General features: G+C 43.9%; 4 protein-coding genes across 4 annotated transcripts; 3 read left to right on the top strand and 1 right to left on the bottom strand.

Annotated features, from left to right (window-relative positions):
* Nucleotides 1-32,184: 32,184 nt before the first annotated feature.
* Nucleotides 32,185-38,364, bottom strand: PSMB9 (proteasome 20S subunit beta 9; the record flags this gene model as incomplete). The annotated part of the gene is made up of 6 exons (XM_079713875.1): nt 38,270-38,364; nt 36,379-36,446; nt 34,170-34,301; nt 33,373-33,502; nt 32,987-33,128; nt 32,185-32,312 (listed from the first exon to the last, which is right to left on the bottom strand). Exons 1-6 carry the CDS (start codon nt 38,327-38,329, stop codon nt 32,185-32,187), a joined length of 660 nt encoding a protein of 219 aa, XP_079570001.1. The 5' UTR covers nt 38,330-38,364.
* A 575-nt stretch (nt 38,365-38,939) lies between these two features.
* On the top strand, nt 38,940-46,783 carry TAP1 (transporter 1, ATP binding cassette subfamily B member; the record flags this gene model as incomplete). The annotated part of the gene is made up of 11 exons (XM_079712838.1): nt 38,940-39,537; nt 40,017-40,131; nt 40,270-40,400; nt 41,162-41,367; nt 42,030-42,227; nt 43,075-43,203; nt 43,366-43,554; nt 44,127-44,300; nt 44,542-44,704; nt 44,995-45,131; nt 46,170-46,783. 11 exons carry the CDS (start codon nt 38,940-38,942, stop codon nt 46,380-46,382), a joined length of 2,253 nt encoding a protein of 750 aa, XP_079568964.1. The 3' UTR covers nt 46,383-46,783.
* Nucleotides 46,784-47,988: 1,205 nt separating this feature from the next.
* Nucleotides 47,989-51,675, top strand: PSMB8 (proteasome 20S subunit beta 8). Its single transcript, XM_079712435.1, has 6 exons — nt 47,989-48,150; nt 48,929-49,076; nt 49,236-49,347; nt 50,216-50,345; nt 50,720-50,924; nt 51,393-51,675. The coding sequence occupies exons 1-6, from the start codon at nt 48,004-48,006 to the stop codon at nt 51,479-51,481; spliced, it is 831 nt and encodes a 276-aa protein (XP_079568561.1). The 5' UTR covers nt 47,989-48,003; the 3' UTR covers nt 51,482-51,675.
* A 2,194-nt stretch (nt 51,676-53,869) lies between these two features.
* Nucleotides 53,870-65,557, top strand: TAP2 (transporter 2, ATP binding cassette subfamily B member; the record flags this gene model as incomplete). The annotated part of the gene is made up of 11 exons (XM_079712108.1): nt 53,870-54,370; nt 54,451-54,565; nt 56,760-56,890; nt 57,135-57,340; nt 57,912-58,109; nt 58,265-58,393; nt 60,546-60,734; nt 60,872-61,045; nt 61,228-61,387; nt 64,890-65,026; nt 65,327-65,557. The coding sequence occupies exons 1-11, from the start codon at nt 53,878-53,880 to the stop codon at nt 65,555-65,557; spliced, it is 2,163 nt and encodes a 720-aa protein (XP_079568234.1). The 5' UTR covers nt 53,870-53,877.
* Between the last annotated feature and the right edge of the window lie 5,562 nt (nt 65,558-71,119).

The following is a 71,119-nucleotide window of genomic DNA, read 5'->3' as shown; positions in this document are numbered from 1 at the left end:
GGTCTTGGCATTCTAGATGGTCTGCCTTCTTAACTCTACCTTTCAGAGTCTTCTTATGTTTGTCTTATATATATAATGCCTGGGGGTTTTAGTTGTACTTAAAATTAAAATTAAAAAAATAGTTTTCCAGTATTGATTTATTTCATCATATATATTTTCCCTCTTAATCTTCTAATATAGTGAATTATATTGAGAGATTTTTTGATGTGAAACGTCTTTGCATTCTTTGGATAAATCCTATTTGATCATCCTATAGTTATATATTAACAGTTGGTTTTATTTAGTTAATATTTTACTTAGGGTGTTATATCTACTTTTATAAAGTATGCACATAAAATTTGCTTTTCTTATATTTCCTTATTTATTTTTGCAATAAAAATTCCTCTATACAATGAGCTGGGCAGATTTTGTTCTTCATTCTTTTTTTCTGGAACAACATACATATGTATATTTTCAAAGGCCAGCTTTTGTTTTCATTAGTGCTTTTATTGCTTTCAGTTCTCTATTTCATTGATCTCTATCCTTATCGTTATCATCTCCTTCCTTCTTTCTTTGGGTTTGTTCTGTTCATCTTTACTTAACTTTTGAGTTGAATGCTTAGCTCACATTTCACGGCTCACATTCACATCTTTTTTTTTTTTTTTTTTAGTTTCCTGATAAGTATAGTTAAAGGTAAAAAATTTCCTTTAAGTTCTGCTTTAGTTATATCTAATGCATTTTGACATGTACTGATTTAATTTCTATTCAGTTCAAATTATTCTTTATACATTTATTTTAACTTGAATGTTATTTATGAAAAATGTAAGCTTTTTATTTTGAAATAATTTCAAACTTACAGAAAAGTTATAAGAATAGTATAAAGAATTCCTGTGTACACTTTGTCCAGATTCAACAGTTTTTAACATTTTTCCATATTTGCTTTCTTTTTCTCTATTTCTGCCCCTCTCTCTAATGTTTTTTCCTAATCATCTTAGAGTAAGTTGAAACACATATGCCCCTTTACTGCTAAATATTTCAGTGTATTTCCTAAGAGCAAGGATATTCTTTTATATAAACACAGGAGAATTATAATATTCATGAAATTTAACTTTGTTGTAATACTATTATTTAAACCACAGTACATATTAAAATTTCACTAATTTTCCCAATAAAGATTCTTGTAGTCTCCAATCCCCAACCTTCTGCCCTGCAATCTGGAATCATGCATTTCGGTAAGTTGTCTTATCTCCTTTTTTTAAAAAAAATTATTTATTTATTTGGCCACACAGCTTGTGGAGATCTTAGTTCCCCAACCAGGGGTTGAGCCTATGTCCCCAGCAGTGAAAGCAGAGTCAGGGAATTCCCAAGTTGTCTTATCTCTTTAGTCATCTTTAATCTGGAAGAGTTCTTCAGTTTCTTATTTGTTGGGGCCTGAATAATTTGATTGTTCTGCTATTCAAGACCTCTTTTTATTTTTCTCTCTTCCATATTTTGAGAGGATTTTGTTAAAATCTCCAACTGCAATTTTTAAAAACACACAATTTGTTTTTTTTTTTTTTTGGCCGTGAGCCTTTGCTTGTGGGATCTTAGTTCCCTGACCAGGGATTGAACTCGTGCCTCCAATGCAGTCTTAACCACTGGACCGCCAGGGAGGTTCCCCCAAAAAACACAACTTGTTGCGGAGCACAGGCTCCGGACGCGCAGGCTCAGCGGCCATGGCTCACGGACCCAGCCGCTCCGTGGCATGTGGGATCTTCCCAGACAGGGGCACGAACCCGTGTCCCCTGAATTGGCAGGCGGACTCTCCACCACTGCGCCTCCAGGGAAGCCCCAAAAAACACAACTTTTAACTGTAGTTTTCTTTAGTTGTTGCTTTATAAATTGTGAGGCTGAAGTTTCAATTTTACATATATTTCTGATACTCATCTTCTTGCTCTATTGTTTTTTTTTAATTAAATTATTTTTTGGCTGCTTTGGGTCTTCGTTGCTGCTCACGGGCTATCTCTAGTTGCGGAGAGCGGGTGCTACTCTTCCTTGCGGTGTCCGGACTTCTCATTGCGGTGGCTTCTCTTGTTGAGGGCTTTGGGCTCTAGGCGTGCGGGCTTCAGTAGTTGTGGCGCATGGGCTCAGTAGTTGTGGCTTGAGTGCTCTAGAGTGCAGGCTCAGTAGTTGTGGTGCACAGGCTTAGTTGCTCCGCGGCACGTGGGATCTTCCCGGAGCAGGGCTCGAACCCATGTCCCCTGCATTGGCAGGCAGATTCTTAACCACTGCGCCACCAGGGAAGTCCCTCTACTGTTTCTTTTTAATATAAACACATTTTCTTTGGTCCTTTATGCCTTTTTATTAAAATTTAAATTCTATTTGTTGTGCATTGAGATTATTGCCCAATTTCCTTTTGGGTCATATTTGCCACCTGGTTAATCTTTTTCCTCCTTTTAATTTCAACCTTTATGTGTCTTCTTGCTTTAGGAGTATTTGTTGTGAATAACACATGGTTTGGTCTTTTTATTTCCTCCATTATGAGAGCCTCTGTCTTTTTGACTGGTGACTGTTGACATAGACTTATTTTGCAACTCATTTCACATTTTGTATTTTTGTACATTGTTTCTTCCCTTTTTCTGCCTTCCATTTGATAAACTGATTTTGTTTTCTGCTGGACTGAAAAATATACATACTGATTCTGTTCTTTGGTGGTTGCCTTTAATTTAAGACCTACACTTACATTTATCTATCTTTATTATTATTTTTTTTAATTCTTAAAATATTTATTACTATATTGGACATACTTCCTCAAATTTTTTTGTTTTGTTTTGTTTTTTTGCGGTAGACGGGCCTCTCACTATTGTGGCCTCTCCCGTTGCGGAGCACAGGCTTCAGACGCGCAGGCTCAGTGGCCATGGCTCACGGGCCCAGCCGCTCCGCGGCATGTGGGATCTTCCCGGACTGGGGCACGAACCTGTGTCCCCTGCATCGGCAGGCGGACTCTCAACCACTGCGCCACCAGGGAAGCCCCTGAAAATTATTTTTGATCTTGAAAAATTTATCAAATGGAACATATATGCAAACAAATGTACACATATTTCTTGTTCCTTAACTTAAATGTATCCAGTGCTTTATTTCCTTTGGTTATCGTTTTAGCAAAATGCATTCCAGGTCTGTTTGTAAGGTTTTCTTTTTCTTGTTATTTTCTTTTTTAACAATTTGAATTATATTTAGTCATTATGAAAATTAACTTCTTAATGCAAAGGTAAATACTTTTAGCATATTGGAATTTTATTTATTTATTTTTATTTTTACCATCTTAACCTTTTTTTTTTTTTTTTTTTTTTGCAGTATGTTGGCCTCTCACTGTTGTGGCCTCTCGCGTTGTGGAGCACAGGCTCCGGACGTGCAGGCTCAGCAGCCATGGCTAACGGGCGCAGCCGCTCTGCGGCATGTGGGATCTTCCTGGACCGGGGCACGAACCCGTGTCCCCTGCATCGGCAGGCGGACTCTCAACCACTGCACAAGGGAGGCCCAACCATTTTCAAGTGTATAGTTCAGTAGTGTTAAGCTTCTTCACATTGTGGTGCAACCATAGTTTTTCTTAAATGGAACTTAATTTATTGATGAATGTAGTGTTGCTGAAGCAATGTCTTCATGTTTTTTCTACTTTATTGTTCTTTCTCCAGAATATGTATCAATTTGAAGGCACTGGGTTTTCAAATATCCCTCAACTTATAGACCATCACTATACAACAAAACAGGTCATCACTAAGAAATCAGGTGTAGTTCTGCTGAATCCTATTCCCAAGGTAGGTGCATATATACACTTAAAAATTTTTTTTAAGTTAAAACAATTTTTTTTATTGAAGTATAGTTGATTTACAATATTGTGTTAGTTTCAGGTATATAGCATAGCAATTCAGTTTCATATATATATATAATCTATCTATCTAGCTAGCTATATTCTTCTTCAGATTCTCTTCCCTTATAGGTTATTACAAAATATTGAGTATAGTTCCCTGTGCTATACAGCAGGTCTTTGCTGGTTATCTATTTTATATATAGTAGTGTGTATATGTTAATCCCAACCTCCTAATTAATCCCTCCTCCCACACCCCTTTCCCCTTTGGTAACCATAAATTTCCTTTCTATGTCTGTGAGTTTCTTTCTGCTTTGGAAATAAGTTCATTTGTATCTTTTTTTTTTTTTTTTTAAGATTCCACATATAAGCAATATCATGATATTTATCTTTATCGGCTTACTTTACTTAGTATGATAGTCTCTAAGTCATGCATGTTGCTGCAAATGTCATTATTTCATTCTTTTTTATGGCTGAGTAATATTCCATTGTGTTTGTGTGTGTGTATAAAATATTCCATTGTGTGTGTATATAGATATATATGGATATGTATACATATCTCTATCTATCTATATATCTATCTATATCACATCTTCTTTATCCATTCATCTGTTGATGGACATTTAGGTTGCTTCCATGTCTTGGCTATTGTAAACAGTGCTGCAGTGAACATTGGGGTGCATGTATGATATTTTTCCGAATTAAAGTTTTCTCTGGATGTATGCCCAGGAGTGGATTGCAGAATCATATGGTAACTGTATTTTTAGTTTTTTAAGGAACCTCCATACTGTTCTCTATAAAGGTTGTACCAAATTACATTTCCACCAACAGTGTAGTAGGGTTTCCTTTTCTTCACACCCTCTTCAGCATTTATTATTTGTAGACTTTTTGTTGATGGCCATTCTGACCAGTGTGAGGTGACACCTCATTGTAGGTTTTTTTTTTTTTTTTTTTTTTTTGGCAGCTCAACACGGCGTGTGGGATCTTATTTCCCTGACCAGGGATCGAACCCGCACCCCCTGCAGTGGAAGCGTGGAGTCTTAACCACTGGACTGCAAGGGAAGTCCCACCTCGTTGTAGTTTTGATTTGCATTTCTCTAATAATTAGCAATGTTGAGCATTTTTTCATGTGCCTGTTGGCCATCTGTATGTCTTCTTTGGAGAAATGTCTATTTAGATCTTCCGCCCATTTTTTTTTTTTTTTTTTTTTTTTTTTTGCGGTACGTGGGCCTCTCACTGTTGTGGCCTCTCCCGTTGCGGAGCACAGGCTCCGGACGCGCAGGCTCAGCGGCCATGGCTCATAGGCCCAGCCGCTCTGCGGCATGTGGGATCTTCCCAGACCGGGGCACGAACCCGTGTCCCCTGCATCGGCAGGCGGACTCTCAACCACTGCGCCACCAGGGAAGCCCCTGCCCATTTTTTGATTGGGTTGTTTGTTTTTTTGCTATTGAGCTGTATGAGCTATTTGTATATTTTGGAAATTAATCCCTTGTTGGTTGCATCATTTACAAATGGGAGAAAATATCTGCAAATGATGCAACCGACAAGGGATTAGTTTCCAAAATATATAAACAGTCATTGATTTCTTAAAAAAGATTTGAAACAGGGCTTCCCTGGTGGCGCAGTGGTTGAGAGTCTGCCTGCCGATGCAGGGGACACGGGTTCATGCCCCGGTCCGGGAAGATCCCACATGCCGCGGAGCGGCTGGGCCCGTTGAGCCATGGCCGCTGAGCCTGCGCATCCGGAGCCTGTGCTCCACAACAGGAGAGGCCACAACAATGAGAGGCCCGCGTACCGCAAAAAAAAAAAAAAAAAAAAAAGATTTGAAACAAGTAAGGCAAAATATTAAGATTTAATAAAGCTGGTGTTTGGGCAATGAATGTTCTTTAGTGTTTAAATATTTAACAATTAAAATAAAATAAAAGATCATAAAAAGATTGGCAAACTAATTGACTTTAAGAAATGCTAATCATAGGAACTAAATCAGTTGTTACTTGCTCAAAGAACCAGACATAATTAATAACACCTGATTCTGTTAGAACTAGACAGAATTAATTAAAACTTATTCTATTATCTGTATATAGATTATGAGAATAAGAAGTTTGATTAGAAGAGCAGTATTCTATAATTGGCAGCATGAGGGACCTGAGTACATTGTACATTGTTATAATTAATATTAAACATTTCTAACACACAGAAAACACAAAGAATCATACTTACACACCTGACTTCAGTTCCACCTTTCTTTTCCCTCCTCAGATGTAATTATTAAAGTTAGTGCATATTATTCTTCATTATGTTTTGAGAATTGTCCTTGTGAGATATCGCAAAATATTTAAATCTGGTTAATAACACAACTGATGTTCTTCTGTGGGAATTCAAAGATACACTAATAATATTCATTGGACTGTCATAACTATTCACAAAACACCTTAAGTTTCTAAAGGCTGAGGATGCTTTCACATTCCACTTGGTAACAAGGGAGGAACCACTATCTACAGCAGCATGAATGGACCTCAAGATGATCATACTAAGTGAAGTAAGTCTGACAGAGAAAGATATCACTTATATGTGGAATCTAAAAAAAAATGATACAGGGACTTCCCTCGTGGTGCAGTGGGTAAGACTCTGAGCTCCCAGTGCTGGGGGCACGGGTTCAATCTCTGGTCGGGGAACTAAGATCCCGCATGCCACACAATGCAGCCAAAATATAAATAAAATATAAATTTAAAAAATGATACAAATGAACTTATTTGCAAAACAGAACTAGACTCACAGATGTAGAAAACAAACTTATGGTTACCAAAGGGGAAAGTGGGGGGAGGGATAAACTGGGAATTTGGGATTAATGGATACATACTACACATACTACTATATATAAAATAGATAAACAATAAAAACCTACTGTATAAAACAGGGAACTATATTCAATATCTCATAATAACCTATAATGGAAAAGAATATGAACAAAAATATATGTGTGTATGTGTGTGCGTGTGTGTAACTGAATCCCTTTGCTCTACACCTGAAACCTTGTAAATCAACAATATTTAATGAAAAAAAATAATGCTTCAGGTTGAGTAACCTTGTGTTAAGGGTGACATGTGGCCTAAGAAACGAGGGAGTTTTGGTCTATGTTACAATATTCCAGATTCAGACAGTCCCTCAGTGGAGAAGATGGGACGCTGAAAAATTTCCATCTGATGACTTTGATGCTTCCTTTTTGATCATTATAAAGAATGAATAGCTCCTTAGCACTGGCAAGAAATACTGATGGTGGTGGTGATTTCATTCAACTGACAAACTCATGCCAAGTTTCCAATCCTTATCTGTTTTAGGATTAGAATATGTAATTTGTAAAAATCATGGAAAGAAATACTAACTTGCTACAAAGCACTCTAAGTACTAACAAAGACCCCCTCATGTCTCATCTGTACTTCACTTGCTTATTTTGCATGATTTCAAGGCAGTGAAGGCAAAAGTCTCAACATTTATTTCTGACAGATCAACATCACATTTTGGAGCGAAAGAAACACAAGGGGCTTCCCTGGTGGCACAGTGGTTAAGAGTCCGCCTGCCGACGCAGGGGACACTGGTTCGTGCCCCGGTCCGGGAGGATCCCACATGCCGCGGAGCGGCTGGGCCCGTGAGCCATGGCCGCTGGGCCTGCGCGTCTGGAGCCTGCGCGTCCGGAGCCTGAGCTCCGCAACGGGAGAGCCCACAACACTGAGAGGCCCGCGTACCGCAAAAACAAAAACAAAAACAAAACCCCACACATATGAGGGGTACTTTAATATATGTTTTCTTGAACTTATTCAGACTCATAGGAGAAATGCTTTCATTAACTTTTACCAAATATTACTGGATTGTATAAATACATTTTCTACTTGGGTTCTGGTCTATGATATACTGTTATTTCTCTACTCATTTTTTTTTTATTATATACTGACTAGATTCAGATTAATCTGATAAAAAGATCTTGTGGATTCTGCTGTACATAATGCACATAGCAATCAGCAATAGAATTTCTGTAAATTTACACTTATTGATGATCTAATACCTTCTCTTCATTTAGCTGTTGATTTTCACTAAGTAGATTAAATGGTGTTCTTAAAAGCAGAAAGCCACTTATGAATACATACAAAACGAAATATTCCCAAATGCAATCTTGGATGTAATGTCTTAAACTTAAAAAATTCAGGTTCATTTATTTTGGATTAATTTCTCCCTGTTGGATGTTGACACATTGTTTTTCATCTGTCAAATGTATAATTATAAAACTAATCATTTTTGACAATGAAGTGAAATGATATACACACATTAAAGTGTCCATCTCTTTGCCATACTTCTATTTTTAAAAAAATTTATTTATTTTTTATTTTTGGCTGCATTGTGTCTTCGTTGCTGTGTGCGGGCTTTTCTTTAGCTGAGGTGAGCGGGGACTACTCTTCATTGCGGTGCGCGGGCTTCTCATTGCGGTGGCTTCTCTTTGTTGAGGAGCACAGGCTCTAGGCACATGGGCTCTAGGTGCACGGGCTTCAGTAGTTGTGGCTCGCAGGCTTTAGAGCACAGGCTCAGTAGTTGGGCGCACGGGCTTAGTTGCTCTGCGGCATGTGGGATCTTGCCGGACCAGGGATCGAACCCGTGTCCCCTGCATTGGCAGGCGGATTCTTAACCACTGCGCCACCAGGGAAGTCCCTCTTTGCCATACTTCTTAAACGCACTTCCAGATGACATTAAAAAAATGGAAAAAGGTCTTTATTCAGAACCTACTGAATTTTCATTTTCAATTTTGTGGGTCTGTCTGTTTCTTTCTATGCCCAATTTCATCTAATTTGAGTTTCACAAACAAGATGCCTCTAAGTGAATGGTTAACATGTAAAATTATTAGTTATTTCATAAGAATTTGTACAGCCTTTTTGGTATTGAGAAAGTGATAGAACCTAATGTATGTGTAAAAACAGTTTTGCAAATCAAGTAGTTTCTAATTCTTTGCTTCAATAAAACTGAAGAAAAACTCTACATTTGAGACTTCCCTGGTGGCGAGGGGTTAAGAATCCGCCTGCCAATGCAGGGGACACGGGTTGGGACACGGGTTCGAACCCAGTTTCGGGAAGATCCCACATGCCGCAGAGCCACTAAGCCCGTGCGCCACAACTACTGAGCCTGTGCTCTAGAGCCTGCGAGCCACAACTACTGAGCCTGCATGCCACAAGTACTGAAACCCACGCCCCAGAGCCTGTGCTCCACAACAAGAGAAGCCACCACGATGAGAAGCCCGCGCACCGCAACGAAGAGTAGTCCCTGCTCACTGCAACTGGAGAAAGCCTGCGAGCAGCAAGGAAGGAAGACCCAACGCAGCCAAAAATGAATATATAAAATAAATTAAAAAAGAAAACCCAAAACCCTCTACATTTGAGATATGAGACTATTAAAAATAGTATTTAATAAGAGCTTACTATGTGAGTTTTTGGCATATAATTAAGAGGAAATTTGTAAATTTGGGTGAAGTTGCTACAAGAAAATTCTTTCCACTTCCATACTTTTTCTGTTCCCACACTTACACATGTGAACAAAATTCTTTATTTTACATTAAACTTTTTCTTTTTTAAGGAATAGAAATCATATAGAACCTGGCCTCACAATAAGTAATTTTCATCAACATGAAATTGGGAAACTAAAGCTCCTATCCATCTCAGTAAGAGATGCATTTCAGTTAAATTTTACTTTAAAAAAATTTATAATTTCATATTTTATTTACCATAATCTGTATTATTTATATTGTTTTGATCATCTGTGTATCTTTAATAATTGTAATTATTTTAATCCACATGGCTTTTTAAGCACTTAGGAGAGAAAATTAAAAATTCATTTTTAGAACGTACTTTGCTGCAAAGAAACATAATAGCTGGATCAAGAAAAGATTTCCAAGAACAAAAATATATTACATTAAGATGCAGCCAGGGCAGAGAATTCAAAAACAATTCCATAGGGGGCAGTAAAATGAAAATAGGAATTCAAAGGAAAAAGGAGCAAAGTAAAAATTCCAACTGTTAAGGAAGGAGTTGCTTGTGCCTTTTAAAAATTAATGATGGGTGTCAAACATTATGGTACTTGGATTCCACTGGACATGTGATAGAGTGATTAGTAGTTTTATGTAAATGTGTTGATATATATATATATAGTGAAATTTCTATTCTTTGTAACTATTTGAATCCATGCTGAGAATTCCAGGTCAACTTCAGCCTGTGGGAAGAGGCATATGATGTTTCACAATTCTTTTAGGAGAGATTTGAAGGGAAGAGCACTAATTCTTCCCCCTTCTTTTGTTACCCTGATAGGAACACAGACATATTACTGGGGAAGAGACCCTAGGTGTCAGCAGACACAGGAAGGAGTAGACATTTTTTCAGTTCTATGCCAGGAAGTCCACTCAAACTGAGGCTGGAAACAATAAGACACACTAGTCTTGAAGCCCCTGGTATTCTGGAATCCCTTCCCACACCCCAAATGACCCACCCCCCAAACTTCCTTCCACTGAGTAGACTATTCTGAAACTCTCAGTAACTCTTCCCCACAGCAAAGAACTAGTTTTTCCTTTCCCTTGTGATTTGAATCCCTCCCCCTTATTTACTAGATGATGAGGATACCGCCCTTTTTCATTCCCCATGAAGAGAAAATGACCGTGTGGGGTCAGGGTGAAAGTGGAGGTTGTGAAGTCCTAGAGCAGACCCATTAGTCTTATATTTGAAGCAGTATAAAAATGTAGATGCCAGATGCAAGGTAGCATCTGGAAACAATGGAGGGGAAGACACATATGTGCCAGGCATAGGACAATGGCTCTCCTAGAAGTCTGTCCTGAAGTAGTGGCTTTCCTCCAGTGAACCCCAGATCTGGGGACCACACCGAGGTGCTTTGATTCCAAATTTTCGCCTCATCTATGTTTGGGGTAGATGTCCCCTTTGACTATTCAACACACCATTTGTAACACCATTTACATACCCATACATGCCACCTAGAGGTTTTGGGGTTCATTTTTTGTTTTTAATCAAGGCTGGGACCTAGTTTCCTCCCATGGAATCAGTTTTTTTTTTTTTTTTGAATCACTATTGACAAGCTTGAGAAGAGAATTCTTGGAGTGGATATCTTGAAGATAAAAGAATCATTGCTCAGGTGCCTGATACCCTTCAGTCACTCTCCAGGCTCCTGGCTTGGCTTCCCCAGCCTTTCTGAATAAGCAGGGGAGCTCTAAATGCAGACCAGCCAAGTGGAGCTCAGCCCGCAGAGACTGGCCATCCCTGGTGGAAGGCTGCCATTGGGCACTGGGACTCCTGGAAAACCTGTACTGCTGAGTTTGCAGTTCTCCATCTTGGCTGCTTCTCGGACTGACCACGAGGCTGAGTTTTCACCAGCCTCTTGCTTCCCCTCGTTTCCCACAAGCAGACATGGGAACTCACTTGCACGTGCTGACTCCCTCTGCAGTGGCTACATGGCCACACCCTTCTACCAGGCTGAGACTCGCTTGCCTAAGGTCTGACTCCCTTCTATCCTCTACAGAACACATGTGAGTCAACACCTCTGGCCCTAGCATAAGAGTGGTCGGATATTGTGTAACTCAGCTACTTAAGAGTGGAAAACCAAAGTCAAGGTGAAGAGACCTGGTATCCTCAAGTTTTTCATCTATATTATCCAACCTCCACTCTGATAACCAGAGCACCAAGGGAGAGTAGGTCAGCAATTATGTCCATGATGATTATTTTTTAGAGTTACAGAAAAATGGAAGTTTATTCAACTTTTTCTTATTGGTAAATTTTTACTTCTTTAGTCCTTTTCTATTTCCATTGAAAGACCTATAAAAGGGAGAGCTCAGTAGTTCAGATTGAATATAGAATACATAAGGTATCTTACTTTTATAAGAAGGCTATCTATTTCTGGGATTCAACAAACTCTTGGCTTTTAGTTTACTTAAATTATGAAACCAAATTAAAACTGCTTTTTAGATATTGAAGAGTCCAGAAAAATCGTTTGCTTTCTACAACTAAAACTTTTGATTTTATATTTTATTTTTAATTTTATTTTTGTTTTAGACTTCCATGATTATACCATTCCAAATTGGAAAAAATAAATACTTGTCAGTTAATATATTTACTTCTAGGACTCTGTATAGAATAAATATCTACTATACTATTTCTCTCATAGAGAAATAGAGAGATATTTCTGATCACTGATCATTGGTATTTCAGTTAGAAATATGATATTCAGAAGAAGTTCAACTTAGGATTTTTTTTCTTAATTTCTTTATTATTTTGAATTATGGAGCAACTGTGTCCATGATTATAAGGAGGTAGGGCGATGGCTTTTGAAAAGGGGAAAGGAGATGGCTTATGATTCTCTCTTGGCTGGAACCCTGGTCCTGCCTGCACCTTGGATGGCTCCTGATTGCCCTGGTCTGAGAAGAGATTCCCTTCCCCACACAACCCTCCGTACCCCACCTCAGGCTGAGGGGTGCAGATGTGAGGCCCAGAGGTTGGTGTCTAAGAGAGAAGACGGCTATTGCACAAACTAAGGCCACCTCAGGTTAAACGGAACGAGTTACACATCCAAACAAACGCGGTGAGAACCGAAGGGATAAACGTACTACCCGAAGTATTCTCCTGGGACCCTCCCCAAGGACCTGGATTGCTTTAATGATCCCGCCAGGACAGGAGGACTCAGCGTACAACTCCCATAACTAAAGGGTCTAAAGGTCTGGACAGACCCCGTCTCTCCCTCGTCAGGGACGAGACCTATTCTCATTGCTCTCCCTCACCTCACTCCAGGGCTCCGTGAAGAGAATGAGAGAGGAATCTAGGGGTCCGGATCCCTTCCTCACTATCCCAGCTGGGTGGTACCTGGGGGACACAATCACAGTTCCAAATCTCACCCCACAACAGCGTCTCCTGAGAGTTCTTCGGGTATTTGCAAGCCACCAGATGCCTGCCCTCTTCGTCCAGGCAGGTGCTGCGGGACTTTGCAAAATAGGCATCTATTTTGGGGGTTTTGAGCAGCAGCATCCGCTTCTGTCGAGCCTCCAGGCCCGGGTGCAGCCTTTTTTTTTTTTTTTTGAACATCCTTATCGGAGTATAATTCCTTTACAATGGTGTGTTAGTTTCTGCTGTGTAAGAAACAGAATCAGCTGTACGTATACATATATCCCCATATCCCCTCCCTCTTGCGTCTCCCTCCCACCCTCCTTATCCCACCCATCCAGGTGGTCACAAAGCACTGATCTCCCTGTGCTGTGCGGCTGCTTCCCACTAGCTATCTATTTTACATTTGGTAGTGTATATATGTCAGTGCTCTCTCTCACTTCGTCCCAGCTTACCCTTCCCCCTTCCCAGGTCCTCAAGTCCATTCTCTACGTCTGCGTCTTTATTCCTGTCCTGCCCCTAGGTTCATTAGAACCATTTTTTTTTAAGATTCCATATATATGTGTTAGCATACGGTATTTGTTTTTCTCTGTCTGACTTACTTCACCCTGTATGACAGACTCTAGGTTCATCCACCTCACTACAAATAACTCAATTTCCTTTCTTTCTATGGCTGAGTAATATTCCATTGTATATATGTGCCACATCTTCTTGCAGGCTTTTAACGAGGGCTGCCAGAGGCGCGGAAAAGCGGGACTCTTCCGGTGCCCCCTTGCACCAGAAATGCTGTGTCCCGGTATCCGCCTCTGCAAGAGCGCTAGGAGCGCTCAGACCCCACCCACCTGTGGGCCGGAAGCTATGATTGGCTCTCTGGAACGCCAATCAGAGCTCGGCGCTCTGAGTGGGGCGGGGGGGAACGCAGCCCCGCCCTCCTGCTTGAACCGGGCCTGTGGGGGCTCTCTGTGCTCTCCCGGAGGAGCCGTTTCCCTGGAGTCCCTTAGTGCTGTCCCGTGTTGACCTGAGATGTCCGGGCACACCTCAGTTCCCCACGCACCTGCTCACCGCTGCGGCAGGGCCCGTGAAAGGAGCAGGAGGGGGATTTCTAGTAGCGTTAGCGTGTTCCAGATGCCACTGCATGAAACGGCAACCTAGATCCTAAGTCCACTCCAGCTGACTTGATAGATGTGAACCTTGACTAACCCTGGAGTCTTCCCCATAGGCAGGTGGAAAAGAGGGACGTCAGCTGCCCCTGTACAGGAAGACTGAAATCGCAGGTACCATGGATGTGGAAATGTGGGGTCCTGGGAATCCTCAGCACTGATCACGCTCCTAAGTCCACTCCCAAGCCACATCCACGACCCTGAAAGCCTGTATGTATCTGTGTGTGTGTGTGTGTGTGTGTGTGTGTGTGTATATATATATATAATATAAACGTATATAATATTTATATAAAATACATTTATATATAATATATAGTAATATATAAAATATATACTAATATATGTAGTAAAATGTAAAACATGTAGTAATGTATAGTAATTATAAAAATGTATATGAAAAAATATGTTTACATATGTGTATATAAATATAGTGGAATGGAATAGAATACAATAGAATAGAAAATACCAGTCTGCTCCACAGATAGTGTAACTATAGTTTCATGAAATGTTTCAGTTAAATATATTTGTGTGTGTGTATTAGCAGATATATATATATATATATATATATATATATATATATATATATATATATAAACATTAAAAAAAAAAGTTTGAAAAGCACGGAGCCCTCTCCCTGAATTGAACTCCTGGTGCCCTTGCTCCCAAAGTAACCAAGAGGCCCTCTCCCTCTGAGCCCTACCCCCACCACCCTTAGACTCATCCTTAAGGAAAGGAGCCCTCAGCCAGAGTGACCTTCCTTCAGGACATAGCAGGTAATGGAAAGGGGCTGTGCTCTTTCTTTCCGAAAATAGCTGCTGTCTGGGGTTCCACATGATGATCAGCTCATCATTTTTCAGTTACACTGAATCCTTCATTTTAATAATCATCTGCAGAAAAAATTGAATTGATCATTGAATATCTTCACAAAAAAGAAACTCAAACCCTAATTGCTACATCAGTAAGTTGTACCAAACACTTAAAGAAACAACAATTCTAATCCTACAGAAGTTCTTACAGAATATAAAAAGAGGATATATCCCCTACTTATTTTAGGAGGCTTGTAATAACCTTTATACTAAAAATTTGACAAAGACAGTACAAAAAAAGGAAAATTATAAGTCAATCTCACTCATGAATATAGATACAAAAACCCTAAACACACAGTTCACATGGGCTTTCACACAGGTAGAATAAATCTCACACTCAAATAAAAGGAGAAATCATTAACTTCTTGGGAAAACTAGAGATTGTTCTACTGTACTTTCCTTCCAAGGAAAAGAAAAAAATACATCCATCAAGAAGAGAAAAAAAATCACACAACTTTCCTATGTTTCCTTTAAAGAAATATTTTGGGGTGGTGGGTTGTGGATCTCTTACTGAGGAAAAGCAACCTATTGGAACCTCTGTGTTCTGCATCGTGTACTTAAACCCAGGCTGGGTTATTCTCAACTCTCTCTATGGAGACACTCTCCATCTCAGCCTCATTTCTCACAAAGAATCACTCACTTAGAATCAGATGAATTTTTAACACAACCAACTTAGAAAAATGAATGATAGAACATGTGCTGGCAAAAACAGAAAGATAGATCAATGGAACAGGATAGAAAGCCCAGAGATAAACCCACGCACATATGGTCACCTTATCTTTGATAAAGGAGGCAGGAATGTACAGTGGAGAAAGGACAGTCTCTTCAATAAGTGGTGCTGGGAAAACTGGATAGGGACATGTAAAAGTATGAGATTAGATCACTCCCTAACACCATGCACAAAAATAAGCTCAAAATGGATTAAAGACCTAAATGTAAGGCCAGACACTATCAAACTCTTAGAGGAAAACATAGGCACAACACTCTATGACATAAATCACAGCAAGATCCTTTTTGACCCACCTCCTAGAGAAATGGAAATAAAGACAAAAATAAACACATGGGACCTAATGAAACTTAAAAGCTTTTGCACAGCAAAGGAAACCATAAACAAGACCAAAAGACAACCCTCAGAATGGGAGAAAATATTTGCAAATGAAGCAACTGACAAAGGATTAATCTCCAAAATTTATAAGCAGCTCATGCAGCTCAATAACAAAAAAACAAACAACCCAATCCAAAAATGGGCAGAAGACCTAAATAGACATTTCTCCACAGAAGATATACAGACTGCCAACAAACACATGAAAGGATGCTCAACATCTTTACTCATTAGAGAAATGCAAATCAAAACTACAATGAGATATCATCTCACACCAGTCAGAATGGCCATCATCAAAAATTCTAGAAACAATAAATGCTGGAGAGGGTGTGGAAAAAAGGGAACACTCTTGCACTGCTGGTGGGAATGTGAATTGGTACAGCCACTATGGAGAACAGTATGGAGGTTCCTTAAAAAGCTACAAATAGAATTACCATATGACCCACTACTGGGCATATACCCTGAGAAAACCATAATTCAAAAAGAGACATGTACCAAAATGTTCATAGCAGCCCTATTTACAATAGCCCGGAGATGGAAACAACCTAAGTGTCCATCATCGGATGAATGGGTAAAGAAGATGTGGCACATATATACAATGGAATATTACTCAGCCATAAAAAGAAATGAAATTGAGCTATTTGTAATGAGGTGGATGGACCTAGAGTCTGTCATACAGAGTGAAGTAAGTCAGAAAGAGAAAGACAAATACTGTATGCTGACACATATATATGGAATTTAAGGAAAAAAATGTCATGAAGAACATAGGGGTAAGACAGGAATAAAGACACAGACCTACTAGAGAATGGACTTGAGGATATGGGGAGGGGGAAGGGTAAGCTGTGACAAAGTGAAAGAGCGGCATGGACATATATACACTACCAAACGTAAGGTAGATAGCTAGTGGGAAGCAGCTGCATAGCACAGGGAGATCAGCTCGGTGCTTTGTGACCGCCTGGAGGGGTGGGATAGGGAGGGTGGGAGGGAGACGCAAAAGGGAGGGGATATGGGAACATATGTATATGTATAACTGATTAAATTTAAAAAAAAAAGAACATGTGCTGGAATTACAGTGGTTCTTCTACTCCAGTGGCTCTCAAAATGTGGTCTTTGGATCAGCAGCTTTTGAAATGTATTTAAAAGACAAATTCTTAGGTCTGAACCCAAAACTTCTGAATCTGACGCTCTGGATGTGGGACCCAGAAATCTGCATTTTTAACACGGCTTCCAGGGGATTCCGATGCATTCAATTTTGGGAATGCCTGCTTGGATTCAACTGCTAGTACTCTCACAGATAAGAGTGAACCTGGACCCATACCAGTGACATCTGGCAAAAACCTTTAGACAAAAACCAACAAGAAAAGAAAATCCCATAATTTTCTTACTTTCTAATAGCTCTGGATTTTCAGTACAAATAATTCTTTAACAAGAGAGTTTTGAGCTAGCTAGGGAAAGATCACAGAGGCAGACAGGCTCCTATTGAGGCCAAAATAGAGATTTGTCTTACTTGATATTTTTAGAACTAAAAACATTTTTTAAAAAATTGTGGGCTTATTTTTAGGCTCAGCATGGAATCACCCTCCTTATGGTTCTACTCTCTGCTTGGTTCACTCATTGAACAGACTTTCACTCTTTGTTTAATAAAAAGTCCAGTAGAGTTATTTATTCTGTGTATGTGAGAAGAGGGAAATGCCAATGATCCTTTTTCTCATTTGACAGAAGAAATTCACAAGTAATTTTAGCTCCCTGCAGATGGAGATGTTAACAATATTATCACTAGAGCTTACATTATCAAGAAAGATGAGTGGTCAGGATTACAGATGTTTTATAGGTTAAGGGGTATTTTATCCAGTCTTGTCCAAAGTCTTTGATGTCTAGGGGTTTGATAGATTGTCTTTGTTAGATGTATCATTTACGAAGACAGATTTATGTTAAAAAATGCATTCATCATTCTCCCCAGCTTTGCGAGCAGAAAATAACATCTTTTCCTTATTACCTTACAGAGAATTTTGTCACCTGCGTCTTAAGGCTAAGAACTGAAATTCCATCTTTGGCATTGAGTTAAAAAGAGGTAGACCCTTCTAGAGAGTCAAATATTGTACTGTGAAATGGAAAATGGCTTAGTGGGGTTACTTAGGCAGAGAATTTGGGACTTTTTAACAACAGCCAAAAGGAAAGAAAGAAAAAGAAAGGAAGGAAGGAGGGAAAAAAGAAAGAAAGAAAGAGAGAGAGAAAGAACGAAAGAAAGGAAGAACATAGAAGCATAGGAAAGGAAAAAAACAAGCTTTCATTATGTATAGGTGATATGATTGTCTACAGAAAAAATACCCAAAAAATCTGAGATATAAGAATTAATAATATTTTAGCAAGGTGGTTGGATAAATACACAAAAAAATCAATTGCACTTTTCTATCAAAACAAAAAAAAAGTGGGATATGTGATAAAATGGTCTCTTTTAATAGCAAACTTACAGTAATCAGAAATAAATTCTCAGAAAGAAAAGACAAGCAAATTGTCTCATTTCAAAACACAAGAACATAAGCTTTCTAATGTTATTGTTAAATTATTATCTTTAAGATGATTTACTACACAATTCATTGTTAATTTCCTTTTCACTGCCCAACATCTGTTAATTTCCTTTTTGTGCATTCATGTTTTGGTTGTTCATTTGCTAAGCAGGACTTAGAAGAAGGAAAGTGGCCAGATTCTCTGCCTCTTCTGAATGAGATTTTCACAGTGTTTTAAGTGAACAAATACTTATTGCATGCACATTTAAAATATAAATGATCATGATTAGGAATGATATTTGATGACCTTTGTTCCCGTACAATCACGAACGCGTGTATGCGCTTTTCTTTTCCTTAAGTGAAATCATTTCATAAGACTTTGAAAGTGAACAAATCTGATTTAAGTAGCTCTGAATTTGAATGTGCTCTCAAATATTTACTAAACCGTCATTATTAAGCATATACTTTGTGTGCAGTGTAATAAGTCTCTTGGAATGTAAATGTGAATAATATGTAATCCCTGCTCTTAAGGAAATGAAAGTCTAATAGAGGAGGCAAATATGTTGATAAGTGATTATAATAGACTCTAATGCTATACTGTTATACTGTAGTTATGTTATAATGACCCTGGGAGCCTCTTACAAGATTGACTGTAGCTTGGACAATCCTTCACCAAGAAAAAAAAAGAAAAGAAAAGACATGCAAGATTTAAGTGGGGAAAACTAAAAACATTGAAAGAGACTTCTTCGGTGGCCCAGTGCTTAAGAACCTGCCTGCCAACATGTATACAATGGAATATTACTCAGCCATAAAAAGAAACGAAATTGAGTTATTTGTAGTGAGGTGGATGGACCTACAGTCTGTCATACAGAGTGAAATAAGTCAGAAAGAGAAAAACAAATACCGTATGCTAACACATATATGTGGAATCTAAAAAAAAAAATGTCTGAGGAGATATATCCAAAATATATAAAGAACTGTTTGTCGATTTTGTTTATCTTTTCAAAGAACCAGTTCTTAGTCTCATTAATCTTCCTTTTTTAAAAGTCTCTATTTCATTTATTTCTGCTCTAATCTTTATCTCCTCTCCTCTACTAACTTTGGGTTTTATTTGTCCTTCTTTTTCTAATTCCTTTAGGTGTAAGAGTAGGTTGTTTATTTGAGATTTTTCTTGTTTCTTGGGGTTAGGCCTATATCGCTATGAACTTCCCCCTTAGGACTGCTTTTCTGTGTCCCATAGATTTTGGACAGTTGTGTTTCTATTTTCACTTGTCTCAAGGTATTTTTTGACTTCTTTCTTGATTTGTTCATTGACCCATTTGTTGTTTAGTAGCATGTAGTTTAGTCTCCATGTGTTTGTGTTTTTTGCAGTTTTTTCCACAGTATTTTAAAATATTTATTTATTTGTTTATTATGGCTGTGACAGGTCTTAATTGCGGCATGCAGGATCTTTGCTGCGGTGTGAGGTATCTTTAGTTGCGGCATGCTTGTGGGATCTAGTTCCCTGACCAGGGATCAAACCTGGGCGCACTGCATTGGGAGCACAGAGTCTTAGCCATGTACCACCAGGGAAGTTCCTGTAGTTGATTTCTAGTTTTATACTGTTGTCCCAAAAGATGCTTGATATGATTTCAACCATCTTAAATCTATTGAGACTTGTTTTGTGGCCTAATATGCCAGTCTGGAGAATTTTCCACGTGCAATTGAAAAGAACATGTGTCCTGCTGATTTTGGATGGAATGGGCAAAGCAACTAGGCAGAGACATAAGGGTCAGTGATGCGATGAGTCAAGCATGTTGGAGATTAGGTAAGGATGCATCCACAGCCCACTTGTGGATGTTCATCCTTCAGATACATATCCTCCTTTTCTTTCTTTTTTTTTTTTTTGTGGTACGCGGGCCTCTCACTGTTGTGGCCTCTCCCGCTGCGGAGAACAGGCTCCAGACGCGCAGGCTCAGCGGCCATGGCTCACGGGCCCAGCTGCTCCGCGGCATGTGGGATCTTCCCGGACCGGGACACGAACCCGTGTCCCCTGCATCGGCAGGCGGACTCTCAACCACTGCGCCACCAGGAAAGCCCACGTATCCTCCTTTTATCCAGGGAGACTTAAGGAGAGGAATGTGTACAGATCCAGTGTATATTTCTCCAATTTCACTTCAGCTAAGGAAAAAGAGTGTATATCTTTATTATCAGTGTGTGTATCTCTTCTCAAGTTTCCATCATTCCTACCATAATGCACTGCAATTGTTCACTTTAAGTAGGAGTACATCTCAGGCCCATTTTCAGAAAATCAGATTACAGGAGAACATAACCAGGAAAGCATTTCTCAAAAGAGCAGATACCTATCATCTGGTTCATGGAGGAATTAAACCTCAGACTGATCTACTTAATAAATATTGTAGCTGCAAATGGGCTACTGCCTTTGATTTTCGGCTTAATAAGTATTTCTTTTTGCCCTTCAGGTTCAGACTAATATTGATTGTAATTCTCTACAACCACCTAGTGGAAAATCCACCAATTAAAAAAAAAAAAGAAAAAAAGGTCCCATTTTTTATTTCTTAAAATTCCACAGTAAATACCTGATCTTGTTATAAAATATCTTGTTATAAAAAGTTCAAATCAGGGCTTCCCTGGTGGCGCAGTGGTTGAGAGTCCGCCTGCTGATGCAGGGGACATGGGTTCGTGCCCCGGTCTGGGAAGATCCCACATGCCGCGGAGCGGCTGGGCCCGTGAGCCATGGCCGCTGAGCCTGCGCGTCCGGAGCCTGTGCTCCGCAACGGGAGAGGCCGCAAAGGTGAGAGGCCCGCGTACCGCAAAAAAAAAAAAAAAAAAAAGTTCAAATCATATAGAAGAGTGTAAAAAGGGTAAAAGGTCTCCTTTTATCACTCCCCTCTCTCCATTTCACTCTGCTTCCCAAAGGTAACTGTGCATTGTGGCCTGTGTCCTGCTAGGACATTCCCTGTGCTTTTACATATTCAGGTATACAGCAGGAAAAATTCTAAGACATCAACTAAGGATTGTTTTGTCTTTCTACTATAGAGACAGATAAGGCATTTTTACCCTTCAGGCCTTGGGTGGCCACAGCAAAACAATGATGATCAAAAGGTTAAGCTCTTGAGCTTCAAATTTACCTTTGAAAACTATGGTAGAAGCAAGATGAATGAAAGGCCTAGATTAGTAAATATCTGGTCAATGCTTATGCCATAAGTGGTAGATTTGGGAAGGACTCCTGATGAAGTTAGGGCCAGTTTTCTTGCCTGGAGTTGATACAGAATCCAGGCTTTGCACCCTGTAATCCTTCTAAACTGTGTCACAGATGTTTTTGTTTTACTTTAGTTTACATAATTTAAATTAAAAAAAACCGGATCTACTAAATTAGGAGGCAAAAAAGGAAACAGGATATTTGATTGTGCTATGCTTGACCTATGACCTATTTGGTTTTCTATTGCCAAAGCCCACAAACCCCACAACTGAAATTTCTGATCTTATTTTGTGGTTTTTAATAAGCTTTTTGGAGGTGTAATTTACATAAAACCAATGGAAACATTTAAAGCAGGGTTCCCCAACCTCTGGGCCACGGACCTGTAGCAGTCCGTGGCCTGTTAGGAACCGGGCCACGCAGCAGGAGGTGAGTGGCAGGCAAGCGAGCGAAGCTTCATCTTTATTTACAGCTGCTCCCTGTAACTCGAATTACCACCTGAGCTCCGCCTCCTGTCAGATCAGCGGCAGCATTAGATTCTCATAGGAGCGTGAAACCTACTGTGAACTGCACATGCAAGGGATCTAGCTTGCACGCTCCTTATGAGAATCTAATGCCTGATGATTTGAGGTGGAGCTGAGGCGGTGATGCTAGCGCTGGGGAGCGGCTGCAAATACAGACTATCATTAGCAGAGAGGTTTGACTACACAGAGACCATAATAAATCAATTGCTTTCAGACTCATATCAAAACCCTACCAGTGAGTGGCAAGTGAAAAGAAGCTCAGGGCTCCCATTGATTCTGCATTACGGTGAGTTGTATAAATATTTCATTATACATAATAATAATAGAAATAAACTGTGCAATAAATGTAAGGCACTTGAATCATCCCAAAACCATCCCCCCCACTCCCGTCTGTGGAAAAATTGTCTTCCATGAATCTGGTACCTAGTGCCAAAAAGGTTGGGGACCGCTGATTTAAAGTATTCAGTTTGATGAGTTTTGACAAATGTATACACTGTGTAACCACCACCCCAATTGATACATAGAACATTTTTCTTGTCTCAGAAAGTTCCTTCTTGCCCTTTTGCAGTAACTCCCCACTCTAGACACCTACTAATTTGATTTCTATCACTTTAAATTGATTTTGGGGAAAAAAAAGAAAAGGATTTGTTCCCCGTCCTCAGATTTTTTTTTTTTTTTTTTTTTTGTCACTGCCATGGGGCATGCAGGATCTTAGTTCCCTGATGGGATCAAACCCGTACCCCCTGCAGTGGAAGCACAGTGTCTTAACCACTGGACCATCAGGGAAGCCCCTCATTTTGCTGTCTTAATTTCTGGGAAGAAAACCTAAATGTAAACATATGTATTTAATCTAATTAACACAGGACATGCTTTTATTTTGTAAACTATTAGCTCTTGTGATCTTTAGACAGTGCTGCAAATCATTGACTTAGCTACTCCACTTACTTTCTCAGTAAAAGTTAAAAATTTCACCTCTGAAAAACTTCTAAGGTCAATAGTGGTTATTATGTTCAACTTCGTAGTCTCACCTAAATGATTTTATAAGTTTGGACTAATTTAAATTGAGTTAAGTAAGAAATGACTTTTGATTACCTGCAACATTCTTTAAAAAATTTTTTTTTGTTTTAATTTATTTATTTATTTTTGGCTGCGTGCATTGGGTCTTTGTTGCTGCACGCAGGCTTTCTCTAATTGCAGAGAGCTTGGGCTCTAGAGCGCAGGCTCAGTAGTTGTGGAGCACAGGCTTAGTTGCTCTGCGGAATGTGGGATCTTCCCGGACCAGGGTTCAAACCCGTGTCTCCTGCATTGGCAGGCGGACTCTTAACCACTGAGCCACCAGGGGAGCCCCACCTACAACATTCTTAAAAGAAATAATAATTCATAGAGACAAAGAAAAAAAATACTGAATCACCAAAAAAATACTGAATCAGCTTTTATGTATATACTCTTGTCCATATTTACTTTTTGCAAAACTGAAATTAAGATGGTAAACTCAAGTCCATTGACAGATGAATGGATAAAGAAGATGTGGTATATATATATATATATATATATATATTTTTTTTTTTACACAATGGAATATTACTTAGCCATAAAAAAGAATGAAATAATGCCATTTGCAGCAATATGGATGAACCTAGAGATTATCATACTAAGTGAAGTAAGTCAGACAGAGAAGGACAAATATCATATGATATCACTTATATGTGGAACCTAAAAAAAATGATACAAATGAACTTATTTACAAAACAGACTCACAGATATAGAAAACAAGCTTCTATGGTTACCAAAGGGGAAAGGTTGGGGGGAAGGATAAATTAGAAATTTGGGAGTAACTTATACATACAGTACTATATTTAAAATAGATAACCAACAAGGACCTACTGTGTAGCACAAGGAACTATACTCAATATTTTGTAATAACCTATATGGGAAAAGAAGCTGAAAAGGAATATATATATTTACATATATATGTAAAACTGAATCACTTTGCTGTATACCTGAAACTAACACAACATTGTAAATCAACTATACTTCAATAAGAAAAGATGGTAAACTCAATGTGGTATACACATTAGTGTATTGTATTAATAAGATTAATTATATTTTAAAGCTGAAGTTGAAAGCTTTAAATAATATTGTCATCTAACTATACACATATTTGAAACACACACATAATGATGAATTAAAATTAATAAGCAAAAAAAGAGAGGACTTGTTCAAATTTGGTCTTGGCATATTCATTGTACTCTTAAAAAGAGATAGAAAAAGTTTTTATTTCCTTGAGTGTAATCAGCTCAGCAAGCAGCTATTTTCTCTCAGAACACTCTCACTCAGTATCCTGATAAATTTGAGTGCTTTTGCTGATATTTTCATGGCCTTAAATATTTTGAAAACAAATAACAAAAACCCTTTGAATTGTGAGAGACCTACAGCTTCTATAATTATTATGTTACCTTCTTTATTTATTTTAAAATGTTTTATTATCACTCTGGTTATTGGGATAGCAAAAACTTTAACAATTGACCACTCTTAGGTACCTGTCCACTTATATTAATTAAGTGACCAGTTTCCTCTGACAATTCTTTTTTGTTGTTGTTGCCTTCCTGAAGCCTAAACTCTTAATTGAAAATATTAAAACTGTCAAGCTATCTTTTACTGTACTCTAAAAAAACCCTTTTTCCCACTAGGTAGCCACTACCCGTTTGACCACTAGGTGGCCCCAAAGCCTTAATCTGTCACTATGAAATGCAGGAGGCCAGAAGTTAATTAGGTGCATTTTGCATGCTTTATATACTTTAAATTAATTCTATACTCTCAAAAGAGCTACCCTGTGTATCAACCCCACAATGCTGAAAAAGCTGACAAAACACAGGAGCTCAACCTTTCCTTTATTAATCTTGTCCAGGTAAAAGTATTGCGAATGTGTGTCATAATGACTGTAGATGTTTCAGGAAGGGTAAAAGCATACTCTTGTTCTTATTCCAAGTCTGGATGGGTGATTTTAATACATTTATTTTAAAGAAGGTTTTGTTTCTGGGTTTAAAATACCCTTGTCAATCAGTAGGATTCCTAGTCCGCACTTTACAGGCTGAATTAGAAGAACATGGAAAGTTGCCACAGCCCCTCACTGTCTAGAATGTGTACTTACCTTCAGAGTAATGACTCATAAGTCTTTGTGAAATTGTGAGATTTCTAGATTCTACTCCTCTATTCTGATATTGTTGGCTACTGTGATAAATTAAACTGCACCATCTGGCCAAACAGATGTTTTCTGTTTTTCTCTCATACTTGAAGAAACCCTCTGCTAGAAGCTATGACCAAAAATTGGGTCTTCTGAGAGAAACAGCAGAAAAGGACAATCTCAGGGGCTCAGTGGAAATGATGACCAGGATTTCTTGATTCTTTCTATTGCAGAGAATAGAATTATGAGAACAAATTTACCATTTTAAGCTGATATGGTCACCTATTGACACCTGTCAAACTGTATCAGGGAACTTAAAAATTGGAACTTATAAGACTATTTTAGTACCAAAGCAGAGAAGTCATTACCATAGTCTGCTAGCCCTAGATCAGTGGGACAGGAAATAAAACTGAATGAAACTGTTAACCAATATTTAATTATGGTGATTTATTTCAGAACATTGTTTTAAATGTTCTATTTTCTGATGAGCATGTAAGCAGACCATTTTATTTTCTTCTTATCTATCTGTAATCCTCAGGTTTAACCTATGCTTATGGAAAATAAAACCCAGTGTTCTTTGAATGATGTCTTGTTCCATTGGAACCACAGAATTCAGGAAAAAATATCCTATAGTAAATCTTAATATAGACTGCAAAGTATAACTACTCAGGAAAAATGAAAGATAACGATGATCCTATTCCTAATTGGAATTCTGACAAATGCTTTTACAATTTTTAAGCTTAGAAAAATCTCAGCTATCCTTTGTTAAAGGACAGTGAGTCAAATTTTGCTTTTTATAGCTACCATAGCTCTATAGACAATCAAATATTTTTGTAGACAGCATCACTGGTGGAATATATGATAATTCTTTAGGAAATTTGGTATATAGTTCTTCTCTGCAAATAGTGTTCAAAGTGCTTTTGTGGGTTGCTTTATGTTTTTATGGCAATGTAGTGATATGCAGTGGTTCACATCTCCAAATTTGGAACCCTGAGCATGCCAGAAATGTCACATAAAAAGGAAAATCTCATTTCATTAATCTCATTAATTTCTCTAATAAGAGAAAGGACTGCAGCTTGTTTGTGGAAACAAGGCCTACAAAATCCTCTGAGCACACTGGTTCCTAGTTTATCGTCCCCACCCGACAGGTGGAAAAGGATGTTAATTTCTGATGAGCCAGAATCACTGATGAACTTTGAGCATCTCAGAGAAAATGGGATTTCATCCCCAGTGAAAGGCCCTACAAATGAAGCTCTGAGATGGTGAGTCGGGGAGGGTTCTTGGGATAAGTAAGCTCTTGCCTGGCAATAAAATTATTCCTGGTTATCATAGGAGTAATTAAAACTATGACCTTATGGGCTAAAGCCTTCCAGATAGATGTGAACTGTCAATATCACTAAGACCTTTGTTTTGTTAACTACATGACAAGGAAGTCTTCACATCTTAATCCTAAAACAGGCCAAATAAAAGAGCCTGTCAAATTAAGGATATTGGTAGAATATTTCTGGAAAATCTTATTTGGTCAATTCATTACTTTAGGGGTAGGAATCGTGTAGGGAAAGTGTTCCAAAATTTGGAACTAAGGCAAAAATCTGCTTTTTTTTTTTTTTTTTTTTTGCGGTACGCGGGCCTCTCACTGTTGTGGCCTCTCCCGTTGTGGAGCACAGGCTCTGGATGCGCAGGCTCAGCGGCCATGGCTCACGGGCCCAGCTGCTCCGCGGCATGTGGGATCTTCCCGGACCGGGACACAAACCCGTGTCCCCTGCATTGGCAGGCAGACTCTCAACCACTGCACCATCAGGGAAGCCCAAAATTCTGCTTTCTTGATTAATATATGTGAACATTTTCTTATAATCCTGCCTGATTATAATCCTGTTTCAGGGATTGTAACTTGACTAAAAAGAACCCGGCTGGCCCTGTACTATGAGACGTTAATCTGTAGAAAGCTGATAAGGTGTGATGCCTTTGCTTTTTCTCTGGTAAAGGAGATAACACCAAGGTTATGATTTTATTGCTTTGTAGTACATTAACCATTTTGAATCTCTAACAGTGATTTCCCCTATGTGCAACTTTGTTTTGCAAATACTCTTTGAATCTAGTCTCTTGTACTCTTCCTGGTTCCCTCGTTAATGTTTGGTAACACTTTAAAAAATCTAACAAATACATTTCTCCAACATATGGTAGGCTCATCATAAACAGATAACCGTCCCCCCCAACCAAGCCAGAACAGGTCTCATAAACCACTTTACTGCTGCTTCCAGGTGCTGCTGCTTCCAGGTGTTGCTCTTTGCTCTGTCATTAGGAATTAGACTTTATTGCAACCACCACTGAAGACACTTAGAAGCCGCTTTGGTGGCAGGAACTTAGCCTTTTTTTACCACTGCTTCCCCCAAAGCCAGTTGCTTTTCCTGTCACCTTTGCCGCGAACTGAATGCAGGGCAGATGCCCATTTCCTCCTGTCGCTCAGTTGTGAACTGAAGTCTCGGGTGCATGAATTTGATTTTTTTAAAGGTGGAACTTAGGTCCTATATTGGTGCCCTGGCTTCCAAGAGGACTGGGAGAAGTGGGTTTTCTGAATTGTACTATGAGGAGGCAGGACCCATAAAGTCGGGGAAATTTTTACGGTATTCTAAAGGTGTTCAAATCTGATGGGACAGGTAACAAATGTCCTTACATGAAATGTCAGGGGTTGTATGGATTGGCTGCCGTGATAAGTGCTTTGGTTTACGGGCTACATCAGTGGTTCTTCAAGTTCAGTTAACCCCCAGAATAACAAGAAACCATAAAATGATTGTTTTTGTTTTAAGCCACAAAGTTTAGGGGCAGTTTGCTCCACAGCAATAGATAACCGAAATCTATATTATTTTTTTTCTTTCTCTAATTTTATTGAAGTATAGCTGATTTGCAATGTTGTGTTAATTTCTGCTGTACAGCAAAGTGACTCAGTTATACACATATTTTTTTCATATTCTTTTCCATTATGGTTTATCTCAGGATATTGAATATAGTTCCCTGTGCTATACAGTAGGACCTGGTTGTTTCAAAACATATATTGTGTAGTTTTGTGTGCATCTGGCTTCTTTATTCAATATTATTTCTATGAGATTTATCCATCTTGTTGCATTATCAGTAGTTCACTAATATGCATTGCTTATGCAGTATTCTATTGTATTAATAAGCTACACTTTATTTATCCATTTACTATTGAGGATCTATGTCGTTAAGCCATTTGAGAAAATTTGTGGACATGTGACATTTTACCCTAAAATAGTTTGGAATGTGTATTTTAAGAATACGGATGTTTCTCCTACAAAACCAGAATAACATCATCACCTCTAAGATACTTACCATGATATAATATTATCAAATACACAGTCCGTATTTAAACTTCCCCTGTTGTCCCAATAATGCCTAATTGTAAATGGTTGTTATTTTAAGCTGCTAAATTTTGGTGTCATTTGTTACACAGCAATAGGTAGCTAATGCAGTATGAGACAACAATAGAAAATTAATTTCCTTCCTTCTTATTTCTTTAGGTTTGCTCAATTGTTCTTTTTCCAACATTTTAGGAGAATTTTTAAGTCATTTATTTTGAACTTTTTTTGTTCTAAGAAATGTATTTGAAGCTATAAAATTCTAAGTATTCCTTTGTGTCCCACAGAATCTGATAGGTAACATTTTTACCACCTGGTTCTAAATGAGTACATTTCTTTTATGAGTACCTATTAAATCTGTTATTTATCAATATTTTTTTAGTTTGCAAACCATCAGAATTTTAGGTATCCTTTTGTTATCAAGTTCTAATTTAATACAATATGGATGCTGAATGTAGTTTCAAAGATACTGATACTTTGGAATTCATTGGCGTTTTCTTTATGGCATGATGCATATTCTATTTCAGTTAATGTTCTATGTGATTTGAAAAACTATATATATATATTATATATATATATTTTGTTGTTGTTGTTGTTGTTGTTTTTTGATGATTTGCTTTTTAAATGAATCTTTCAAATCTTGTACCTGATTTCATTTCCTTTTTTGCTTTCATTACCCTGTAGCTCAGAGCCAGTTGTTTTTCACCCATGGATAGCTGGCTGATCAACATGTGGCCTGTTAAACTGGCTTTCTGGGGAAAAAACCAAAAAAGTCCTGATGCGTAGCATTGCTGGTTTCTGTAGTATAAATGCTTCCACCACGGTAAATGTCAAGCTACCAATAGTTAACAGTTGCCTCTCAAAATTCCTGAATGTTTTACAATGCAACACATAACTTTTCTTTTTTTTTTTTGCGGTACACAGGCCTCTCACTGTTGTGGCCTCTCCCGTTGCGGAGCACAGGCTCCGGGCGCATAGGCTCAGCGGCCATGGCTCACGAGCCTAGCCACTCCGCTGCATGTGGGATCCCCCCGGAACGGGGCACGAACCCGTGTTCCCTGCATCGGCAGGCGGACTCTCAACCACTGCGCCACCGGGGAAGCCCTCACTTTGCTTTTTTAAAAAGAGATGTTCATGTTGTATGTTGTTTTTACCTCTTGGCTTCATTTATTTCTTTACTTTGTCTTTGCTTTAATTATTTTCTTCCTCTACTCCCCCTTCTCCCCTTCCCCTCCTCTTCCCCTGCCCCTCCCCCTCCCCCTTCTCCCCCTCCTTCTCCTCCTCCTTCTTCTTTTTAAATTGTAAGCTGCTACAAGCCATTTTTTTGGAATGAGGGGCATAAGGATGCAGTTTTTTGGCCAATAAAGAAAAAGACGGCCATCTAAGTTTAAAAGGTTTACATCTTAATTCAGTCCTCGAAGTCTTTGCTGTTTTGTGCTGGTTGTGTCATATGTGCAGCTCAGGAGTAACCCGGCTGTCATGAGGATTCATACCTAGAATTAGGGAGCCCCGTCCCCAGCTCTCTCATCTGGGAGATTCCCCTACACTCTCCTGCCCACAGGGGCCCCTTTTCTCAGTTCCTCCAGCCAGAATGGCAGTGGAGATTCAGCTCAGAAGTGTAGCTCTGTAGCTGATGCCTGACTTCAGGGCAGAGCCATGAGAGGAAAGAACCCTCCTTTTCCCCCCCCCCCCGAGCGTTCCCTCCCCAAGTTTTGACTCTCTCCACAATCCCCCTGCTTTTGTTTATTTTTCAGGGTGGTTTAGTACTTTAGTCTACTCTCCAGAGTTCGAGCTGGGGAGTTGTGATCAGCAGGAGAGATAGGCTCTTAAACTATTCTGTTAAATTTCAAAATAAATTAAATCTCGTGGCTAGAAAGAACTCAAGGCTCTAGTAATTTAATTTATTTTTAATTTATTTTTCAGTTTAAACGGTTGATCTAATTTTTATTTGCAACGTACAATTTATTTATTTAACATCTTTATTGGAGTATAATTGCTTTACAATGTTGTGTTAGTTTCTGCTGTATAAGAAAGTGAATCAGCTATATGCATAGATATATCCCTATATCCCCTCCCTCTTGAGTCTCCCTCCCACCCTCCCTATCTAGAGGGCTGGATGGTCACAAAGCACCGAGCTGAGGCTGCTTCCCACTAGCTATCTATTTTACATTTGGTAGTGTGTATATGTCAATGCTACTCTCTCTTTGTCCCAGCTTACCCTTCCCCCTCCCCTAGGCTCTAGTAATTTTATTTATTTATTTTTTTTTTTGCGGTACGCGGGCCTCTCACTGTTGTGGCCTCTCCCGCTGCGGAGCACAGGCTCTGGACGCGCAGGCTCAGCGGCCATGGCTCACGGGCCCAGCCGCTCCGCGGCATGCGGGATCTTCCCGGACCGGGGCACGAACCCGTGTCCCCTGCATCGGCAGGCAGACTCTCAACCACTGCGCCACCAGGGAAGCCCTCTAGTAATTTTAGATTATTTTTCTCCAAACCAAATACACACTACCAAGGACATAGGAATGTCTTAGGGTACTTTGAATTTGTATGTTGAGCCTGAGATCCAGAGAGAAAAGCAGACAGAAGCTTCCTGGGTAGCCTACTAGGATTTCTGTTAAATACACCTCTTAACTGCTCACTTATGAGCAAAACGGCATTGAATGTCAAAACTATAAACCATCTTAGAAGTCACTCAACACCTTCATTTGATAGAAGAGAAAATGAGGGCTCAAAGAAGGGGAGTAATTTGTTCTCGCACTCAGAAAGTGCCTGGCAACGATAGGACCAGAACTCAGCCTGTTTCATACAGTTACTCAAACATCTAGTGATGACTTCGTAAGTGTCAAATCATGGGCTAGGCTAATTATTGCAGATTTCAAGGAGGAGATGCTATATGAAGCTTGCGGGAATAGAAGGTTTCATGTTGTGGTAGAGGAAAGGCATATGGTAAACTAAATCCCACATCTCAGCTTTTGAACTTGCCATGACTTACTCTTCCTAAATTCCCATCTATCCGTACACAGAAGTAGTTGTCCTACCTACATAAGATTTTTTTGTTTGGGTTCTAAGAAATGAAGTTTATAAGCATGTAGCTAATGCTTGGTTCAATAAATGTAGCTTTTTTGGTTCTTGTTATTATTCTTTGAAATTCACAAGTACCCCCCCCCACCAAATATTTAAGTACTTATCAGTTTTTGGTCTCTAATGTGAATGAATGCATTATGAAAGGAATTCTCTTCCGTGTGAGTTTGCTGGTGCTCTTAGCTAATTCTCCTGTGTGTAGCTGTCTTAGCTACCTATGACCTGTCATGTGTAGAGCCCTTCCTGGTTCTAGTATATACCCCGCCTCCCTGCCCATCTCTCTCTCCTGTGGGAAAGATGTTTTAGACCTGGGGACAAAAGAATAAAAAAGATATGCTAACATCTGGGTGGGAAGAAGCCCCCTTCCCAAGCTTCATCTCCCTGAGTGACCATGACCATACCAGGTTCCGGTCCCAGAAACTTTATTATAAAATAAAGAAGGGAAGTCTGAGAAAGATTCACTCGTCATAGAATTTCGGCAGCTCATTGCCCAAGATGACTCGATGGTCCACACCAGCGGCTGTGATCGTGACCAGGTAGATGACGCCCCCACTGGAGCCATCCCGGTTCATGGCCAGAGCAATAGCTGCAGAGGGTTTCAAGTTGCAGACAGGAAGAGAGAATGGCTTAGCTTCAAATATTGTTTCCCTTCCCTCCTGTCCATATGCCTATGACCACTTTCAGACTTCAGAACCCATCTCCTAGAGATGCATATTTAGTGGTGGTCAACCAACTTAAAAAAAAAAAAGTCTTCACATGATGTCCATGGTCTCAATACTCCCACCATGACTGATTTCAAGTTATAAATAGATGAATAAGCAGCTCTCCAACCTTGAATATTTAACAGTCAACTCTTATGAGTGGGCCCAAGCTAGCTCACCACTGGTTCTTGTGGTCACCCTAGATCTTAATTTGGTGTACTCATAACAATCCTGGTTTATGCCTTTTATCCTGAAAGCCCATCTAGTTTAGCCTTTGTCCTGCTGTCTCTCACTCTCAAAAGTGTCCCAGTTTGGACGTTTTCTGTTTTTTTTTTTTTTTTGGCCGTGCCGCATGGCTTGCGGGATCTTAGTTCCCCCACCAGGGATCCAACCCGGGCCCCGGGAAATGAAAGCGAGGAGTTCCAACCACTGGACCACCAGGGAATTCCCATTGGACATTTAATTAAATGGTCACCCATGTATTCTTATTCCTCATACTCTACCTCCTTCCCACATTTAACAACCCTTGCCCCAGGTACCCTTCCACTTGCTTAGTTACCATTCGTGGTGAAGCGCCTGCACTCCTCCGGGGACATGCCTGGTTTATACGCCGCGTCCACATAACCGTAGATATAGGTGCTGCCAGAGCCACCAATGGCAAAGGGCTGTCGAATCAGCATCCCTCCCATGGTCCCATATACCTGGGGGAGGCATCCTCAGGTCAGACTCTAGAAGCCTCCCTCCTCTGCTCACCACTGAGACAAGCAGGTGGTGTCCACACTCTGCAGTGAAGCCCCAGCATCTCATGCCCTTCTCCTTTGAGACTATCCTACATTTTCGAGGCAGTGTCTTCGGAACTCTTAGCGAGAATGCCATATGACCTCCATCTCCCTCTCTGCGGGAGAGGGGAACCCCAAGGGAGGGAGGACACTGGGAGAGACTCACCTGGCCCCCTTCGCGTCCGTCCCAGCCTGCAACCATGAGATGTGCAGACAGGTCCTCCCGATATTTATAGGTGATATTCCTCACCACGTTTGCAGCAGCCAGAACGAGTGGGAGTTCCTCCAGTTCCATTCTAAAGGAAGGGTTAGGAATAGGCAGCAATATGATTTTCCTGAAGTTCCACCCTCCTGGGCCATTACCATCATCGCTGCCGGGGGAACACCCGAAACCTATAGCAGCAAGGATTCAAACTCTAGCTCCCCTCCTACAAGTGCAGGGGAACAAGAGTCTCACATCACCCACTGGGAAGAAGTTTCAATTGCTAATTGTTCTCCCTCCTTTACTCTGTCCCACCCCCAGCCCCCAATGACATAATTCTCCTGACTGCCAGAGCCGTGCCCATGAGGGTAAAAGCAGGTAAACTTTACTTCTGCCCTAATGACCTTGGTTTCCCCTACGGTCACCACCTGATATTATGGTGGCCCACGTCCTAATCTTCTTCCCCACTATTTATATTAGGAGGGTGATTTGCAGTTTTTGAACTACTTTCACTCATATTTTTTGATTCTGGAAATAGCCACCTGGTGAGGTAGGGTAGGTACTATTAGTTATCTCTACTCTACAGGTGCAGAAACCAGCTTCGAGAGATTCAAGTGCCCGTTCAACACTAATGAAAACTGGAGGCAAAGCAAGAATTTTTCATTTTCCACAGCAGTGCTCCTGGAACAGGACTCTGTATAGGGGTTCACTGGTTGGGGGAACTCTAGGTGGTGTGGACTGGGGACTCCAAAACTTCATACCCATGGAGCTCCAGCTGGTAGGCAGCCATGTCCGCTACGGCCTGAGCATCAGCAGCTGAGCCAGAGAGAGCACAGTAGATGCGCTGGTGCAGGGGGGACAGCTTGTCAAACACTCGGTTCACCACAGCCTCTCTGTCAGGAAGTAGTCAAAAGTCATCAACGTTAGAGATGCCAATTTTTTATGAAATTTTATTGAAGTATAGTTGATTTACAATGTCGTGTTAATTTCTGCTTACAGCCAAGTGATTCAGTTATACATATACATATTCTTTTTCATATTCTTTTTCATTATGGTTTATCACAGGATATTGAATATAGTTCCCTGTGCTATGCAGTAGCACCTTGTTGTTTATCCATCCTATATATACTAGTTTGCATCTGCTAACCCAAACTCTCAATCCAGCCCTTCCCCAACCCCCTCCCCCTTGGCAACCACAAGTCTATTCTCTACGTCTGTGAGTCTGTTTCTGTTTGGTAGATATGTTCATTTGTGTCATACTTTAGATTCCACATATAAGTGATATCTTTTGGTATTTGTCTTTTTCTTTCCGACTATGCTTAATATGATAATCTCTAGGTCCATCCACATTGCTGCAAATGGCATTATTTCATTCTTTTTTAGGGCTGAGTAATAGTCTATTATGTATATATATATATATATATATATATATATATATATATATATACACACACACACACACCACGTTTTCTTTTTTTAAAAAATTTTTTATTGGTGTATAGTTGATTTACAATGTTGTGTTAGTTTCAGGTGTACAGCAAAAATGAATCAGTTACATATATACATATATTCACTCTTTTTTTTTTAGTATAAAGACAACCCTCAGAATGGGAGAACATATTTGCAAATGAAGCAACTGACAAGGGATTAATCTCCAAAATATAATGGCTCATGCAGCTCAATATCAAAAAAGCAAATAACCCAATCAAAAAATGGGCAGAAGATCTAAACAGACATTTCTCCAAATAAGACATACAGATGGCCAAAAAGCACATGAAAAGATGCTCAACATCACTAATTATTAGAGAAATGCAAATCAAAACTACAATGAGGTATCACCTCACACTGGTCAGAATGGCCATCAACAAAAAATCTACAAACAATAAATGCTGGAGAGGGTGTGGAGAAAAGGGAACCTTCCTACATTGTTGGTGGGAATGTAAATTGGTACAGCCACTATGGAGAACAGTATGTAGGTTCCTTAGAAAACTAAAGATAGAACTACCATATGACCCAGCAATCCCACTCCTGGGCATATACCTGGAGAAAAACATAATTCAAAAAGATAGATGCACCCCAATGTTCATGGTGTACCACGTCTTCCTTACCCATTCCTCTGTCGATGGACATTTAGGTTGCTTCCATGTCTTGGCTACTGTAAATAGTGCTGCTATGAACATAGGGGTGCATGTATCTTTTCGAATTATAGTTTTGTCTGGATATATGCCCAGGAGTGGGACTGCTGGATCATATAGAGAGTTGCCAAAATTTTTGATGTTCATCTTTCGGTGTTTCTCAAATTTATTTCACAAGAGAATGGCTTCAGAGTACATGAAATGTAATGCTTGGATTAAAGCAGGAAGCAAAGAATCGTCTCAAACGAAACACTGCAAGTAATGATCAAAATTAGATTTATTTTCAGGCTTAGATTTTCATAATAAAACAAAAAATACTAAATTAAGCTAAGAATAATCTTTGCCTTATTAATTTTTCTTTGTTATTAACCATATTGAGGAAGTTATGTGTTCTATGGAACATAAAGTAAGTAATATTGATCTAATCCTGTATACTTATCTTGTATGTGAGGAAACTGGCCAGAAGGGAGAAAGACAAACTTAGTTCAACATGTGATGGATCAGAAACCAGAATATCTGCTTGGCAGGACCATCTTTTCTATCTCTAAACATAGATGGAAGGTGGGCCCCTGAAATCTCTATCTCCTAAACCCTTTTCAGACCGATTCCGTGACTCCCTGGGATGGGCCACATTAGCATCCAGGCCCCAGATTCTTCTCCATGAATTCAGAGACCCAAATACCCACCCAATATCTTATCATAGTGGCCTTTCTGAAAGGTTCACTCGGTTTCTCCAATGCTTCAGTTTGCCAGTCTCTTTATGAATGGTTAAGAAAAATGTGCACTGGGGGACATTAGCTTCCTTCCAAAAGTACACACCGGCACTGCTACTCACCCTGCAGACACCCGGGAATCAGATCCCACCACGACGCCCCCATCAAACTCTACCGCCATGATGGTTGTCTGCAGAGACACAGAGGATGGAACATCAGAGCAGCAAGAGCCTTGATCCCTTCATGTTACAGACGAGGAAACATTCTCAGAATGGGGAGGCGACTGGCTCTAGGTTATACAGTAATTTAGGCCAGAGCTGACTCCCAGAATGGGATTCTTTTCTTCATCTTTCCATTTTCTCTCTTGTCTCTCCCAGCAGCAAGGGAATGTCAGAGCCTGGCAGTGGTATCACACAGAGAGAATGGTATCCCTAGAATCCTTCCACTGTAAAGAGAGAGAGGTGGGATGAGGCTCCTAGGGGCATAAGTGCTCCCTTTGAGTGAAGGGCTCAGGGCGGGCACTTCCAAGTCCCGGTGATGCAGCTCCACAAATCAGTTACCTCCGCATGCGCTTGTTGTGTGTACAGATGTGCTACAGACCTCTCCATGCAGCGAGTGACCGTGACCTTGGGAAAGAAGCTCAAGCCCTTTTTTTGGGCCCACAATCATCCACCCCACCCCCCCTTAATGAGAAGTGAGCTCTTTCAGTTTACTGAACAACAGAAAACATCTCAGGGGTCAGTGGTTAGCATGGCCACGTGTCAAGGAAGGAGGAAAGCAGCAAGAAACACATGGGACAGTTTAAAATAGAGGTCTCATTTAAGGATTTCTTATCAAGAGGTAAATAGCCAGGGGAAGAGATCTGTACCAAAAGAGGATTTGATTGGGGAGTTTGAGCTGACTTTTTCAGGTCAAGAAAAGAAATTAAACAAAAGAATTAAGGAAGAGTGAAGGAGGATAAAGCTACATTTTTTTTACTCCTGTTGAACTGGAAAAAGCCTTAAAGATCCTACAAGTGAAGAAACTGAGTCATAGAGAATGCAAATGACTTGTCGAAGGTCCACAGGACTAAAACCCATGTCTAGCGCCCATGCTTTGTTTTGACTTCTACTTCTTACTTTTCACTGCTCATCTGGCAGTGAGGAGAGATTTTCTAATTTATAAATGGTTTTACGGCTTCTCACCACTCCATAAATTACTCTGGCCTCCAGGGATGTTGGCTGAGTGTTCATTTTGACATACCGATTCATCATGAATAGCACAGCAGAGAACAGGGGCAACCCCATCCAAGAGGTTATTCCTATATAACAAAGCTGCCCCAAAGCTAAGCTTGGTGGCAGTAGTTTGAAAGCAGAAGCCAGCCTGCCTTGGGCTGCCATCTGCCCCAGGGGTCCAGCCTGGGCAAAAGTCGTCCAGCAGGTTGTGGAGTTGGGTGGGGAAGACATGGGGAAGGGAGCACGATGACACCTGGGCCAAGTAGGAGCCTTCCTGGGCCAGGCTGGGGAAGGGCACCTCCAGCTCACATGGAACACCCATTATCAGTGCTGGGGCTATGAGTTACCCACGGGCTAGTTTATCAAAGGTCTGTGTGATGCGTCCCTTCTCAATCAGTGCCCATACTCCCCTCTCTCAAGTGCTGTCCTACTTAACCCAGGGCACCGTTTCCTTTTCTCTGTGCACCTTCTCCAACCCCCTCCCTTGATTTAACCAGCGGCTCTCTCTAGCCCAGAGTGAAAGCGAAAGCGCTTTAGGGCAGCTTCTCCTTAACGCTTCCAGCTCAGAGCCAAAGGACACCTTCTCCGCCTGCCTCCCGTGCCCAGTTCCTTCGCGGACCCCTAGACGACCCCTTCAGAATACAGACGCCCGTGTTCATTTCGGGATGTGAGCACTGGCTGCTACAAGCTATCTCCCCACTCTTGTTAGTCTCCAAATTCACTCTTTGGCGCTTCCAGCGTTCCCCTATCGCTCCACTTCCTCCACCCCTCCGCTAACCCTCAAGCCCAGACTCATTACCCCGGTGTGGACTTCTCTGGCCCGGAGTAAGTCTCCGGTGGGTGCTCCCGCTCGCAGCATCCCTGCGCCGTGCTCCTCGCCGCCTGGGGCACTGGTTTGCGACCTGGGACAGCGCGCTGCTCGCTGCGTACAGCTCCGCCCCTTCTCCACGCCCGCCAGAGGGCGCCCGGGTCCATGCCGTGAGGCTTCGCATCCGGGCGCTAACTTGCGCGGGGCAGAACTGCCCGGAGACAGATGACGTAGAACCACACCCAGAGGCTGGAGTGAGAAAGTCGCGGCAAGTGGGTCCTGCAAGTGGAGGCGAGGACAGGAGGGTCGGGTGTTGGGAATGGAGAAGGTGGAGCACCAGGGCTGCTCCCCTAAACCTAGGATCTGATGTCGACGCCCTCCCCCCACATAGTCCGGGCAGGCCGCCTTCGGAGTGGGCGGGTTTGGGGAGCCGGAGACGCTTTCGTTTTCCCTTTAGCGTAAACTGCTCACTTCTGGTCAGCGCCGGCGGGCTCGGCGGGTTCCCGGGACTTTCCGAAGCCCCGCTCCGGCTCGCCCTGCTCCCTCCCCGCCTCGGTCCGGGCGCCCGCCCTGCTACGACTCCAACAGCGTCCGGAGACTCCGTCCCGGCGAGGACGGCGAGAGTCCCAGGACCCGAGCCGGCCTCGAACCGCGCGCGCCCATGGCTTGCTCGGAGTCCCCCGCTCCCTGCGGGTGTCTCCGCCTCTCCCGAGCCTCCCTCGCGTGCCTGGGGACAGCGCTGCTGCTCCTCGCCGACTGGATGTTGCTCCGGCTGGCGCTGCCCCGAATAGCGTCCCTGCTGGTACCCCCTGCGCTGCCGCTGCTCCGGGTCTGGGTGGCGGGCCTGAGCCGCTGGGCGGTGCTGTGGCTGGGAGCCCGAGGCGTCCTCTGGGCAGCGCTGGGCTTCCGGAGAGAAAGCGCAGGAGTCCGGGGATGGCTGGCTGCTTTGGAGCCGCTGGCGGCGGCGCTGGGCTTGGCCCTGCCGGGACTTGCCTCGTTCCGAGAGCTGGGCTCGTGGGGAGCCCCCGGGGACGCTCACAGCACCCGGCCAGTGCACTGGGGAAGTCGCCTGGACGCCTTTGCGCTCAGCTACACGGCGGCACTGCCCGCGGCCGCCCTGTGGCATAAGATCAGGAGCCTTTGGGTGCAAGGAGCTCACGGCGCTTCTGGAGTGGCGGTGAGCCGGCTTCTAGGCTTCCTGGGCCCAGAGATACAACGCCTCCCGCTCCTTCTGGCCCTGGTGGTACTCTCCTGTCTTGGTAAGGGGGATGCGGGGGGAGAGGGACGAGGCTAGAGGACTGGGAAGGAATCGAGAGTAATGGCCAGTGAGATAGATTGGTATGAGTTCTCGGAAATGTGGATGAGGGGAAGGGGACCCAGCTCAGGTCTTAAGAAGAGCCCCCACTCCCCACCCCAGTGGAGATGGAAGAGCCCTGTACTGGGTAGGAGTCAGGAGTCCTGGACTCCAGGGCTGCCCCAGACGTTGTTTCACTGGCCACCTTGGACAAGGCCTTTCCTCTGGGGCAGCCCATCCTATGATCCCTAGCCTTCCTCATTCAACCTCTAGAGGTCTGGTGGGGCCACAGGGTTTTGAGTTCCTAGGTGGCCCGTTTAGGTGTAGATTGTGTCTTTCTGCCACTGCCCTCCAGGATTATGGGCAAAGGTGAAAGGAGGGTGGGCCGGGGGCCGTCTGGTTAGAGCTGACCTGCTTAGACTTGATATTTCTCTCCCTCCCTAGGGGAGATGGCTGTTCCATTCTTCACGGGCCGTTTCACGGACTGGATTCTACAAGACAGGACAGGCGCTGCCTTCACTCGAAACATAACTCTCATGTCTGTCCTCACCATAGCCAGGTCTGGGGGCTGAAGTTGGAAGGCTGGGGATGGGGGAACCCTGAAAAAGAGGGAGTTGAAAGGTGGGGCTACCGTCCAGAGTGCATTTCTCGGGGGCCCCCTGACCGTGCCCGGCCCTCCGTCTCTGTCTCCTTCTAGTGCAGTGCTGGAATTCACGGCTGATGGAATCTACAACAGCACCATGGGCCGCGTGCACTGCCACCTGCAGGGAGAGGTGTTTCGGGCTGTCCTGCGCCAGGAAACAGAGTTTTTTCAAAAGAACCAAACAGGTTTCTCATGAAACTCTTTTCACTATCCATCCACTTACTGTTTATATCCCCATACATCTTTTTACTTATAACCTTGATCCTTCTCTCACAGGTAAATGTCGTCATGTCTTATTCTTGACGTGCCTCAAGAGCAAAATACATATACTCCTTACCTGCAGAAAAACCTAGTGTTTCCATCCAAGATTTTCCCACAAATATATCTCTCTGTGTGTATTTAGATCGAAATGACAGGAATTTCAAACCTGGAAATTTTGAGATCACAGAGTCCAACCACCTCGTTTTACAGGGATGGGAACTGAGGCCCAGGCCCTAAATGCCAAAACTTGCATAGACACGTATGGATAGAGATGAACTTGGGAATAGAACCCATCTCTTGATTCCCAATCCAGGACTTGCTACAGTTTTCTGGACTGCTTTCTAGCAGCACCTTCGTTTTTCTCCAGCTCTGTTATACGATCAGTTTAAGTTTTTCCTGCCTATGTGCAGGGGATATACAAGTTCTTTAGAGAACAGAAATCTGTCAGAGAATTAGAAATTCACAAGGGCGTCAATTTCTTTAGAGTTAAAATGAAGGTCTGTGGCCAGGCTTTTCCTCTGGAACCCATTCTCCTTGAGTTGAGATTCCAAGCCTCCCTAAACCACTGACCTTGTTTTCCAGACCTTCTTAGAACCCCTCCCCCTGGCACCCTGGCTCATTGCCAGTCCCTCCCATCACTCTGAGCTTCTCACTCACTCACTCTCTTCTCCTCAACCCTTGGCAGGTGCCATCACATCTCGGGTCACACAGGACACGTCCACCATGAGTGAGTCTCTGAGTTCGGAGCTGAGCCTCTTGCTGTGGTACCTCGTGCGTGGACTGTGTCTCTTGGGGCTCATGCTCTGGGGGTCCCCGTCCCTCACCATGGTCACCTTGCTTGCCCTGCCACTACTTTTCCTTCTGCCTAAGAAGCTGGGAAAATGGCACGAGGTATGTCCAGGGAGTTGCCTCAACCTATACTGACCCTCATCGCCCAGACTTGGTGGGCTCTCCTCACAGATTCCTTTCCTGGCACCTTCGCTGATTTTTCATCTTTTTGAAACTCCTTGTCCATGTTCCTGGATTGCTCAGTGTCAATCTTCACCTTCTCTGTGTCTTCTAATGTCTGCCTACAATCTGTCTTTAAGCATATGATCACCGAGGTTGGGGTTAACATATACATACTACTATATATAAGATAGATAAGTAACAAGGACCTACTGTATAGCACAAGGAACTCTACCTAATACTCTGTAATAGCATATATACGAAAGAACTCTGGGAGAGAATAGATACGTATGTATGTATAACTAAATCACTTTGCGGTATACCTGAAACTAACATAATATTGTAAATCAACTAGACTCCAATATAAAATGAAAACAAAAAAAAAGGAATATGATCACCAGTCTCCAGAATATGATCCTCTATGACCCTTCTGAGTCATTTTCCTCTTCTCTGTATCTCTTTAGTATCCGTGGGGGATATAGCTGTGTCCCTTTCTCTTCTGTCTCTCTGCCCTTTCTCACCTTTAATCTACAATTCGATAACTCAGGTCGCGTCCCTTATGGTTTGCCAACCACGTGTGACATCTCTTGTCCATGTCTCCACAGGTGCTGGCAGCACAGGTGCAGGAATCTCTGGCAAAATCCAGCCAGGTGGCCATTGAAGTGCTGTCAGCTATGCCTACAGTCCGGAGCTTTGCCAACGAAGAGGGTGAGGCCCAGAAGTTCAGGCAAAAGCTGCATGAAATGAAGACACTCAACCAGAAGGAGGCCCTGGCCTATGCGGTCAACCTCTGGACCACCGGTGTGAGCACCTGGGGATGAATGCCTATTCCTTGGTCCCTGAGATGCTTCAATGCCATTCCCTGTCCCATGACCCTGCTCCACACTCTTCCTCCGCTGGGCAATGCTGGGTTCAGTGTCTGTATCTCAGCAACCAGAGGCTCCATGACCCCACTCAGTGTTCCTAACCCCCTCCCTCTTTTTAGGCTTGCTAGATGGCTTCCTTTCCCTAGGGTGCACAAAATCTCCCCGACCCCCTTTGTAGGAAAGTGCCAAGTCTTCTAGTCCCAGGGCCTTCCTTTGCCTCATAGGGGGTGCTCAGGAAGCTATACATTCCTGCACCTGGGCCTGCTTCATGCTGGAACTATGCGGATGTACTCCTGAGAGCCATGGGAATAGCGGAAGCCAAGGATGCAGGGCGTCTTGTGATGTAATTGACAGAGAACTAGATCAGCGATCAGAAGTTCCTGACTTGATGCTGCCATTTACTAGCTCTGGGACCACGGGCTAGTAACTTACTTCCTCTGAGATTTTTTTCTCATTTTAAAAAATGGGAGTAATATAACCTAGTTTATAGGGCTCTTGATATGAATATTCGATGACATTACATTCATAAAAGCCTTTTGTGAAGAGCAAGATGCTCCCCAAACAAGGCGCTACTGGTGATGGTGATGGTGATAATTGACTTCTATCATGGGAAACCGAGTGAGACTCCATGGGATGCTATGGTTCATTCTTTAATACCTATTGAACCCCCTGAGTTACCTGGGGAAATGGGATGCTATCTCTCCTTAATGTTAATGATTCTGGTTCTTTGCACCAGAATTTTAGATTTTCCTCCCACAGTCCCTTTTCTCTGTGGTCTCCACAGATCTCAGGATTGCTGCTGAAGGTGGGAATCCTGTATTTCGGTGGGCAGCTGGTGACAAGTGGGTCTGTAAGCAGTGGGCACCTGGTCACCTTTGTTCTTTACCAGATCCAGTTCACCACAGCTGTTGAGGTGAGGTCCTTCCGTTCTCACTCCCCCGTGCTTTTCCTTCCCCTGTGCCATCACCATCTGAATCACTTTCCTTCCCTCCTTTGCCCTTCTCAAATCACATAACCCTGGTAACAGATTTCGTCCCTCCCATCCCCCGCCTCACTATTCATACCTCCCCTCCAGGTACTGCTGTCCACCTATCCCAGGGTACAGAAGGCTGTGGGCTCTTCAGAGAAAATATTTGAATACCTGGACCGGATCCCTTGCTGCCCAACCAGTGGTGTGTTCACTTCCTTAAAGTTGCAGGGCCTCGTCCAGTTCCAGGGTGTCTCCTTCGCCTACCCAAACCATCTGGATGTCCCAGTGCTGCAGGTACAACCTACCAATCCCTGTATTCTACCAACCTCACCCTCAACTCGACCACCCTAAATTTTCTCCCTGCCTTCAGCCTGCTTGGCACCAGGTTTAGACAGAGCCTCCCTCACCCTTCAGAGGCAAAGATGAGATCACACGTTCCATAAAACTGCCCCCAAACTCAAGGGCCAGGCTGGATTTCTAAGAAGAATGGAAGAGGAGGCTCTCAGGGAGAAGGCTTTCCTATGCTAAGGCGTCATGGAAGCAAAAGCTGTGTCTCCAGTCTTCCTTTTTCTTTCCATCTGTGGTTTGGAATGTGATTGTTTTCTTTTTTCTCATGCTCTCTGAGATTGAGTGTGTGGCACAGTGTTCTTAGTCTTTGCCTTTGTCTTTGTTTCATCTTCCATCTCTACTCCATGGGGAGGTGTCTGTGCACGTGGAAGGGGAGTAGTTGCTGTACGTCACCATTTTCCTCCTGTCTTCTCTGGGGGAAGACATTGACAAGACAACGTAACAAGACAATGACTGACAGGTCTCAAGGTTAGGGGCCTCCGGCTGCCTCTTAGTGTGTGTGATTCTCTGGCTTCCAGGGGCTGACGTTCACCCTTTGTCCTGGTGAGGTGACGGCGCTGGTGGGGCCCAATGGGTCTGGGAAGAGCACGGTGGCTGCCCTGCTGCAGAATCTGTACCAGCCCACCGAGGGGCAGGTGCTCCTGGACGGGGAGCCCCTTCCCAAATATGAGCACTGCTACCTGCACAGACAGGTGAGCAAGAAGATGGCATGGGGAAGGGCAGGGAGCCTCAAGTCAGAAGAGCATTCTTACCGAGCACTCTGAACAGAGTGTTAGGAGACCTTAGGTGGAGGTGAGCGTGTGGTCAGGAGAGAGGCCGTGTAATTTTGTGATATGCTTCCAATAGAAGTCTTCCAATTCTCAGTCTTCAATCTCTAGAGAACCACACTCCTGTGTTCCTTGTTCTATGACTCTGTGTCGTATTTTGTCCCAGGTGGCTGCTGTGGGACAAGAGCCACAGCTATTTGGAAGAAGCTTTAAAGAAAATATCGCCTATGGCCTGGTCCAGAAGCCAACCATGGAGGACATCACAGCTGCTGCAGTGGAGTCCGGAGCCCACGGTTTCATCTCTGTACTCCCTCAAGGCTACGACACAGGTGCTCTCTCCGCTCACGTCACCACCAGACATCTTCACCTTCCTTGTAACCCCAGTAGTCTTGCCTTGATTCCTTAGCTCCCCCCACCCCACTGACATCAATTTGAAGTTGTAAGATCTTGTTCCTATGGCTCTTTTATCCTCATGTCCTCAGAACTCCTTTACCTTCCCAGAACCTTCTCTGTCTTGCTGCATCCATCAGTCCTCGGTGTGCGTGTACGTGTGTGTGCGCGCACACACATGGGTACACGTGTGCTTATTCAACTCTCACCTTGGCCCTTGTCTCTGCAGAAGTAGGTGAGGCTGGGGGCCAGCTGTCAGGGGGTCAGCGACAGACAGTGGCCTTGGCTCGAGCCTTGATCCGGAAACCACGTGTACTCATCCTGGATGATGCTACCAGTGCCCTGGATGCAAACAGCCAGTCCCGGGTAGGAGAGTCATCTTCTTAATGCCTATTTCCCATCCAGTCCTCCTTCCTTCACTCATCCTTTGTTATTATACTAACATCATAATTCTCCAAACTGGTCCTTGCAATTCTCAGTTCCCATTAGCTTCTCCCCAAGATGCCTAAAACCAGTTAAAAGAGATGATCTACAGACCCTGAACCTGTGAAGCCAAACGTAAGCAAAAGATCATCCTCATAATACTAATATGAATTGAAATTTTACTGTGTGCTGCAGCTGCTGGATGTAGTCTCTTGCTCACTTATTCATCATGGATGCTTGTGAGCTGGGTGTTGTTACCCTCATCCAACAGATGATAAAGCGGAGGCTAAGAGAGGTTGAATAACATGCTCACTGTCATTCAACTATTGAATAGCAGAGACTGGACCCCAATTCAAGTCTGCCTGACTTGAATGCTCATGCTCTTTACTAGTAAGTTATATTTCTTTAAAAGAGAATATAAAAATTCGAGAGGAGAGACTATTCAATACCTTTCACTCTTTGCTTATGGGTTTCACCCTAGGGCTCTTTCTTTCATTACTTTTTTTGTTTTTTTAAAAAAATTTTTGTTGGAGTACAGTTGATTTACAATGTTGTGTTCATTTCAGGTGTACAACAAAGTGAATCAGTTATACGTATACATATATCCACTCTTTTTTTTTTTTTTTTTTAGATTTTTTTTTCCCATATAGACCATTACAGGGTCCTGAGTAGAGTTCGCTGTGCTATATAGTAGGTTCTTATTAGTTATCTATTTTATATACAGTAGTGTGTGTATGTGAATCCCAATCTCCCAGTTTAGGACTCTTTCTTTTATTCCACCGTTGCCACCTCATGTAAACAGCCCTTCACAAATCAAAGGTTTGACAGAGAAACACCCAGAAGGAGAATCTTCAATTTCCTTTGGGTTATTGGCAGAGGTGGCAATGATCCTTGCAAGGTCTGTCCCAGCTCTGGAAACACAGATGTCCCCCTGAGCTGGGTGTGGTCCCCTGGTCTGACAGAGTGTATGTTTTTTCTCAGGTGGAGCAGCTCCTGTATAAAAGCCCTGAGCGGTGCTCTCGGTCTGTTCTTCTCATCACCCAGCGCCTCAGCTTGGTGAAGCAGGCTCACCACATCCTCTTTCTGGAAGGAGGCACCATCATTGAGGCGGGAACCCACCAGCAGCTCATGGCGAATAAGGGACGCTATTGCACCATGGTTCAGGCTCCTGGTGGGTCAGGTGCTCCAGAATGAAAGACTCCTCAGACCTGCACACTCCATCTCCCTCCCTTTTTCCCTCCTCTCTATAGTGGAGAGTTTGAGAACAAAGGTCTTACCAGAGTTGCAGAGTGGGCAGCTGCTACTGGGAGGGGTGACATTCTAAAATGTAACCCCTGAGGTGATGCCTGAAATTTTGCCATGAGTGTTAGCTGCTCTCCAAGCTCCTCTTGGTTATACAGATTTCCTGGAAGAAAACAGGCTTTAGAACTCCTTAGTGTAACGTTTTGGAGCCAGGGTTGGTGTGGCTAGCATGAGAAATATTTCGAATACACAGAAACAGAAGGTCAGCTCCTTTTCAACCTGACCCGAGGCATATGCTGGCCCATAAATACCCTGTGGTTTCTTGATATTTATAATAAAATTGGTGTCTTGTACTGTGGTTTCTCGTGTTTTCAGTGGACCAAATGGCCCACCGACCATTGCAGCGCCATTTTCAGGAGCTGGGTCCCTCCCTCCTTCAGCATCCGCAGTGTTTCCCAGCCCTAAGTGTGTCATCTTTTCCCTTAAGTTTTCTATTTCCTATGGTTGCCCCCTTCACTTCTCCATCCCCCTGTGCCCGCCCCCAAGGATGAGCCAAACGGGGATACAGTGTCCTCCAAGGCACCAGCAGCTGCAGTGCCTCAGAGCCCGGAGATGGAGGATGAGCACGTCTAGAGGAAGTTCACCACCTCGTTCGCTCGCCCACCCCAGTCCTTTATAGCAGGGCTCTCCGGGTTCTGCAGTGGCACCTGCCCCGGTAACTCAGCGTAGTGGGCGGGGTGGTTTAGTAGATCTCTTCCATTCAGGGAGGGCCGTGGTCATGTGACGTCAACAGTTGCCGGGCAGATTAGGCCAACTCAGGTTGCAAGGAGAGGCGGGTTTTAGGGACGTTGAACACGACAGTGCTCAGTCAAGCAAGAATTACGCGAGTAGGTGCGGGCAGAAAGGGCAGTTCTTGTGGGTGGCTACAGGTCAGGGAGACCGTTGAACGGGGAGAGGCCCTAGGAGGGGCCAGGTCGAAGGATTCAGAGGCTGCACCCTCTCCTTGGTGCTCCCTTCCCCCACACGCTACGGGTGTATTCTATTGCCGGTCTCCCCAAGACCTGTCTGTCCTCAAGACTCAGTGCCCCCACGTACTCCTATCCGTCCCCTACTTTTATAAAGCGATGCTCCTAGGCACACCCCTCCCCCATTCCCGATTTGAAACTGCTCCCAGGTTCTCGCTGATTTCCAGATTTCTGGTTAAGGCTACACTTTTGATGCTATGACCCCTGCCCACCTCATAACTGTCCCCGGAGGATGCCCCAGCCTGTCGGTGTCTCTTACAGTAACCTCATCGCCCAGGGAGCTTTCGAGCTGCTCGCTCTCTTTCTTCCTTTCTTCTGGCAGTCTATCACCCCCGTTTCCCTAATTTCTATGAAGGCGGATCAGAGAAGCCTGTCCCCAACGTAATACTCCTGGTCCACTGGATACAATACTCCATACGCCCACTGGACACTTCTCGAGAAGGGCAGGGGGATGTGGAAAAAATTCTGGTTCCCTCCCCTTAAGGCTTCGGGCTTTCGCTTTCACTTCCTTCTCCGAGAGCCTCCAGATCTCCGGGTGCTGGGCGGTCATGGCGCTGCTGGACGTGTGCGGAGCCCCCCGCGGGCAGCAGGAGGACTGGGCTTTCCCTCACGCGGGAAGCCGGCAGCGCTCGGACCCCGGTCACTACAGTTTCTCTCTGCGATCTCCGGAGCTCGCCCTCCCCCTGGGAATGCAGGTCAGGGCTGTAAGAAAATCCCGTGGGAGGCGGGCAGAGGGAGCAGAGTAATGGAGGGTCTGCCTTGAGACTGTCCGGAGGCGGGGAAATGCGGAGGGGGCCATCCTTTAGCAGAGCCACGTCCAGGGTCTAGGGCCGGAGCCAGGGAAGAGGCCACGTGGGACTTGGGGGCTGGCCGCCTGAGGGTTAGGAGGTGCAGATTAGGACAAAGAGGGAGAGGTGAGCGGGAAGGGGGCTCCCATCGGGAGGCCAGAGAGCTTTCCTGCCCGTTCTCCATCACAAACAAATCACAAAGCTTTTCTCATGGGCTTTTCTCTATGATACAGGGGCTGTGTAGTGTCTTGCAAAACCTATGAACTTGAGCGTTTAGCCTGGACTCAGCCACTCACAGTTGTGTGCCTTGGATCAAGTCCCTTAGTCTAGGTCTTGGGTCTCTCTTCTGTAAAATGGGGATAATATTCATACAACGTTTTTCCTGAGGGTTAAATGACCTATGAATGCAAAACCATTACAGTCACCCTTAAAATGTTTAGTTATGGTACCACTTATTTTATTTTATTTTTTCATGTCTATTGTGCTGGCATATGGAAAAAGTTGGTATCATGGCCTCTTCTTTCCCTTCTCCCAAACCATTTCCTTGTAGAGCTGGGTTATTAACTGTTTCTTTTATTGGTGGTTGGAGAATTTCTGGGTATCTCCTTCCTCTAAATTCCTTTCCTGGAGTGTCCAGCTTCAGAAGTTTTCAGTGGCCTTTTCTCTGCTTTTTCTGTCTCCTTAGCCCACTGAATTCTTCCAGTCCCTGGGTGGGAATGGAGAACGGAACATTCAGATCGAGATGGCTCATGGCACGACCACGCTGGCCTTCAAGTTCCAGCATGGGGTGATTGTGGCCGTGGATTCTCGGGCCTCGGCCGGGAATTACATTGGTGAGTGTGTGTTCTCCAGCTGGCAGAATCTGGGGAGCTGGGCCCTCCTCTCAGCAGGAGCCCAGCATCTACACCAAAGTGGGACCAGATATTGTTTTAGGACACACAGGGAGAGCTGTGGGGTCATTCCTCTTCTCCCCAAACTCCATCTTCTTTCAGCCACATTAACGGTGAACAAGGTGATTGAGATGAACCCTTACCTGCTTGGCACCATGTCTGGCTCTGCAGCTGACTGTCAGTACTGGGAGCGTCTGTTGGCGAAGGAGTGCAGGTAGGCCTGGCCCCTTACCTCCCTTCTAAGCCTGGATTCTGCATCTTCCAGATCACTGCTCCTAACCGCCCCCAGCATCTTAGTGCTATATGTCGTATTTCACAAAACAGCCTTTTGGTGATTAAAAACCTTCTCCCAAATCTCAGCCTGTGCTCCTGCCAAGAAGCCAGATCATTTGTCAATTATCAATATTTAGCACCGACACCATCGACCCTGGTGGGATCCTATCATTTACTGGGATTTCTTTTTTAAAATTTATTTATTTATTTATTTATTTTTGGCTGCATTGGGTCTTTGTTGTAGTGAGTGGGCTTCTCTCATTGCGGTGGCTTCTCTTGTTATAGAGCATGGGCTCTAGGCGAGCGGGGTTCTGTAGCTGTGGCACGCAGGCTCAGTAGTTGTGGCTCGCGGGCTGTAGAGCGCAGGCTCAGTAGTTGTGGCGCAGGGGCTTAGTTGCTCCGCTGCATGTGGGATCTTACTGGACCAGGCCTCGAACCCATGTCCCCTGCATTGGCAGGCAGATTCTTAACCACTGCGCCACCAGGGAAGACCCTACTGGGATCTCTTTATGTGGTTCTGACGACTTCCCTGGTGGTCCAGTGGTTAAGACTACGCCTTCCAATGCAGAGGGTGCAGGTTCCATCCCTGGTAGGGAACTATGATCCCACATGCCGCATAGCCAAAAAATAAAGAAAAGTTAATTCTATATAAATTCCAAATCTTTCCCCATCCTTAGATCCTACAAAACCACTCCTTTCAAGTGCTTATCTCTTCAATCATTTTCTGCCCATCAAGTGGGCTGCTAGGAGGGCTAGCCTTCTCCTGTCACCTCTAAGTCCTCTCCTGGAACCTTCCTATCCTCACCCAGGCTGTACTATTTGCGGAATGGTGAGCGTATCTCTGTGTCTGCAGCCTCCAAACTGCTCTCCAACATGATGTGCCAGTACCGGGGCATGGGCCTCTCCATGGGCAGCATGATCTGTGGCTGGGACAAGAAAGTGAGTTCCCTCCCTTCTCCATATTCCCACGTGTGGATGAGAGGTCAGTTTCCCCACCGTACACTCCCACTCCCCCCACTACAGGATACGTGGCACAGAGAACACTCGGTTATAGAACTGTTACCCACTGGCAATTTCTGGGTCTGGATGAGGACCATTGTTTCATAAGCTTGTCCCTTTGGATCAAATAGCTGATTCCAAGTTTGTTTTTCCTCCCTTAAGTTCTATGATTATTCCCAAAGTGTTCTCCTAGTTCAGATGTTCCTGGCGTCAGCCTAAGTCTTTGGTCCACTTCTCATGGCTCACACGTGAATCTGGATGTTACCAACAACTTCCTCTCCACTTCCAACCTAGACCCTTCTTGTATCCTATAGGGTCCTGGACTCTACTATGTGGATGAAAATGGGACTCGGCTCTCGGGAATTATGTTCTCCACCGGTAGTGGGCACTCCTATGCCTATGGGGTCATGGATACTGGCTATAGACCTGACCTTAGCATTGAAGAGGCCTGTGACCTGGGCCGAAGAGCAATTGTTCATGCCACCCACCGAGACAGCTATTCTGGAGGCGTTGTCAACAGTAAGAGACCAATGCCCTCCTCCCCTGCCACGCCCCTGGGGAGGGAGGAAGAAGGGGGGCGTTGAGATTGGGAGACATGGGGGAGGCTGAGTGGCAGGGAGCGGGTTTTCAGAGCCTGAAGGGGGCATTGCAATCCCCGTAACAAGGGCTTTGAGAGTGTGTGTTGCTGTTGTCGCCTTCAACATAACGTCATTAGCAGGATCTTGCTGAAGGGAAGGTGACTCTGTTCTTTTTTTTTTTTTTTTTTTGTGGTACGCGGGCCTCTCACTGTTGTGGCCTCTCCTGTTGTGGAGCACAGGCTCCGGACGCGCAGGCTCAGCGGCCATGGCTCACGGGCCCAGCCGCTCCGCGGCATGTGGGATCTTCCTGGACCGGGGCACGAACCCGTGTCCCCTGCATCGGCAGGCAGACTCTCAACCACTGAGCCACCAGGGAAGCCCGACTCTGTTCTTTCTCCTTTGCCTGCAGTGTACCACGTGAAGGAGGACGGTTGGGTGAAAATGGAAAGTACAGACGTCAGTGACCTGATGTACCAGTACCGGGAGGCCAGTCAGTAATGGTGGCAGTGGTGGACTTGGGGACCTGGGCCAGGTTACACCCCAGGAGAAAGAGGGGCCTGACCTGACCCAGAGATAGAGAACCAGGGGCCACTGGGAGCCAGCGTGGAGTTTATCCTCTTGTGTGTTCTCTGTCTCCATGAGTATCACCCCCAGCCCAACCTTCTGGGTGCCCCACTAAGCACAATAAAGGAAAACGGTTATAAAAGCCTCTGTGTTGTGGCCTTGTGAGGGCTCTGGGCTGGGCTTGTTGGGAGGCGGGATCAGGAAATAAAGACAGACTTTTCCTGAGAAAAAAGACTCAAACCCCTACCTCAGAAATGGGATCTCATCAAATATTTCTCTGGGCTTCCCTTCCACTTTCATCTCTCCAGGACCTCGGGAAGGTTCAACATTGTCTGTGGACACTTAGGTGCAATTTAATTCAGGTTAGGCACACAACCTGGAGGCTCCTGAGTGGTCAGTTGTTAATGGTTTGGGTATCTGGGTGTAGTGCGCTTAGAACAACTGTTTTTGACTTTGTAAAGTAGAATGAACAAGCTTCCTCCTCACATGTGTGCGGTAATTGTAAACACGGTCCCATTTATCTCAAATAACCCCGTGGAGATATTGGATATTACTTGGAAAGATGGACGTTAGGGGTTCCATTTCATGATGGGTCACACTCCATTGCAAGATGACAAGACTGTGATTGAAGTGGAAGAGGAGATAAGGAGGACTCGCTGAAGTTGGAAATATGAGGAAAAGGTAACCAGGTTAGAAAGATGAGACAGAATGAGATTTTCTGAATCACGCTGGGACTTCAGGAAGGAGCAGGACACTGTCACCTGTCCAAGGAGAGTTTGTCAGAGGAAGAGCTTGTAAGTAGGAAGCAGCTGAACATGGAGCTTTTTCACTAGAGAGAGATCCTTAAAATCCCAGAAAGGACGGGGTTGGAGAAGTTTTAGTAATCCCCTAACTTCAAATCAAAATTTGAAGTGACTCATGGAAGTTATGCCAATAACATTTCAAAAGGCTGCATTGGAATCCACGTGGCCCTCCCTTGGGGAATATGTTGAGTCTGGGAGGTGGTTTCAACCAGAAGAGTTATTTCTGGAATAAACCAATCTGCCTGTCCCATAGATGGGCTCTGGTTCTGGCAGGACCTATAGAAACCTGATTACTGCGCTAATCAGTGTTAAAATAGACTAAGAAACAAAGTCCACTTCCCTCATATGAGGAAGGTGATTCCACCATAACGTGAAGCACAAATCTAGAGGCGTCTGAACACTTTCTCAGCTCAGGAGCTGTGTTGAGAAAGACAGAGAAGATGTGCAGGGGTGGGGGGCCTTCTCAGCTAAGAATCTGTAAGTGGAAACTCACTTAGGTCCTGGTGAGAGTAGCTGGGCCTTCTGTATAGAAGTCCTGTGTGTTTCTCACTTGACTCTGGCTCTGTTTCGTGTGTGTGTGTGTGTGTGTGTGTGTGTTTTGTTTGTTTGTTTGTTTGTTGTTGTTTTAAACCCCAAGATCCTACATCTGGAACTTGGATTGGGAAAGAGGGCAGTTCTCAAAATAGGTTCAGAGCTGAGGTATGAAAATCCAGCGGTTCTCCAATTACAAAGCATCCCAATCCTCGAAACAGCTTTATTTTACTTAGTGGCAATTTAAAAAACTGCAGCAGTTTCCTATGACAGAGTAACTGTTGCTGAGGGTGGAGACTAACCAACCGGGGCCTGGCACGTGGAGCAGGACTCGGGGGTCTGTTCCGCGGGCTGGAGGTGTCGCGCGCCGCCTGCTGGCCGCCGGGCCCAGCACCGGGCACCGGCTGCTGAAGCGAAAGCGAAAGCCGAGGGAGCCCGGCCGCCCTGGCTCGGGGATCCTCGCCCGCCGACAGAGGGAAAACGAAGCGGAGGCGGCGTGAGGGCACTTCAGAGCTCTGCCCCCGGCACGTAAAGGAAAGACCCCCGAGCTGCAGCCCAGAAGCCCCCTCCGGTGAGTTGGTGCGCGTGGGAACCTGGAGCGCTAACAGGGACGCAGCCCATCCACCAGCCACTCCGCGCCCCAGGGTTCCAGCCCTTCTGGACCCCGGGAGGAAGGGAGCGGGGCGGGACCGCCTGGCCCTTTGGACCTCGGCAGCGGCGGCTGGCGGGGGCGGGGTGGGGGGAGGGTGTCACCGGTCTTTTTTTTAGAGGATGAGGCTGCAGATGGTCAGGCTTCCCAGCTCCCTCTGTCAGGCCGAATGCCTGGGATCCTAGGAGGGAGATACTGATGAGGACCAAGCACCTTTCAGGCATCTTTCAGGGTAGCACTGGGTAAATAAAATGGGAAGCCCGTGGACGCGTTCGGCGGAGTGCGCGTGGGGACAAGGATTGGGACTCACCTCTGTCGTTTCCCACCTTCTACCCCTAGATCTCGCCATGCGGCTCCCTGACCTGAGACCCTGGGCCTTCCTGCTGCTGGCCGACTCGGCGTTACTCTGGCTGCTGCAGGCGACCCTGGGGGCTCTGCTACCCCGCGGGCTTCCAGGCCTGTGGCTAGAGGGCACCTTGCGACTGGGAGGGCTTTGGTGGCTGCTGAGGCTGGGAGGGCTGCTGGGGTTTGTGGGAGCACTGCTGCCCCCCCTCTGCCTGGTGACCCCTCTGTTTCTCTCCCTGAGGGCCCTGGTCCCGGGGACCTTGAGTGCTCCCCCAGCCAGGGCTGCTTCAGCCCCTTGGAGCTGGCTGCTGCTGGGTTACGGGGCGGCAGGGCTGAGCTGGGGCGTGTGGGCTGTGCTGAGCCCTCCAGGAGCCCCGGAGAGGGAGCAGGGCCAGGAGAACAACAGAGCCTTGATGTGGAGGCTGCTGAAGCTCTCCAGGCCAGACCTGCCTTTCCTGGGTGCGGCCTTCTTCTTCCTCGCTGTTGCCGTGTTGGGTGAGTCGGGAGAGGGCGCTGTGACTTGGAGGTGGGAAAAGGCCCTGGGCACCAGCACATTCACTGTTGTCCTCACGCAGGTGAGACATTAATCCCTTACTATTCTGGTCGTGTGATTGACATCCTGGGAGGTGATTTTGATCCTGATGCCTTTGCCAGCGCCATCTTTTTCATGTGTCTCCTCTCTGTTGGGAGGTAGGTGATGGCGATTTGCTAGCCCCCAATTTTTACAGGGGCCTTCACTTTCCTAACTCTGTTTTCAGACCCTCTTGTGCCCAAAGCACAAAATACTTAAACTAAAAATTTGTATTTGTTCATTCACCATTCTGTGTCATGCATCCATTCATTTATTCCTCCGTTCACCACGTGGCTCCAACATCTTCAAAGTTTATATTACTTACTATAGTTACAGATAGGAGTGAATGTAGTAGAAAAGGTGTTTATGTGTCAAATGGAATGTCTCTCAGTTACCTCTCAACATTTTTATCTCCATGAAGTTCCATTTCTCTTTTCTGTCTCCAACCTCCCACCTTGTGTTTGTTTCCACAGTTACCCAGTTGTCAGGGTGGGCACGTTTCTTACTCTGAGGCTTGTCACCTTTCTTTCCAGCATCTTTACTCTTTTCCACTTCATTTACTTTTCCTTCTGTTTTAAGATGTAGCCAGGAGTCTGCTGTCTACAAACTAACTAATTAACTAACTGCTTGATAAGGCTGGGATTAGGATGAGGTGAGTCAGGCACCTAGGCTGCAAAATTTAAGGAGGTGCTCATTCTCAGGGTCGTGCGAGTACCTCACTAGCCTTCCCCAAATACCAGCCGGCTGCTTGATCCTGCTCCTTTGATACGGTCATACTTCATTTAGAATCCCTCAAAAACCAGATCTTCATTATTTCATGCTTACTACTGTTTGCTGAAACTACTTAAAAGTGAACTTCTTATTGATCAAGCTGCTGCTTTAAAAAAAAAAATCAGCCCTCAGTTCTCTATGTGTCTGTAGCATCTGGCATCAGAACAATCTCTCTTTTTTAAAAAACTATTTACTTATGTATCTTATTTGTCTGTGCTGGGTCTTAGTTGCGGCATATGGTCTCTCAGCTGCAGCATGCGGGATCTAGTTTCCTGACCAGGGATCGAACCTGGGCCCCCTGCATTGGGAGCTCAGAGTCTTAACCACTGGACCACTAGGGAAGTCCCAGAACAATCTCTTATGATTGATCTTGTTCTTCAGGTAGCTTTTGTGAACTCCCTTTCTACCTTCCAGTCCACTCTCCCTCTTCTGGAGAACTGTCCTCCTCTGGATCCTTAATTATGGACTTTTCTCAGGACTCAGTTCTTTGATCTTTGAGAACATTTTTCCTGTTGGGCTAATGCAGCTCACGTCTGCAGGACATTCCCACATCCACATTCCCACATCCAGCTCCAGTCTTGTAATCCAGAGGCCTCCTTGACGTTCCCATTGGATGACGCCCTGTCACCTCAGACTCCACGCACCCAGAACTCCAAGTGCATCCCACTCCCTCCTGGTCTCCTTGAAAATGCCTCCCTCTTCTTATTCCCATTCATGAAACCATCAGTATCCTCAGCTCCAAGCACCAGCATCGTCGCTGCCTTTCTCATGTTCTTGCATTTTCCACACTCAAAACGTGCTCCTATGGCTCCTTCCTCTCCATTCTCACTGTGATCACCAAAGTCCAAACCCTCACCATTTGATGTCTGAGTATGCCAACAGCCCTCTAAACATGGTAATTAGATTTGTGTTAGAAACCCATATTTTGTACAGTTCCTGCTTGTGTGCTTTCACATTTTTCCTTTGAGTTTGACTGTAAAAATTCACTTGGTCTAAGAGGAATTCTCCAATCCCAAGGACAGTGGAGAGGGGAGAACAGCAGGATCCGAGGGCTTTGGAGATGGGAGGGCAGGGAGTCCATTGCTGCAGTTCCCACAAGAAAGTATCAATATCTGGAAGTAAGAAGAAGGACGTTGGGGGTGGGGAGGAAGGAGACCAAGACCAAGGGGAAAGCTGGAGGGGTGGCCCTGAGAGAGACCAGGTCAGAAGCAAGCCATAGGCTCTTTCCCTTCACAGCATCTTTCCATTTCTATTGTACTGTTCCCTCCTGTCTAGCACAGAATGAACTAGTGATGCTGGTGAATCTGTCCGTGTTATGATGTGGTTCCCACAGCTGGCTCACTGTGTCCTCGTTTCTCTTCGTCTGTTGATTCCTGCCCCTTGTGTCTCCCTCTCTCTTATTTGTTTCTCTTCTTCTCTCATGATATACTGCCCCCAACTTTGTATTTCTTTTCTTTGCATGCTTTCTCCTCTGCTTCTCTCCCTCCCTCCGTCCTTCTCTGCATCTCTCCTCTTCATCTCCGCCGCCCTCTTTCCCCGCAGCTCACTGTCCGCAGGCTGCCGAGGAAGCACCTTCACCTTCATCATGTCCAGAATCAACCTGCGGATCCGGGAGCTGCTTTTCTCCTCCCTCCTGTGCCAGGACCTTGCTTTCTTCCAGGAGACTAAGACAGGTAGGGCCTGGAGTCCAGGTCTGGGGTCCCCCAGGACTTCCTTTCCCCTCCACTGCCCTCCCCCTGCATCCCTGGCGCCAAGGCCTGGAGCTGTTTTTCTCTCTTTGGGGACCATGTAGAGAGGCAGTCTCCACCTGTCTGTCTGCACGGAGGGAGGGCTGTGTGAGATTGGGAGCTCAGGAGGGAGTTTCTGGGGGTTCTGCATTACGACACGTGGTTTCCTCACCTGCTTTGTCCTGCCCAGGGGAGCTGAATTCCCGGCTGAGCTCGGATACCAAACTGATGAGTAACTGGCTTCCTCTTAATGCCAACGTGCTGTCTCGAAGCCTGGTGAAAGTGCTGGGACTTTACAGCTTCATGCTCAGCCTGTCCCCTCGACTCACCCTCCTTTCTCTGCTTGAGGTGCCTCTAATGATAGCGGCTGAAAAGATGTACAGTGCTCGCCATCAGGTACGTGTGGATGGTAGGGAATCCCCAGGGAAGAAGAAAGTTCTCCTAGAGGCCTTCTTCTCCAGGCCCTTAGAGGCTTCAGAAGGTTCATGACCCTCTGAGACTTTGTGTGTGTGTGTGTGACAGAGAGGCGGGGTGGGAAGGCGGGAGAGAGAGAGAGAGAGAGAGAGGGAGAGAGAGATTTTTAGGTTATTTTCCATTATAGGTTATTAAAAGATGTTGAATGTAGTTCCCTGTGCTATACAGTATATCCTTGTTGCTTATCTATTTTGTGTTAGTTGTTTGTATCTGTTCATCTCAAACTCTTAATTTATCCACTCGCCCCTTCCTCCACCTTTGGTAACCATAAGTTTGTTTTCTACATCTGTGAGTCTGTTTCTGTTTGTATACAGATTCATTTGTATTATTTTTTTAGATTCCACGTGTAAATGATATCATATAATATTTGTCTTTCTCTGTCTGACTTACTTCACTCAGCGTGAAGAGAGTGTTCCAAGGGCTGGAATGAGACGTGGGAGTCGACTGTCTTCTGCTGAACCAGCCCCTCCCATCTCCTGCCCCACTTTTCCAGGCAGTCCTTCAGGAGATCCAGGATGCTGTGGCGAAAGCAGGCCAGGTGGTACGTGAGGCAGTTGGAGGGCTGCAGACTGTGCGCAGTTTTGGGGCCGAGGAGCAAGAGGTCCGCCGCTATACGGAGGCTCTTGACCGATGCCGGCAGCTGTGGTGGCGACGAGATCTGGAAACGGCCCTCTACCTGCTCTTAAGGAGGGTGAGAAGGCTGAGTGGCTGGAGGAAGGGCCCAGGGAGGGGGCAAGGAAAGTGATGGTCCTCTTCCTACAGCTGGTCTGGGGGTCGCTCAGTGTCATAGGGGCAGGGAAGCCAAAGAATGGAAGATTCTCAGGCTCCCTTTCCTTCTCCCTCCAGATGCTGTACTTGGCAATGCAGGTGCTGTTGCTGAGATGTGGGCTGCAGCAGATCCTGGCTGGGGACCTCACCCAGGGCGGGCTGCTCTCCTTTCTGCTCTACCAGGAGAACGTGGGCTCCCACGTGCATGTGAGTCAGGAGCTGTGCACGCTCTCTTTTCCTGCTTTGGCTTCTATTTGTTCTCCTTAAAAAAAAAAACAAACTGAAATAAGCCCAACTCATCGTGATGGAGAATTTCAAACATGGGCAATAAAAGAGAAAAAAAACTATAATGTGAGCCCCCATGTACCCAGCATCTGTTTTTTTTTTTTTTTAACTTTTTCTTTCTTTATTTTATTTAAAATTTTTGTTTTATATTGGGGTATAGTTGATTTACAGTGTTGTGTTAGTTTCAGGTGTACAGCAAAGTGAATCAGTTATACATATATCTACTCTTTTTTAGATTCTTTTCCCATGTAGGTTTTTACAGAGTATTGAGTAGAGTTCCCTGTGCTACACAGTAGGTCCTTATTAGTTATCTATTTTATATATAGTAGTGTGTATATATCATAGGATATTGAATGTAGTCCTCTTTGCTATACAGTAGGACCTTGTTGTTTATCCCCCAGCATCTGTTTTAACAGTTACCAATTCATGGCCCATCTTATTTAATCTGTAACCCCGCCCAATTCCCTCCCCCCATATTATTTTGAAGCAAATCCAAGATACGGTTTCATCTGTAAATATGTATTGCTAAATGTAAACATTAAAATACATGTAACCACAAAGCCATGACCACACCAAAAGAATTAACAACAACTTCACCAAATGAAAGTCAATGATCAGATTTTCACATTTTTCATAGAGGTATATATTACACTGATCTCTTTCTCTCTCTCATATACATCTGTGGTGGCAGCAACCAGTAAAGCTTAGTGCCCAGATCCATTAAATCATTTGCGGTGGCAAAACGGTGACACTCCACCATTCCTTCATTTATTATATGCATGTCTCAAGAGAGATGTCTTCTCATCTACTGTTTGGTTGCCAAGTGGTACAGTTTGATTAGGAAAGGCACAGTAAGTGTTTAGTTCCTTCCCTATATTTACCAGTTTTCAAAAATAATTAGTGGGGCTTCCCTGGTGGCGCAGTGGTTGAGAGTCCGCCTGCCGATGCAGGGGACACGGGTTCGTGCCCCGGTCTGGGAAGATCCCACATGCCACGGAGCGGCTGGGCCCGTGAGCCATGGCTGCTGAACCTGTGCGTCCGGAGCCTGTGCTCCGCAACGGGAGAGGCCACAGCAGTGAGAGGCCCGCGTACCGCAAAAAAAAAAAAAAAAATTAGTTACTGCATCTTGGGCTTTATTTTATAAGTTTCGTAGACATTGATTAAACATCTTTTATGGGTGGAGAGCTGTGCAAAGCAGTCTGGCATCTGCAAAGAGGAGGTGGGCACAGCACCTGCTTTTAAGGAGTTCCCTGTGTAACTGGGCCAGACAGAAATGTGTACGAGTAACTGGAAAGGTCTGGGGATGGAAGGACTCTGGTCTCCATCCTTTACCTGGCAAATTGGACTAACGGGGTATTGGTGCCCCTTTGAAATTCAAGCAAATTGCACATTAAGGGGACTTCCCTGGCGGTCCAGTGGTTTGTACTCCATGCTTCCACTGCAGGGGGCACGGGTTTGATCCCTGGTCGGGGAAACAGTATCCCACATGCCCTGTGGCAAGGCCAAAAAAAAAAAAAAAATCGCACATTAACAGTAGGGAATCGGGACTTCCCTGGTGGTGCAGTGGTTAAGAATCTGCCTGCCAATGCAGGGGACACGGGTTTGATCTCTGGTCTGGGAAGATCGCACGTGCTGCGGATCTGTGCCACAACTAGTGAGCCTGCGCTCTAGAGCCCACGAGCCACAACTACTGAGCCCACGCGCCACAACTACTGAAGCCCACGTGCCTAGAGCCCGTGCTCTGCAACAAGAGCAGCCACTGCAATGAAAAGCCTATGCACCGCAACCAAGAGTAGTCCTCACTTACCGCAACTAGAGAAAGCCTGCACGCAGCAACGAAGACCTAACGCAGCCAAAAATAAATAAATAAGAAAATATACATATCTATCTATATATGTGTGTGTATATATATATATATATAATATATATATATATAAAAGGTAGGGAGTCTTTTTTGGATGAGGGGAGAAGCATGGCTGGGGTGGAGTGTGGCAGGGAGTGTGTGAGGAGTTGGGAAGTTGGTTCCTGGTGGAGCTTCCTTTGCTTGGCTGACCCCTGCCTCCCTGTTTTGCAGACCCTGGTGTACATGTTTGGGGACATGCTGAGCAACGTGGGGGCTGCAGAGAAGGTGTTCTGCTACCTGGACCGAAAGCCAAATCTGCCTCCAACTGGGACACTAGCCCCGCCCACTCTGCAGGGCCTGGTGGAATTCCAGAACGTCTCCTTTGTGTATCCCAATCGCCCTGACCAGCCTGTGCTCAAGGTGCCCAACAGAGACCCCAGGGAGGGAATCTGGTCCCCTCACCCCCTGAGTGATGAGAAGCTTATCTTCCTCTGATAGAAAGAAGAGGAGAGGGAGGGCAAACAGGCAGGCCCCTAACTCTTTCCCTGCTTTTCTAGGGTCTGACGTTCACCCTGCCTCCTGGGCAGATGACCGCACTGGTGGGGCCCAATGGATCTGGGAAGAGCACAGTAGCTGCCCTGATGCAGAATCTGTACCAGCCCACCGAGGGGCAGGTGCTGCTGGACGGGGAGCCCATGTCCCAGTATGAGCACCGCTACCTACACCAACAGGTGGGTGGGGAGGAAGGAGAGGGATTGCAGATTGGATGGAAGAAGGATGTGCAGAGAGCAGGGGGTGGAGACGGGGGAAAAAACACAAGGGGTCCATTGTGAGGTAGGTAGGCGAGGAGGAAAGGAGGGTCCCTGCCATGGGGGTTTCCACATGGTCCTCTGTTCCTGTCGCCTCTGCCCAGGTGGTTTTGGTCGGGCAGGAGCCCGTGCTGTTCTCGGGTTCGGTGAGGGACAACATCACTTATGGGCTGAAGGGCTGCAGCGATGAGAAGGTGCTGGCTGCTGCACGGGCGGCCAGAGTGGAGGAGTTCATAAAGGAAATGAAGCACGGACTTGATACAGGTACCTTCTTTTTTTTTTTTAAACATCTTTATTGGAGTATAATTGCTTTACAATGGTGTGTTGGTTTCTGCTTTATAACAAAGTGAATCAGTCATACATATACATATGTTCCCATATCTCTACCCTCTTGCGTCTCCCTCCCTCCCACCCTCCCTATCCCACCCCTCTTAGGTGGACACAAAGCACCGAGCTGATCTCCCTGTGCTATGCGGCTGCTTCCCACTAGCTATCTGTTTACATTTGGTAGTGTATATATGTCCATGCCACTCTCTCAGTTCGTCCCAGCGTACCCTTACCCCACCCCGTGTCCTCAAGTCTGTTCTCTACATCTGTGTCTTTATTCCTGTCCTGCCCCTAGGTTCTTCAGAAGCATTTTTTTATATTCCATATATATGTGTTAGCATACAGTATTTGTTTTTCTCTTTCTGACTTACTTCACTCTGTATGACAGACTCTAGGTCCATCCACCTCACTACAAATAAATCAATTTCATTTCTTTTTATGGCTGAGTGATATTCCATTGTATAGATGTGCCACATCTTCTTTACTCATTCGTCTGTCAGTGGACACTTAGGTTGCTTCCATGTCCTGGCTATTGTAAATAGAGCTGCAGTGAACATTGTGGTACATGACTCTTCTTGAATTATGGTTTTCTCAGGGTATATGCCCCGTAGTGGGATTGCTGGGTCATATGGTAGTTCTATTTTTAGTTTTTTAAGGAACCTCCATCCTGTTCTCCATAGTGGCTGTATCAATTTACATTCCCACCAACAGTGCAAGAGGGTTCCCTTTTCTCCACACCCTCTCCAGCATTTATTGTTTGTTGATTTTTTGATGATGGCCATTCTGACTGGTGTGAGGTGATACCTCATTGTAGTTTTGACTTGCATTTCTCTAATGATTAGTGATGTTGAGCATCCTTTCATGTGTTTGTTGGCAATCTGTATATCTTTGGAGAAATGTCTATTTAGGTCTTCTGCCCATTTTTGGATTGGGTTGTTTGTTTTTTTGATAATGAGCTGCCTGAGCTGCTTGTAGATTTTGGAGACTAATCCTTTGTCATTTGCTTCATTTGCATATATTTTCTCCCATTCTGAGGGTTGTCTTTTTGTCTTGTTTATGGTTTCCTTTGCTGTGCAAAAGCTTTTAAGTTTCATTAGGTCCCACTTGTTTAGTTTTGTTTTTATTTCCCTTTCTCTGGGAGGTGGGTCAAAAAGGATCTTGCTGTGATTTATGTCATAGAGTGTTCTGCCTATGTTTTCCTCTAAGAGTTTTACAGTGTCTGGCCTTACATTTAGGTCTTTAATCTATTTTGAGTTTATTTTTGTGTATGGTGTTAGGGAGTGTTCTAATTTCATTCTTCTACATGTAGCTGTCCAGTTCTCCCAGCACCACTTATTGAAGAGGCTGTCTTTTCTTCATTGTATATTCTTGCCTCCTTTATCAAAGATAAGGTGACCATATGTGCGTGGGTTTATCTCTGGGCTTTCTATTCTGTTCCACTGATCTATATTTCTGTTTTTGTGCCAGTACCATACTGTCTTGATTACTGTAGCTTTGTAGTGTAGTCTGAAGTCAGGGAGCCTGATTCCTTCAGCTCCGTTTTTCTTTCTCAAGATTGCTTTGGCTATTTGGGGTCTTTTGTGTTTCCATACAAATTGTGCAATTTTTTTTTCTTGTTCTTTGAAAAATGCCATTGGTAGTTTGATAGGGATTGCACTGAATCTGTAGATTGCTTTGGGTGATATAGTCATTTTCACAATGTTGATTCATCCAATCCAAGAACATGGTATATCTCTCCATTTGTTTTTATCATCTTTAATTTCTTTCATCAGTGTCTTATAGTTTTTTGCATACAGGTCTTTTGTTTCCTTAGGTAGGTTTATTCCTAGATATTTTATTCTTTTTGTTGCAATGGTAAATGAGAGTGTTTCCTTAATTTCTCTTTCAGATTTTTCATCATTAGTGTATAGGAGTGCAAGAGATTTCTGTGCATTAATTTCATATCCTGCTACATTACCAGATTCATTGATTAGCTCTAGTAGTTTTCTGGTAGCATCATTAGGATTCTCTATGCATAGTATCATGTCATCTGCAAACAGTGACAGTTTTACTTCTTCTTTTCTGATTTGTATTCCTTTTATTTCTTTTTCTTCTCTGATTGCTGTCACTAAAACTTCCAAAAGTATGTTGAATAATAGTGGTGAGAGTGGGCAACCTTGTCTTTTTCCTGATCTTAGTGGAAATGCTTTCAGTTTCTCACCATCGAGGATGATGTTGGCTGTGGGTTTGTCATATATGGCCTTTATTATGTTGAGGTAAGTTCCCTTTATGCCTACTCTCTGGAGGGTTTTTATCATAAATGGGTGCCAAATTTTGTCGAAAGCTTTTTCTGCATCTATTGAGATGATAATATGGTTTTTCTCCTTCAATTTGTTAATATGGTGTATCACGTTGATTGATTTGTGTATATTGAAGAATCCTTGCATTCCTGGAATAAACCCCACTTGATCATGGTGTATGATCCTTTTAATGTGCTGTTGGATTCTGTTTGCTAGTATTTTGTTGAGGATTTTTGCATCTATGTTCATCAGTGATATTGGCCTGTAGTTTTCTTTTTTTGTGACATCTTTGTCTGGTTTTGATATCAGGGTGATGGTGGCCTTATAGAATGAGTTTGGGAGTGTTCCTCCCTCTGCTATATTTTGGAAGAGTTTGAGAAGGATAGGTGTTAGCTCTTCTCTAAATGTTTGATAGAATTCTCCTGTGAAGCCATGTGGTCCTGGGCTTTTGTTTGTTGGAAGATTTTTAATCACAGTTTCAATTTCAGTGCTTGTGATTGCTCTGTTTATATTTTCTATTTCTTCCTGGTTCAGTCTCGGAAGGTTGTGCTTTTCTGAGAATTTGTCCATTTCTTCCAGTTTGTCCATTTTATTGGCATAAAGTTGCTTGTAGTAATCTCTCATGATCTTTTGTATCTCTGCAGTGTCAGTTGTTGCTTCTCCTTTTTCATTTCTAATTCTATTGATTTGCATCCTCTTCCTTTTTTTCTTGATGAGTCTTGCTGATGGTTTATCAATTTTGTTTATCTTCTCAAAGAACCAGCTTTTAGTTTTATTGATCTTTGCTATCGCTTTCTTCATTTCTTTTTCATTTATTTCTAATCTGAACTTTATAATTTCTTTCCTTCTGCTAACTTTGGGGTTTTTTGTTCTTCTTTCTCTAGTTGCTTTAGGGATACAGGTACGTTCAGCCAAACCCACTCACCTCTGTCCCCAGCATCATGAGTTCTGTAGCTGCCTGTCCAGCTCAGGAGCCTTTGTTCCCGGAGAGCAGGGCAGGGTGATGATGCTCTATCTACACGGGCAGCCCTAGAGGTCCCTCCCCTACCCTGGGCCCTCATCCGCCTAAGTGTTGGCTGTGGAAATACCAGCTGTGCTTATGAGGAGGATGTTGTCGTGGTCACCTGTGTCTGAGGAGAAGGATTTCTCGGTTTCCTCAGAGGTGGGGGAGAAAGGGAACCAGTTGGCTGTGGGACAGAAGCAACGTCTGGCCATCGCCCGGGCTCTTGTGCGGGACCCCCGCGTCCTCATCCTGGATGAAGCCACCAGTGCCCTGGACGTGGAGTGTGAGCAGGCTGTGAGTACTGGGCTGGGAGGGGCAGGGGCGGTGGGACCCTTCTTAGGGCTGGGATGGAATGGAGGATATGTGGGGGTGGTGTGAGGACATCCCTGATGCCGCCATGGCTCCCGTCCCATCCTCCAGCTGCCACAGCCCCGCTGAGAGAGGAGGGCAGCGCAGACCTTTCCCTCCCGCTCTGTCTTATCTTCGCGTGTTTCATGCCTTCTCTACCCTAAGTCACTAGAGATGGTGCCCAGCGGGGCCGTGGCGTCCATCTCATTCCTATCTTTCTGAGGCGTTATGATCCTCCCCCTTCAGCTGCAGGACTGGAAAGCTCACGGGGACCGAACGGTGCTGGTGATCGCCCACAGGCTGCACACGGTTCTGAGTGCCGACCAGATCCTGGTGCTGAGGCAGGGGGAGCTGCAGGAGCATGTGCAGCTCATGGAGGGGCAGGACCTCTACTCCTGCCTGGTGCAGCAGAACAGGAGGACTGAGACCCCAGAGGTGCTGGAGCCTTCTCAGGGCCATCTCAGTGACCCAGAGTAGCTCCTGCTTTGGCTTTCCCTGGGGGTGTTCCCCTGGGTGGTTGTTTTTGGAGCTGGAGGCACGATGATGTAGATTTAGACCGTGGGTACTTTTGTTGGGGCCATGGGAGGGCAGGGGGTTGCTTTCTGTATCCAGGGACCTTATTTCCTTGATGAACAGAGCTTTGCCTGGTGCTGAGTACTGTACTGTGGCATACATTTCAAAATATTTTTTCCTTATATAAATAGCACATATTCGTGTAGGAAATGTAGAGACAGGTAGGAAGGAGAAAAGTAAAACTACACGCTGTTTCACATCCCAGAGATAATCACAGGGACTCTTTTGCTGGCTGTCTTATCAGCCTTTGAATTGTTCTTCGAGATACATATTAACCAGTACGATATAAATATTCATGAGTTTGCCTTTCTGTATCCTTCCCCATTCCCACCAGGACCTGATGTTTTGTTGGGGAGCTAGGGTATGGTGGGACAAAGCACCGTTCCCTAATTAACAGTATGAATAAAATATTGATGAGTTACTGTGTACAGAGTTTTAATATGAGTAGGAACTATGCTAAGCCTTTTTCATGTATTATCATTTTTAATCCTTATCTGCAGCCCTTTGAGATTGTTAGTTATTATCCCCATTTTATGGATGAGAATACTGAGTCTCAAAGAGATTAAAGGACTTTCCCAAGGTTGCACAGTGGTGGAATTGGACTTGGAATCCAGGCCTGACCTCAGAGTCCACGCTCTCAACTAATGCATTATATTGCATCTTGTGTCATAATCTACTTTATAATCAGATCAAGTAAAGCTCTTTCACTTCTAGCTCCGAACAGCTCTGAATCCCTTAACTTCTCTCTGATCTTGCTGTTGTAACTTTCATTCATAATGTGAGATGATCTCATATTCAGAGAGGTTCCCCTACCGTTGGTGCACCTCTTCCAGCCATTGTTCACAAAGTCATTCTTCTTTCTAAAAGACGCATAAGACAATGTCACTCCTGTAAAATCCTCCCTGTGTCTTCTCCCCTTTTTCTGCTCAGATCTTCCTCAGAGACAGTTTTTCTAGCCCGTTTGTCTCACCCTTTCTTGTTGGATTAAATTATATCACAACAAACTTCCTGCCCTCCTGATGCCTTTGTGCCTCTGAATATGTTGTTTCCTGCCATTCTGTGAACGACGCTCCTGGATTTGCCCCAGTTCTTTAAGATTCAACTCAGGATTCAAGTTTCCCAAGAAGCCTTGCTTTATCTTCTCAGTCTGGAGAAAGTGCCCTTTCTACGTGCTCTTGTTGCTCTGCTGCTGGGGCTTACCTCTCTCACAGTCCCTATTAAACTCTCCACCGCCCACTGTAGACCTCTGTCTTTCCACTAGACCGTGAGCCCTTGCGGGGGAGGCTGTCTATCTTATTAAGCTTTATATCTACTACCTGGACAATAAATAAATGTTTGTTGGGTAAATGAATAAATCTCCTTCCTCTACTGTCTTCCGTCTTAATCCTCCCTACACGTACAAATCATGGAAAATCCAAAGCTGTACACGTCACTGGTTATTGGAAGGGTCTTAAATTGGACGGTTCCTATTCTAGGAAATTGAAACTTTCACTTTCCCAGAAATAGCAGGTACTTTCCCGGCTAGCAATGAACTCACCAGAACTTTTTGTTGTTTTGGATTTTTTTTTTTTTTTCCTGCCTGGCAACTGTTGGGAGCAAGATGAGGCCAGAGTAAGGAAGTTCTTATGCAGATAAACCTTTGGCTTCATCCTGCTGCTGTCCTGCTGCTCCACACCTGTTTATCTCTCAAGTTTCACCGAGGGTGAAATAAGCATTGGGAGAGACAGAAGCCTGGCTTGATTCCTTCCCCTCCCCACCAAATGTCCTTCTTCTATTTATAAAGTAGGAATGATAATTTCTGTATCTCCCAACCTTATGGAAACTATAGTCCTCACAGAAGAAGATCTATTAATCTTTGATGTCCTCAGTACAAATCATACCCATTGACTCAAAATACTTTAAACTTGGAAGACATCTTAAAAATAGTATAGCTGTCAAATCTTACTTTACAGATAGGGGAAGTGGCCTGAAATCACACAGCTAATCAGTGACCGAGCTGGGAGGAAAACTCAGGCATCCTGATGGGCAGTACGGGAAGATACAGCAGAACTTAAGATCATAAGCGGTCATGAAAACTTGTTATCTCAGGGAAACTTCCAGGTATGCCTTATCTCAGGGACACAGAAAAATGTTCCCCGACAGAGTGTTCAACAAATCCTTACAAGTGTGGTCTGCCTGGTAACCACAGACAGTAGTAATTCTGATTTGTCCAGAGTTCTTTTCATTTCCCCCTCCTACTACCCATCACCATTTGACGTCCGCCCCTTACTTTCCCCTTCGTCTTGTCACTTACCTTCAGTGCCTTTCCTGCTCAGCCATGTACTACTCTTTCCAAAGCGAGATGTGAATGGAGAGGAGGAACCTTAGGAAACTCTCAGATTACTTTGGAGCCCCAAACAACCTCCCGCCCCGTCTGCCCTGCCCAGTGTGGGAATAACATTGAACTTAAAGCACTTTACACCCCAGCCGAGTGGGGCAGCCACTTGTAGTCTGCATGGCAGTCGTGGTTCAGGAGAAGGAAGTGTGGAGTCAGAATCTGGGGGGGAAAGGACAAGGGAATAAGGAAAACAAAAATCTTCTGTTTTGGGCGCTGAGTGAAAGGAGCATCCATTCACTTGGGTCCGATGCCACCTGCTGGCCCTAGGAGAGACTGAGTCTTCAACCTAGAGTTTCAAGGACTTTCATGAATTGTAATAATTCAGTATCAATGACAATCATTCACGGAGTGCCTTCTGTGTGCTTCTGCTGTGCTAAGTGCCTGCCATATACCGTCTTACTTTATATTTAAGATAATCCTATGTCGCAGGTGTTACTATCCCAATTCTAAGAATGAGAATGGAGATTTAGAAACATTTACTCACTTGCCTGGGACACAGAGCTAGGAAAAGGTGGACTTTGCTTAACTTTACAACAGAACTCCTCAAAAGAGTTTGCTATACTGCCTGTATCCACTTACCCTCTTACTATTCTCTTTTTAAAAGATACAATTCATATGAATAAGCAATACATTAATTAATGTGGTTTAAAATTCAAAAAGCACAACATGGTCTACGGAGGAAAGCTTCACTCCCATCCTTCCCCAGTTTGCCAATACCCCTTGCTTTGGCAATCCATACTTCAAGCTCTATCCTTCCAGAGAAACAATGTACTGTATATTTAAGCATATATATGTATATATTCTTGCTCCCTATTTTTACAAATAGCAGCTCCCTAAATTCCCAGTTCTGAAATTTACTTTTTTAAAATAAATGTATTTATTTTATCTATTTTTGACTGCTTTGGGTCTTCGTTGCAGCATGCGGGCTTTCTCTAGTTGCAGCGAGCGGGGGCTACTCTTCGTTGCGGTGCGCGGGCTTCTCATTGCGGTCGCTTCTTTTGTTGCGGAGCGCGGGCTTCAGTAGTTGTGGCATGTGGGCTCAGTAGTTGTGGCTCGAGGGCTCTAGAGCGCAGACTCAGTAGTTGTGGCACATGGGCTTAGTTGCTCCTTGGAATGTGGGATCTTCCCTGACCAGGGTTTGAACCCGTGTGCCCTGCATTGGCAGGCGGATTCTTAACCACTGCACCACCAGGGAAGTCCTGAAATTTACTTTTTAAACTTTAGAAATATATGGCTCTAATGTATGTTGTTTTATGGAAGTACCATATTTCATTTAGCCTGTCTCCTTTTAGTGATGAATAGTTAGGCTATCAGAAGTCTTTTGCTATTATAAGCAATGTCTTTTATAGACATTGTTATACACATGTGCGAGAATAGGACTAGGATAAAATCCTAAAGAGGATGTTGCCAAGTCTAAATGTTTATATATTATTAATATTGATAGATATTGGAAAATTGCCTTCATGGAGATTGTATGAATGCAGAATTCCATCAGCAGTATATGAGTTTATCGCTTTCCTCACATTCTCATCAACACAGAGTGTTGTAAAATTTTTAGATTTTGTGACTCTTGTAGATAAAAAGTGGCATCGTACTGAAGTTGTCATTTGGTTTATTTTTGTTACCACTTAAGGAAGAAGGATACTGAACCCAGAAAAAAAAATTGGGATGCAATAAGCAAAGATGAGTAAACACACACTCGTGTGCACACACCACCACAACCATCATTAACTGAAACCTGTCTAAAATATTGGTAAATCAGACTGAGGAATGAAAAGTGACTATAACTACAAAAATCACCGGCAATAATGACAATTAAATTTAAGAACATGGGGCTTCCCTGGTGGCGCAGTGGTTGAGAGCCCGCCTGCCGATGCAGGGGATGCAGGTTCGTGCCCCGGTCCGAGAAGATCCCACATGCCACGGAGCGGCAGGGCCCGTGAGCCATGGCCGCTGAGCCTGCGCGTCCGGAGCCTGTGCTCCGCAACGGGAGAGGCCACACAGTGAGAGGCCCTCATACCGCAAAAAACAAAAAAAAAACCAAAAAAACCCCAAAAAATCTAGTTATAAGCCCTTCACATGAGTCACAAGGAAAACTTAAATACTTGAAAAGGTTAAAATCAAAATGTGTAATACAATGTGTAAAGCTAACACTAATAGAAGATAGTTCATGTAGTTACATTGACATCTAAAAATATGCATAATGGGACTTCCCTGGTGGTCCAGTGGGTAAGACTCTGCTCTCCCAGCGCAGGGGGTGCAGGTGTGATTCCTGGTCGGGGAACTAGATCCTGCATGCTTGTTGCAACTAAGAGTTTGCACACCGCAACTAAGACCCGGCACAGCCAAAATAAATAAATAAATAAATAAATATTACAAAATAAATAAATTAAAATATGCATAATCATAACAAGAAGTCACCAGGACATTATACTAAAACTGAATCAGTCTGCACCTAGCAATAAAGTCAGATATAGGTAAGAAAATATAGACCACAGGAATCCCCTGGTGGTCCAGTGGTTAGGACTCCCCGTTTTTCACGTCTGAGGGCTGGGGTTCAATCCCTGGTAGGGGAACTAAGATCCCACAAGCCGAGCAGCGTGGGCAAAAAAATATCTATATCTATATCTGTATCCCAATTTATAGAAGAAATTGACAAATAGAAACACATTTCTTAATAATTATAGATTAAGTGGAAAAATGAATAAGGGCATAGAATAAACTTGCTGATGGCCTAGTCTTTAATATCTGAGAGTCAAAAGCTAGCCCTAAGACTGATAAATCAAGTAGTTGTATTTAGAACATATGTAAGAGTACAAAGTTATACACAAAGACAATGGAAGAGAAAGGGAGAGAATATAAGCTTGTTTTCTGATGTTTATAGTAGAAAACTAATAGGAACTATCTAAAGAAGAGAGGAACTAACCGAATTATATAAAAATAAAATTATCAAGACAATCCCAACATATACACTTTCCTAAATATTTGAAAAACTGCAATTTAGAAAACCACAAAAAGACATAGTGAAAGATTTTAAAAATGAAATACTCAGGGCTTCCCTGGTAGTGCAGTGGTTGAGAATCCACCTG

This window comes from Hyperoodon ampullatus, assembly GCF_949752795.1.
Source record: "Hyperoodon ampullatus genome assembly, chromosome: 10".
In the NCBI taxonomy this organism is placed as follows: Eukaryota; Metazoa; Chordata; class Mammalia; order Artiodactyla; family Ziphiidae; genus Hyperoodon; species Hyperoodon ampullatus.
Note: the sequence above shows the minus strand (reverse complement) of the source record. Positions and strands in the feature narration are given on the sequence as shown.

What these genes read in the sequence shown, in the direction of transcription:
- PSMB8 (XM_079712435.1), top strand. Translation starts at nt 48,004, where the DNA reads ATGGCGCTGCTGGACGTGTGCGGAGCCCCCCGCGGGCAGCAGGAGGAC. An exon ending in CTGTTGGCGAAGGAGTGCAG is followed by an intron (nt 49,348 to 50,215) that starts GTAGGCCTGGCC and finishes ATCCTCACCCAG; the next exon opens with GCTGTACTATTTGCGGAATG. An exon ending in TCTGTGGCTGGGACAAGAAA is followed by an intron (nt 50,346 to 50,719) that starts GTGAGTTCCCTC and finishes TGTATCCTATAG; the next exon opens with GGTCCTGGACTCTACTATGT.